At 41.2% G+C, this 72,089-nt stretch overlaps 1 protein-coding gene across 2 annotated transcripts; it reads right to left on the reverse strand.

Moving 5' to 3' along the window:
- Positions 1 to 1,011: 1,011 nt before the first annotated feature.
- Positions 1,012 to 55,941, reverse strand: Atf3 (activating transcription factor 3). 2 transcript variants are annotated; one of them, XM_026387517.1, is made up of 4 exons: positions 55,809 to 55,941; positions 7,661 to 7,904; positions 3,533 to 3,640; positions 1,012 to 2,469 (listed from the first exon to the last, which is right to left on the reverse strand). In XM_026387517.1, the coding sequence occupies exons 2-4, from the start codon at positions 7,898 to 7,900 to the stop codon at positions 2,272 to 2,274; spliced, it is 546 nt and encodes a 181-aa protein (XP_026243302.1). In that variant the 5' UTR covers positions 7,901 to 7,904; positions 55,809 to 55,941; the 3' UTR covers positions 1,012 to 2,271. The 2 variants fall into 2 exon arrangements, with proteins under 2 accessions (XP_026243302.1, XP_026243301.1); XM_026387516.1 differs by lacking the exon at positions 55,809 to 55,941 and adding an exon at positions 14,060 to 14,203.
- Between the last annotated feature and the right edge of the window lie 16,148 nt (positions 55,942 to 72,089).

The raw sequence follows: 72,089 nt of genomic DNA on the forward strand, positions 1-72,089 counted from the left end.
TCTCAGATCAATGTCTCCTGCCATGGCTATCCTCTCTCCCTTTCTTTCTAATCTATTGCTATTCATGGCAGTTTGCAAATTATCTTGAGTTTCCTAACAGCTGGTGGTGGCACCTCTTTACCCATAACCAGAGGGTAAATGCAGGGGAGTTTTGCCCTCCACCAAGGCAAGCATAAATTATCTAGTGAAAGAAATGGCGAATGTACTAACCTCCGATGGTTCTCCACAGATGAGGAACCACCCCTGATGTGCCACTAAAGCAGCCAAACTAAGATGCCTTTGTCATAAGTGATAGTCTAAAGGAACCACACATAGTTCAAAGAAGCAGAGGTACCATTCATGTAGACCAATGTCACAGTTAATGACGTCAACATCGTGAAGGTAGCAGAGTGGCTGATTTTTATTTCTAGCCTGTATTATATGTGTCCAGGCAGTTCCAGAAAATGAGGGAGAATAACTTTCTCTGAATTATCATACCCATCTTGTCCAAAATTATTCTTTCTTCCTCTCTATCCCCCTTCCCATTCTTTTCTGATCTTTAAAATACATAGTTGCCACAATGTGACACACATTTGGATGTCATAACAGATATAATTCAAGTGGATACTTAGGAAGAATGCTGTGGCAGGTCAGTTTTCAAAGGCTCAAGTTGAACAAGAAATGTGTTTTATGCATTTGTATATTCAGAGAAACTGATGGTTGAGGTACTTATAACTCAGATTTTAAATCTATCTAACTTCTATGTTAGCACCAGTTAACTAGGATAAACTAGGTGCTGTGTTCCGGGGATTATCAATAAGAGATCTGAGAAAGAGGACTGAAAGTCAACTAACCTACCTATTGGAGCCCAAAGACAGAGGAGGAGGACACTTGGATAATATTCAAAACTAAATCATCTCCCACAATGGGGAGAAGAGAGAGGTATGTGTGGCTGGGGTGGGGGTAACCTTTTCAACAACAAAGAGCCTAAAAAAACAAAACAAAACACAGAAACGAGTATAACACTTAACGTTGACCACATCTTGGTTCCAAGATTTATTATATTGACAGGTTAAGGATACTAGGATAAATAATATTTTCTCTTACAGAAAAAAATTGTAATGATACTATTAAGAAGGGTTAAACACTCTGAGGATTTCACAGAAACATCAGAATTTTATCAGACAGTAGCCAGAGTCCTTGTGGGCAGTGTGAGTGACCTCTCGCAGCTGCAAATGCTCTGGGCCAGATTTCTTAAAACAGATACATGACCAAAACAGTGCCATTAACATCCAATAATGCTAAAGCCTGGGTATCCCCTGGCTTCAAACCTGCGTCTCCACTGATCAGATTTTAACCACAAGGAAAGGAAAATGGAATATTCTTTGGCTCTTCCACTAGAAATAACTCCTGACAAAGTCACTGAGTGGATAGCTCTAACCCTTTGGAAATTAGACTTTCTTTCTGCATTCTTCCTGTGACATTGTAACTGAGCCTGCAACAGAGGACCCACTGTCAGGCCCATGGATTTTCCCTTAACACCTGGGTGCCAAGGGAAAAAGGAGGCCTCCTCTTTGACCCAGACCTGCTCTGCTGGCCAAAAGACGACGATTCTGCTCTCCCTGGCCTGGCAAGCGCTTCTGGCCACCCGAACATTTTTGTAAGACACTGCCCATGGCGAGGGACCCTCCAGACTCTCAGAAACCAGATCTGAGGAAAACCACGGAAAAGTCACACACCAGTGTTGTACGAAACAAACATCAAAAGAGCATAATGCCTAGTTTTGAAACGAATGCCTTGCACACAGTAATTCCAGGACATAACAGCATATTCTCTAGAAAGCACAACCCTGGCCATTGCACAACTTCAATAAATGTTGTTCTCACTCCATGTCCCCTATGAGCAACAGCGGCAGCTGTAGTGGAGGAGATGGCGCCACTCCACCCATCCAAGGTACAGACCCTTTTGCTTGAATCCTAATGATGGGCATCCTGGTTCTTGTAGAACTCACATGAAAGCAGGCAGGACCCTAATCAGGGGCCATCTGGAACATCTAAGAACAGCCAGTACGTCAAGGCCTAAATCCTGGAGTTGAGGCAGAGGATGCTCTTGACCTGGTCCAAAGTTCACTCTGCAGCAGAGTGGGAAGGCCCTCTCGAGTCACCATGGGCCCTCCTGCCTCAGTGGTTCTCGGCTGCTGGGATTCTAGAGGTGCACAGGAAGTCGGCTTTCCAATGGCTTCAGGGTTTTAGGTGGAAAAAGGAGTATTCGATGAGGACTCCCAGTTGCTGCTTAGCTCTGCAGTGTTCCTTCTTTTATCTGTTGGATAAACAGGTTTCTCTCATCTTCTGGAGTCCGCCCATTCTGAGCCCGGACAATACACGTGGGCCGATGCAGGTTGAGCATGTATATCAAATGCTGCTTCTCATTCTTCAGCTCCTCAATTTGGGCCTTCAGTTCGGCATTCACACTCTCCAGCTTCTCTGACTCCTGGGGGACAAACAAAAGAGGCATTAGGAAGGGAGATCAGGAAGGGCCAGCCAGGACAGGGTGGCAGTGGGGGGGATGGCTGGGGCACCTCAAGGCTCATGAAGCTGCAAGAAATCTGCAGAGGGAAATATCCCCTAACAAAGATGGAAGAGCAGCACTAGGAATGGGAGAATACAAACCCCAGAGAAGCCTTTGAACTTGAGGGGCCCCTTTAGAAAAGCCCTGGAGATGCCTCCAAGGTAGGCTGAATGCTATAGTACTGAAACTGCAACAGGACCAATGATCCAGAGACGAACTATGCATGAGTCCTCGGCCTCATAAGTAAGGGCATCTGGACCTGAAAAGCTAGGGAGAAATTCAAGACTCATGGTTCTTGGTCTTTGGTTAAGTCACTGATCTCATGGACAAGTTCATCTCCCCAGAAAAAAATGGCAACACAAAATTTCCTCATTTCTACCAATACCCTGGAGCCATCTGCAAAACCCTCAGGGACCTGTGGGTTAAGACTCTTCCATGGCCAGTCCACACTTGGGGGAGCAGACACAGCCAATGAAAGGACTGTAGGCACCACGGTCTGTTCCACCTGCCCACACAGGCTGCTCCCCTGGTGTTTCCCCAGGTTGCCAGCCTCATGCAGAATTGGATGAGCTGGGAGGACAGCAGAGTTCAGAACCAGATGGAGCCCAAAGAAGCAGTGCAACCGGTGTTTGCAGATTCAGGAAATAACTTGTTTGAAGAGATTAATTTAAGGCTTTTCATAGTGAGCCAAAGGAGAGCAGCAAGTTTCCTTTCTGAGACAATGGGCAGGTGAAGACTCCTTAACTTGGCTGGCATATCCCCCAGCCTGGGAGCTGCTGGGCATGTATGGACCAGCCAGGACTCTGGAGTCTGGAGTTTTTAATTCACACACCTGCTTTTTGTGCATCCAAACCCTTATCCATTGTTTTAACAGCTCTGCTACTCATTCGGCAACTGGCCTGCTACCAGGAAGCCCTTCTTCTGACAGTGACCTGAGGCTGGTGGGGGACGGAGTGAATGAGTGGGGAAAGTTGCAGGGACTCACTTTCTGCAGGCACTCTGTCTTCTCCTTTTTCTTGTTTCGGCACTTGGCGGCTGCGATCTTATTCCTTTCCCGTCGCCTCTTTTTCCTTTCATCTTCCTCAGGAGCTGCCTATAAGATCCAACAGACACACGTTTAATCTCATCATGAAATGCCACCCACCTCAAATACACTGCCTTTTACTGCCAGCAAAGTCTGACAAACTGCCGGGTGCGGTGATGCCCACCTGTAATCTCAGTGCCCCTGGAGGCTGAGGCAGGAGGATTGTGAGTTCAAAGCCAGCCTCAGCAACTTAGCTGAGGCCCTAAGCAACTCAGCAAGACCCAGCCTCTAAATAAAATATTAAAAAATGGCTCAGTGGTTAAGTGATTCTGGGTACAATCCCTGGTTAAAAAAAAAAAAAAAATCTGGCAAAATGGAACAGCCCTAATGCAATGGGACTCAGGAAAAAATAAATAAAGCCTTAGACTTCAGCCTGAAACCCTTCTACTACTACTACTACTACTACTACTACTACACACACACACACACTTGAGAATGAATAATGAAAACCAAAGTACTAAAATAGAATTATACTGGCAATATTAGTATATTAAAATCTAACCTACTCTAAAAATATCTATGGGTTTTGAAAGAAGATGTTGATATTTAAATTCATAACTATTGGGACTAACTAATCATTTAAAGGAGGACAGTCTATTTGGGAAATACAACCTTTCCCTTAGAACCAGAAACAACCTCAGGATCATCCCTTAGCCACCCTCTCCTGTTGCCTGTTCTTTGATTCAAGACCCAAGGGCAGTTTCATTCATCTCCATCCTCAGCTGGAGTAGCAGGTACTGCCTTTCTGAAATCAGCAGCTGGTAGAGCTCCTAGACAAAGAGCCCATTCTCAACCAAAGTGCCATGAATCAGCCCATAGCTTAGGTGCTATGCATAGTGGTAAATTAGACCCATCCATTGGTTTAGCCAACAGATACTCACCACCTCCTCCCCTATGCCTCACCTTGAGCCAGCCCTCAGTATCCCGGGAGGAAAAAAAACCCTATTCTGCTTTAGGATGTGGTCCTCTGTGGAAGTTCACTCAGACCCTGAATTTGTCCATGGGCCGATGAGTCACTGAATAGGCTTAGAGACCAAAGTCCAGCTGAGATGGTGAGCTAAATGGGTGACAGTTTAGGCTGTCGATGCCAGATCCTGTCATGTCACTTGTCCCTGCTTTGCACAAAGGAAAAGGCTATAGGAGCTACACCTCAGACCTAGCAGGTCTGGGATGCCATATTCACCTCATGACTGACTTGTAACTATTCCTTATATCTAAATAACATTGACTGCTTGGGCAGAAGGCCTTGCAAAGCCCAAGGGAGAATTATGGGGAGAGGAAAGTCTACCATTTACATCTGAGTCCCAGAACCACACAGGCACATACTTAGGCTGTAGACTAGACTGGTGTGAATTCCAGTGTCACCACTTAGTAACCATGAGCAAGTTACTCTTCTGAGCCTCAGTTTTCTCATTTGTAAAATGGATCAATAATAGTATTTACTTACTATGACCATGATGAGGATCAAATGAGTTAATATATATGAAATGCTTTGCATGGGGCTTAGCTTATACTAAGTGCTATATAAGCTTTAGTTACTGTTATTAATTTCACCATCAATATCTTCTTCAAGATATTGCAACCCTACAGATATTTATTTTGCAACACTGTAGACATTTTGGACAGGTGGAAGAGGATTCACATTTGCTCAGGAGGAAGCTCTTGAAAACAGAGTCACAAACTGTCCAGATGGAAGGGCTCTCTATGGCCCATTCAGTCCAGCTCCCTCATTTTACTAATGAGGAAACTGAGGCACGGAGTGGCCAGTTGAAATGTGCCCAGGAGGCCCCAGGAATCCTTTGAGGCTCTCAACCCCCAGACCAGTAAGCTACACACAACATAAACCCAGGCATTCCATTCCCTTCCTTCCTGTCACAGCTGCCTTGTTCACCATGTCACCTTTCCAAAGAGGACTGGGATCTGGGAAGCAGACTCATGATGCACAGATATACAGGATGCCTATGGCTTTGATGGGTGTGTGTCTTATTTGAAGGTGGGAATTACTACTCAACCATGTCTGCTGGTGCATTCTCTTTCCAATATGTTAATCTACTTGTCACACTGACCTAAGATCACAAAGTCAAGTGAATACAGAATCAGAGAACTCCCCAAGTTTCCTTCCAAGCTTTCTTCCTTTCTCTCCTACTAGTTCTATTTTATCCAGTTATCTCAAATTGTTAAAAAAAAAAAAAGAAAGAAAAACCCATTGCATGACCAATGTGATTCTGCCACCTGTACACTCAGAAAAGTGAGAAATTATATCCCATCTGATTCAAATGTATGATGTCAAGATCACTGTACTTTCATGTGTAACTAATTAAAACAAATTAAAAAATCAAAAAATTTTAAAAAAGAAAAAAAGAAAAAGAAAAACCCAACGATAGTGTCATTGGACTGAGTGAGCACTGGTAAAAGTTGTTTGGGTCCTTCTGAGGCTAACTGGGAACACAGCTAATGCCCCTAATGATGCTATATGGCCACAGCATTATAAATGGTCCTAGCTACCATTCATTGAATGCTATCAGCTAAGCTCTCTGCTGGGCAAGCACTTTACTACTGAGTTACAACCCTAGTCTCAACCTTTTTTAAACTCAGTTATTTGGGGCAGATTCCACTGCCCTTTGCCCTTTGCAATCATGCCAGTTAAGTAAGCTTGCAATAGTCCCATCTGGCAATCATCATGGGAAGGCCAACAAAATTGCAAGATCCCAGCTCTGACATCATTGAGCCAGCACAGCATCCCCAGCAATCATGTCTCCTATGTCTGTTATTCCATGTATCTTATGAAAGGTTGCCAAGTACAGAACAATGCAAGCATCTGAAACAGACATGAACTTAAGCATACACTTGGTACCAAGGCTGTAGGTATTGCTATAGGGAAGGGTGGGGCTGGCTACCTGGTCCTTGATTCATTGTCTGAAACCTTAGGTCCTGTTAGTGATAAAAAAAGAAATCACCATGCTACATTCTTCTTCAGAAAGACTTGATACAGAAGGTGACATCTTCCCAACTCAGGACTTCAATGTCCATAGGCTGATACCTTCCAGCTCTATATCTCTACCCCCATACTCCTCAGGACTCCAGGCCCACATATGCAACTATCTGCTCCATATCTTCAGTTCGAGCAGAACAGGAGGCAACTCCTGCTTTTGCACCACCTGCCTTCCCTGACTTCCTGCAGCCCCAATTTCAGCAGCAAATGGAAATTCCATTTTTATAGCTGTTCAGGCCAGAACATTGAGAGTCATCCTTGAGTCCTCCTTCTCCCACACTCCCTAACCAATCTATCAGTAAAGCAGATTTATCCCCAAGTCAGATCCAGAATCCAAACACTTCTCAGCAGCTGCACCATTCCCTCCTGACCCAGGCCCTCCTTCACTGACCTGGGAGGCTGCCCCTGTCTCATTTCTCCACACCCCTCCTTGCCCTTACCACCCATTCAACAGAATAACCAGGGAAATCTTTTTAAATATGTCAGAATATGTGACTCCTCTGCACAGAAACCTGTGCAATGGCTTTCCATTTCACTCTGGGCACAAGGCTATATCTACACAGCAGTCTATAAGGCCCAACATGATCTGCCCCTATTTCCCCTCCCCCACCACTCCACCCTGCCACACAGCCCACCTGGCACTGACCATGCTCCTCACTGGTGCTTTCTCTCTTTTGCCACACTGTCACAGTATCTTCCCCTCAAGTCCCTGCACAAAGGCCACCTTAGTGCCGCCATCTCTGCCCTTCTAATTTATAATTTAAAACAACAACCCCATCCTTCCCCACTCCCCCGTTCCCTTTTCTGCTTTTCCCTTTTCTGCTTTTCCCTTTGCACCTGTCTCATGCTCTGCATTTGATTTATCTATTTCACGTTATCGGTCGACAGTAGAAAATAAGCTCCCTAGGAGCAGCAGTTTTGCTTTATTCCCAACTCTAGCCGCCCCCCCCCCCCCCCCCGCCAGTCTAGAGAATGCACAGCATGTGGTGAATGTGCCCAAAACATAGGCAAGAATGAACACGTGTGGTAGAACCCACCTCAGCTTTTGTGACTGACATCTCCAGGGGTCTGTCGCTGACGGTGACTGACTCCAGTGCAGAGGACATCCGATGACAGAGGTGCTTGTTCTGGATGGCAAACCTCAGCTCTTCCTTGACAAAGGGTGTCAGGTTAGCAAAATCCTCAAATACCAGTGACCCAGGAGGGGACAGGCAGGGGACGATGGCGGAGGCACTGACTTCCGAGGCAGAGACCTGGCCTGGGTGTTGAAGCATCATTTTGCTGAAAGACACATTGAAACCCAAACTGCTTCAGGGGTTCTGGGGCATGGGATCAAGTTCTCCCCACCTATGACCCCCCCAACACCAGAGCCCAGCCCACTCCCTGAGGAAAGTCCCATTAGCCGTCAGGCTTCTGTTTTGTTTTCAATTCATGCCATTCTCATTTTGAGTAAAACAGGTTCTTAAAATACACAGCTCAGTGACGTGGATAAAATGCCTAATTGAAGTTTATAAGGGTTGACATTTCAAGCTATTCTGAACTCTTCCAAGAGTTATTAGTTTTGGCTGGTGTGCACATATGCAAATGTAGCCTTAGTCCTGAAAGAGGAAGAACATCTTTAAAAAAAAAAAAAATCAGACCATTTTTGTAATCCTATGTTCAGTCTCTTTCAAAAAGAAATTGGAAGGCACCTGAAGTCAATATGAATCTACCAGTGAGTGGAAGTAAAAGCAAGAAGTGGGGGACACTAGATTTAGCAAATCTATGGTTAAAACTTTTCCCCAGGAAGTTGGATCCAAATAATGGGAATGAGGAAGGTAACTATAGCTGGGTGTGTTTCTTCGCTCCAGTCCTTGGCAGCAGGTGGCGATGGCCAGGATTCAAGTCACGAGGGAACAAGTAGCTCCTTCTTAATATTAAGGTCAGCAAAAGACCTCAGAGTAAGATAAAGTCAGGAGCTGAGATCTGGACACTTGTATGGAGGTGTCGTTGAACCCTGAGGTATAGGGAAAGACCTGGGCTGGGGGTGGAGGGGGTCCTAGAATTGGCTCCAGCATTAAGGAACAGGTAACTTGGGTCAGTCACTTCAACTCTTCATCTGGTGAATGGTCAAGAGCTCCTGCAGAGCTGGGAGGAGTCTGCTGTTTACTCCATCCCACAGCCTAGTCCAGCTGTGCCTGATGGGATGGATACTGTCCAACTGAATAAATGAGAGGGGGATGGAGTAGTCAAATCAAATGGTCCCATTCTCCTGTGTCATGCTATATTGGGTCAGGGAACCCAAAGGGATGACAAAAGGAAAATAAAGGGTAGAAATAGCGATGGTTCCATGATCCCAATCCCCTGTAAGTCCCTGCCTGTTGTGGACTCCCCTGCAGTTGGTTCTCAGGAGCAATGAGGAGTATGAGGACTATCTGGGCAGGCAGTCCCATGGAGCAACCCTCTCAATCCAGGGATCTGTGGTCATTAGCCCAGCCCAGCCAGACAGGAAGCCCCTTGGCAAATCTCTAACTCTGAAGGAGTATCTCTTTCATTCCAGACCTCATGTGCCTTATGTCATTTAGTCCTTATAAGAACCCAGTGGGTTTAGTCCCAGCCCCAAATTATACATGAATAAACTGAGTTTTAGACCAACTAATATGCTTGAAGTCATGGAGGTATTATAGAGCAGTGTCAGAATTTGGTTTGTTTGGCCCTAGAACTCATTCCCACAATGTATACACTGCAAAACTGAATATTGCTCTATGTTGCAAAAACATGCATATTATTTTACATTGCAAAAACAAACTGGGTGTGGTGGCACATGCCTGTAATCCCAGCAATTTGAAAGGCTGAGGCAGGAGGATCACCAAGTTCAAGGCCAGCCTCAGCAACTTAGTGAGGCCCTAAGCAACTTAGTGAGATCTCATCTCAGAATAAAAAATAAAAAGAGCTGGGGATATGGCTCAGTGGTTAAGCACCCCTGGGTTCAATCCCCAAAAATCAAAGGAATTTGGGGTGGGGAAAGGGCAGGTGACAGGCCTGGAACTGAAACAAGAGAAGGGAGGAATAAATTGCTGATCTTTATATATCAGGGTACATACTTAACTGCTGCCTAAATTAAAGAACTTACATTTAAATGGGCTTTTCTGTTCACAAAATTTCCAGACTGGGATCAGGAAATCAAAATGTGAGACCACATAGTATGTCTCCACTGTACCTCTTAATGGCTTTCTCCTCTGTAAGAGGAGGCTAATAACAATTAACCGAGTCATTTTCACCAGGTTTCCAGGAGTGTTTCTAGCCCAAGGCCAGCTCTTTGGCTGGCACTCTGTGAGGTACACGTGGAAGGGTGGCTGGTCACCATCTGAAAGGTTTCTGATTAAAACACCCCAACCTCTAATTCCTACTGGAGATCTGAGATACAAGGCAAGAATTCCAGACCAATGAATGGACTAGTCAAAGAAACCCAGGAAATATAATTCTTCTCCAGAGCTTCAAAACTGAAGTTCTTCTCTTACTTAATCCTATAATCTTAAAATGCTGGGAGGATACTTCTTGGACAGATGATAGACTCTAAGCTTCTGAAGCCAGAGGCTTAGGATTCTCCCATGCATTCCTCCTATTAAAAATCTAATAGTTCAGGGATGGAATTTGGAGCTACCACTGGGCTGGCTTTGTTTGGAGGACCGGATGGATCCCTTCTCCAGGGAGGCTTGAATTCCACTGCAGTTGAGTGTGTGTTATCTTGCCACCCAGCTAAGTTTATTAATGAGCCCTCAGGGCTTGGGGGTCTGCTGTTTGAAACTTTCTTTCTTTCTTAGCAGTCCTAATGAAATAAACTGAAGGTCAGTGGTGTGGAATGTTTTTATAAAAAGCATTGGGCGGGCTGACTTGGGGACAGAGATGAGTTGCAAAAATGTTGAGCTTTTCTGAACATAAAGAATTTGTAAAGATTTAGGCTTTCTCTGCACTAGGCTAAAGCTGAGCCTATGGGGGGGGTACTTTCTAGATTGTCCTTCACTCAGTCTCTTGTGGTATGATTTAGCTTAGACACTGGTTGTGTTCCCAACAAAGAAAATGAAATTAAATCTTCAGACAATTTTTAGAAAATTGAAGCCCTTTAACATCCCCTTCATTGAAGAGAAAAACTATGTTTGGGGGACTTTAGATGATCTGAGTTAACTTTCTACATTGATGATAAAATTGCTTAGATCCGATACAAAAGAACTTGTTTCCAATCAGAAAGCATGTCATATCATTGCGAGTTTCATCATTTTCAAGAAAGTGAAACTTCACTCGTGTATTTCTTTAACTGGAAATTCAGCTCCCAGATTTTTATTTCCTGGTAGCTACACAGTGAATTTTCACTTTTAATTTTCATTTCTTTCCACCAAGCACTCCTTGCTAACCAACTTACCGTAGTAAGAAGCCAATATTGACCTTTCAATATGGGTCTTTCTCCCAGCCTATTTGAAGGCTTGAGGTGTAAGGCTGAGCTTCAGGGTCAGAGACAACGTTTCCAAAACTCTCTCTACCACTCACAAGATGAGTACCTATATACCAACAAGCCATTGAGGCTTTCTGGGTCTCAGTCTCCTCATCTATAAAATGAGATCAAGTCTGCCTGCACCAGTTCTCTCAAAGGGCTGTCAAGAAGAGCACCCGAGGGGCTGGGGATATAGCTCAGTTGGTAGAGTACTTGTCTTGCATGCACACACATTATTACTGTGACTCCACTGTCCCATTTCAGGTTAGCCCTATTTATTAGTCAGGAATTAACTGGAACCCTTGAGAACTTCAGGTCAGCCACAGCCTCTTGCGTACTTTGATTAACCCCCAGGTTCCTAAGGCACCAGGTAAATTCCACCACCACCACCCCCATTTGCTGACACAAACATTCTCCACTGGTGTTACATACTTGAGAGATTACCAATTCTCATACACAAAACCATTTGTTCCTAGAAAAGTTTCCGTGGTGTCCTGGCTATACCCTTCTTCCCCCCTTGGCTGGGCAAAACTTGGAGACACTGACCCTGTTCCATGCCCAGCCAACTTTTAAAAGTTAGAAATCAAGGGCTGTATCTAGTGGGAATCATAAAATGCCCAATATTAGAGTCATGTAGGTGAGATCCTCATTTTGTAATTAAAGTAAATTGAGGCTCAAGAAGGTCATAAAGCTGGAGATTGGCCCAGTCAATATCAAGTTGTTGACACCTACCCACTACTCATTTTGCTCTATCAGAAAAGGGATCCATCACTTAGATAAACCAGGGAGATAACCAGAGAATAAAATCAGTAGCCAGGTAGATGAGGGATCAACATGTACCAGGGAGGAAACTTTGACAGGACTAAGACAGGGAGGGATTACAGAAGAAAAGGCCATAAAGAGAGAGGAATTATGCAGTGATAAGGATGAAGAGGGAGAGGAAGAGAGAGGCGGGGCTATGACAGGAAGGACGTAGCTGCCACCTGTGCTGGGTGCTGTATTTCATCCACACTGGGGGCCTAGGCACCTGTTTTCTTTACTGACTCTGAAACCACCCAGGCACTGACTGCAACCCCCACCTCACTGAGGATACCCTCAAAGCAAGAGCTTCTATGTTGTAGCACTATCCTACAACAAATGTTAGATGCAAAACTAGATGGGCAGTAGTACCAATCTCCTCTTCATCTTAAGTTGAGGAGACAAGATTCCCAAACAGAAGATGTGATTATTATCCACATTGAAATAGATATATTGGGAGAACACTCAGATTATTTAGCCAATTCTTTTTCTGGCTCTCCCAAGGAATTGGCAACTCCTTTATTTGTAAGAAAGCATATGTGATAGAGGCAGGTATGGTGGTGCACTCCTGTGATTCGAGCCACTCTGGAGTCTGAGGTAAGAGGATCCCAAGTTGGAGGTCAGCCTTTGCAATTTAGCAAGACCCTGTCTCAAAAATAAAAATAAAAATGAAAAAAAAAAAAGCACTGAGGATATAGCTCAATGGTAGAATGCCCCTGGTCCAAAAAAAAAAAAAAATTGTAGATGTAATCTTTGTACTTAATGAAACTAAGGGGGAAAAATGGTTAGGAGGAAAGGAAGTAAGTAATTCAAAGGCAGACTCAGCAAATGTGAGGTGCTAAGCAACTCGGTGAGACCCTATCTCTAAATAAAATACAAAGTAGGGCTGAGGATATGGCTTAATGGTTGAGTGCCCCCGAGTTCAATCCCGGTAACCAATAAAGAAAATGGGGGGTGGAGGCAAAGGAGACCCAATGGGAATAAAGCTGGGGACGGACAGAGATGCCACATAGAGAATCTCCCCTTTCTGCCAAGGTCTCAGAGACGAGCCAGTGATGTTACAGATCTCCTCATTCAAGTTTCTTCGCTGGCCCCTTTTTTTCAGTTACATCACACTAAAATCTGAAAATCTTCAGCCAGGAAGGACCTTGATGTTAATCTGATCCAATCACCACATCGTGCTCTTCAACAGGCAGGAAGGGTCGGTAGTGTCTATGTGCTCATTATTTCCCGACCCGGGACACCGAAGCTCAAGGACAGAAAGTGCAGTATAAGCTCTAACAGTCCTGGCACTAGATCACAAGCATTCTCTTAAATATCTGTACAACTGACTCCACACTATCGCTTCCCCCGATGGTGGATCTCCATGAGCGCAAAACAGAAATGTCGGAAAACTCAAAGGAAAAGTTTGAGCGAGAATCACAGGTACTAGAGAAAAGACCATGAGACTGGAAAAGGAAGTCCCAGGCCCAGGAGCCCGACACCAATCGGTGTTCCGAGTTCTCTCCGCCTTCCGCCCTAAGACAGCGCAGCACCGAGGCTCTCACCAGCTCCAAACTTATTCCAACTTTCGCTCTGGGCTCCCTATGCGATCCTACCTTCAAAGGCTTGGGTATGCACAGGATGACCCCCAGCGGCAGTTTCCACTATCCCGGCTCACCCACCCCTACCCCATTCATTCCTCCCTGAGCCTGCGGCAGCGCTTCCAAGAGCCCTCAGCGATCGCACTTCCCTGTAGACTTGGGAAAGATCAGTTCCAAGTAGCCGAGCTCCGACAAGAAGTGAGGAAAGGAGCGGGACGGCGAGCCAGATCGCTTGGGTCACCCCCGCACACCACCACCCACCCGCCCCTCGCCCTCCCGCAGTGGAGGGCCGAGAGGCTCTCCCAAGACGGTTGCGGAGCAGGCGCCCTATCTCCTCCTCCACCCGAAATCTTTCGCGCCCCAAGTCAAAAAGAGAAAGTTCTTTCACTTTTCGAGAAACTTTCTGAAACACTGAGGAGCAGCCGCGGCAGCCGTGAAATTCAAACAGAGCTACTTTTGCAGTCGAAAACTAGGGGCGAGGGTCAGGGATTGGCGTAGATTTCTGGCAATTGATTAAGAGAGGGGCGCGAAAGGAATGAAATCTAGCCACCCTCGCCGCGTTCATTCACTCAGCTTCCAGCGCTCACCTCCAGTCTCCGCTCGTGACGGCCAGGGTCCGGCTGTTTTTCTGTCCGGCGGTCGGTCGAGTACCGAGGACTCACAGCCGGCGCGCGGGCTGGCGGGTCGGCTCCGACTGCGGCGCAGGGAGAGAGTTGTGTAGTGCGCGCTTCGCGGAGTGCGACTGTGGCTTGGAGCGCGTTGCATCACCCCTTTTATAGCCCTCCCTCTGGCAGCTTGCTGGTCTACTCCGGGTTAGCAGTCTAGGCTGACGTAATGCTATTAATAGCTTCCCGGGAGAACCAGCAGAACTGAGCAAAGGAGGAGGGCTAGAGGAGGGACCAAGGCGGGGCGAAGTACGGCTGGAGGGCGGGGGTGTGTGGGGGGGTGAAGCTGGTGATGCAAGCTCTGGGAGGAGCCTGCCGCTGTGCGTTCACCGGTCCTCTCACGCCTGGGACACACACCCGCCCGCCCTCTTTCTCCATATCAGGTCCGGAGCGGCCTGGGCGGGCCGCCAGATGTGCTTACTCGCGGCTGCGTGTTCCAGGCATGAGCCAATGGTGCCCAAGCCAGCGGCATGACTCCACCGCTTTGGCATCTCTCCCTCCGCTAGTTTTGGGGGAATGGTGGGGAGGAGGATCCTGGCCGCAACCCAGACTAGGTGAGTCTGGGAAGCGGGCACGACCTTTCTCTAAAATGCATGGTCATTTTCTGGAGTTTCAAGGAAGACGCGCCCCCCACCTCTCCACCACCACCACTAGTCACCTCTTTCTCAGGCAGGGGGAGGGGGAGGGGCAGAAGCGCTGATTTAGGGTGTAGGAGAGTCGCCCGAAGTCGCCCTAGGGTGAGTTCCCTCGGTTACCACGCTGGTGTGACCTCCGCAATGGGGACCTCCGAGAAGCTGGCAGGTTAACTCAAACGCGGCAGGCATCATACTCCTGAGCCCTCAGCGCTAGCACACTCCACAGAACGCACTCGCAGGAGCGCCTCCAACTCGCTGGGAAGGAACCCCAGATGCCCGTGAGGGCGAGTGGTAGGACGCTGTCAGTTCCGTTAAAACACACCCCCCCACCCCCCCACCCCCCCCACCCCCCCACCCCCCCCCACACACACAGCATTTAAAATAGGCTATCCTCACTGAAAGCCCCTAGAGCATGAGAAGAGGAGAGAGAGACCTAGAGAAATCAGAAGCAACCCTGAGCAGGGTTAAGAAGGGGCTGAAGCCGAGGGACCCGGGAGACCTAGAAAGAGAATATCCCCGTGGGACCAGGCGGGGGTCCCCAGGGTCTCAGGCACTATTTAGGAGAAACCATCTTCGGCTTTCTCGTGGAACCCAGATGGGATTGGTCTGGGACACACGGATCGGACTGAGGACGCACTGATAACAGGCTGCATGAGGCCCTTGCAGAAATTCCTTCTACCCTCAAACCCGGATGGGGGAAAAGCGGGTCCTGTGGCCCTAGTTTCCAACCGAGGCCTCAACAGAACTGACTTTGACTCGTTGTTTTTAACAATTTCCCTGACTCCAGCTGTTGGAGTTCAAAGCCGCAAGACCTGAACTCTACTACCTTCTCCACTGCCCCTGGATGATTGGATATGAACATAATTTTAACCCGGGAGTTTCGCATCTGCCGGGGAAATGGAACTGCGGGCGCCGGAGTGGTGTGGTGGCTCAGCCAAGGACAGAGACGTCTCCTTCCACCTGCCTCTTGACAAGAGAGACAAAGGCGATCGAAGGTCATAGTTGTAATTTGGGGTGAGAACTAGAGTAGAGAAGTCTCTAAGCTCGGGTCTCACCCGCAATCGCCACTCCCACAGCACCTGCAGCTTCGCGGTTAAGGTGGTAAAATAGGGTCCAGCTAAGTGTGTGTCCCAGGGCGCGCGCAGGATGTCAGCCAGTTGGTCAGTCTGTCTCTCTCTCTCTCTCTCTTTCTCACACACACACACACACACACACACACACACTGGGGAATCGGCGACCCCCTGGGGCTGACAACCATTTTCAGAGCTTCAGGGGAAACCGAGTTCACAGCACTCGGGGTTCTGGCCTCCAAATTGGCGCCTCACTAGAACAAACCCCCTCTCTTCCAGCCTTGGGCCAGAACCACGCGTAGGGCGTCCTCGGAAGTCTCCCCGCCCTATCGGCCAGGGAAGCCTGGGGTGGTTCCACCGCGGGATCCCCGGAGATCCTGCCCTGAGTCTGACCGGATTTCCAGCGGTCGCGCGGGAAACGGGCGGGTGTTTTGCTTTACTTTTCTCCTTGGTAACGGCTCTTCCCGCTCCACCCTGTATCTCCCACGCCCACACCCGGCTCCACACCTTTACACCCCGCCCTCCAGCCGACCTGCGGGCAGGTAAATCCTGGGCGTGTCAGCACAACCCCTAGAATGCCAAACGACTTTAAATGGCAGAGTGTGCATTTAAGTGAAAGTCGTTTGGGATTTCTGTTTATGTTTTGAATCTACTTATAGACCATACCGAAATAAAAATAGCATTATAAAGTGAAGCAAGGAGATGAGGGAGAGCATGCAAAGGTTCTTGCTCCCCCCCTCCCTGCTGTGAACCACCTACAGAAATCTTTAACCAGCTTACGTATTAAATTATGATTCTATTAATCCAACCAAGTTAGATTTATAGAGGTTTGGCTTAGTCCTTAAGGGGAAATTCAATTTAGGGCGTGGAGTAAACACAGCCAGACCCGTATCCACAAAACAATGTAAGAGAAGGGTAATAAAGACGGGAGATGTCCCCAACACATTATCGGCTCGGTTTTTTTATTACAGTTGTGCTTCGAGTTCTTCCTAACCTTGCTTCATTCTAGTCATTCTTAGAATTTTGAATCTCCAAGTCGCACCTGGATAGAAACGCTGTCAGCTGTTTACAGAACTCTGAGTCTGGTATTCTCTGCCTCTCTCCTCCTGAAGCCGTAAAAGCGATAAGAATCTTGGTGGAGAAGTGAATCCACCCCCACTTGAATGAAACTCTTATCCAAGGAAAACAAAAATTACTTCTGCCTGTCTCTTTCCTCAGCCCCCAGAAGAATTTGTAATATACCTACTGAATTAAAGAGAGACTAGGAAAGAGCAATGGAAAGGAAGATCCCCGCAAGGTCTGCGAGACAGGAAAAGTATCCCTATCTGAGTCCTGTGGGTTCTCATTTTACCCTGGCTTAAGTTAATGCGACCAATGTTCAGCGTGCACACTTGTCACCACATGCACAGGCAGTACCATGCAGAGAGGGATAAGAAAATCTCCCCACACCAAAGTCACTCCTCTATGTATGCAAAGGCAAAGAATGATTGCCCTGCCTTAGAAGGAAGCTCTGACTAGGGTTAATCCTCAATAAAAGAGGGTGAAGCAGAAACTTGAATGTGGCTGAGGTTTTATGGTGGAGTAGCGCCTGGGGAATCCACATTCAAATCAGCCTTGGTATGTTTTGCTGAGTGAGATAAGAATTGAAGACTTCATGCTGTGGCATGTGCAAAAGGAAGGGGAAAAAATTAAAAGGAGAGGGGAAGGAACTAGGCAGCTAAAAAAAAAGTCCACTCGTGGCAACCAAATCTAAACACAAAAACATTGCTGTGAGCCAAAAGAAAAAAAAAGAAAAGAAAAAAGAAAAAGTTCAAGAGATATTTAAAGTTTTTTTACAATTCAGCACACAGTCCCTTCCCACATTCCTCTCCTTGCATTACTCTGTGCTCCAAACCCCAAAATTATATTTGCTCAAGGAACTCTAGCAACACAAATTAAAACCAGCCATGGAAGCATCAGGGCACTAGTAGTAGCCGGGTCCACCTGGTTCAACCCATTTCTCCACTGAGGAAAGGGAGTGGGTGTATTTTCTTCTTTGGTCTGCTTTCCCAAGACCACACTTCCTACAAAGTCAGCTTGAATGTGGGGGTTACTAATTTAGAGTCTCCAAAATTGGCACCCTCAGGATGTGAGGCAGCATCACACAGTAGACTGGAAAGTGTGGGAGGTACTCTAGTTCTAGATTCAGCATTTAACAGCTGTGTCCCCCTTAGGAAAGTCATTTCATTCCCCAGGTTTGTTTCCTCAAAAGAAAAGTGGCACTAATCATAGCACTTGACACATAAGGTACATTGAAGACAGGGCACACAGTCTGCCCTCAGTAATGGTATCATTAATTCTGAACCAGGGAGGGTTTTCTGGGAGATCCCTGAGTCTCTCCCAGAACTTACTCTGTCCCCTCACCCCACCATCACCAGTAAATATCATAGGTCAAGTCAAGAAATGTACAGAACAACAAAGAGACCTCTGGCAGGAAACAATGAGAGTGGTCGTATTCTCCAGTTACAGCAAATCCACGACACACTGGGGCTTTCTCAGGGATAGGTGGATTACTCTGCAAAGCACCTTGGGCTGGAAACAGGGGATTTGAATTCTCTGGTTCTGTCTTTGATATTCTCTAGCAAGGTTTACCCTCTTTTAAACCTCCCACATTTTCTGAAGTGGGGAACTCTGGGCTAAGCTCTGAGGGTCCTAAATGGAGACCTTTGGCCAAAATCATACTGCAAGACCCTAATAACCTGTTTCTAAGAGAGCTGGAGAGAGAGAGAGAAACGTTGTAGGAGGGAAGGTATTGAATGGCACAAGATCCATGGCAGGTTTAAATCTCCAATACAACCTGCCCTCTTTCTCCCTCCTTCTTTCAACATTTTCAAGAACTTTTGCCCACATGGACTTGGGGCTTTGCCAGAGAGGAGAGTGGGAAGGCACCCTAGGCAGAGATTACATCTTTGGGGATATCTCATGTGTCTACCATCGAGAACCATAGACACCCACCTTGGATCACAGGGTCAAATCCATTTAAGAGAACACATTCTGGAGCCCCAAGAATCTGAGATGAAATCCTGGAAGCCAAAGGGTTAGCAAGACTTAGATCTGAGAGCCACCCACAGGTTGACCTTCCACCAACTCAGTGACTTAGTGAAAATCATAAACATATTATATCAGTTTTCCATTTTACAAAATGGAATTACTTAACATTAACTCCCCAAAGAGTTGCTGTAAGAATCAAATGAGATAAGAGATGTGACAATGATCTGAAAATAATTAAAAGAATCATACTTTTAAAGATTCCTTTGTGGAAACTTTTTTATGACAAATATTTGCCATTACAAAAACTGGGGAAACAGACAAGAGAAAAAGTAATCCATAATCTCAACACTATAGTATTTTTATATTTCTCTCCAGTTTTTTTCCCATGCATATGATTTAAACATATAGTTAGAATCTTAGATTGCAATGCAACTTTGAAATTTGTTCTTTTGCTTATTATTCTGAATGGTATATGATCTTCATTTTACCATAATTTTTCTTTTTAAAAATATCTTCACTTTATTGTAAAATGTAGCATACATACAGATGATTACATAGAAATATATACATGTATATATATTTTTAATAATAAAACACCACCCATATTAAGAAGTAGATTATCATTTTCAGTACTTAGAAGTTCATATACACTCATTCCTGATCATATCTGCCTCCCTCTATCTCCCTCAGGATATATTTCTATTTATAGAAACATGTTTTAATTATTTTCAAATCACTTCCACATTCATTTTCTCATTTAATTCTCAGAGCAAGTTTAATGTTAACTCCCATTTTCCTGACTCTTATTACCATAGTTTGTAATAGCCCATGGGTGTTACATAATTTACTCAGTCTCTTTCTACTTTTAAAATTTAGGGTGTGTCCAATACTTCATTAGAGAATTATATAAATTTAACTCTTTTTAGGGCAGAGGCATCAAATATGGCCATGGCTCAGGTTGCTTAAATGGAAATGAGCGATCTTGATTTTTCATCTTCAAGTGCTATAGAGGGTATGGTGGAAGACGGAAGGACCCCCAAAGACGGTGATACCTGTGCATCTTCCTGGTTTACTAGCATCCGAACAAAAAACTCCTGCAGGCACTTTTCCTTCCTTTAATCCTTCTTCCCTCTACTTTCACATCTCCCTTGATATTCTGTTTGTCCACCTTGAAAAAGAAAATCCAGTCTGCGGCATGGGGGAGTGGTATAACGATGCCGCTGCCTATGTCTTCAGGCAACGTTCTCACAGTGGCTCAGGCAGTGTCCTGGACCTGCCAGTTTGGTGGCAGGGGAGCTAACAGATAGGCAGCCACCTCAGTCTGCACTCTGGCAGGTACAAGAGTCTGGTGGTGCTGATTTTCAGAACTAGAAGACATTGGAGCCAAAAGGGCCCTAGAAGTCATCCACATCCATCTTTCCCCAAAGATGGCACACATGGATACACCGTTGTGCAGCAGGGGGGATCTTGCTGGAGGATGTCTTAAATAATAACTGCATAAAATATTGTTTTACATTAAACAAATATGGATATGTTAAATTTGAGTGTAAATCACAGAAAGACTTTCAAGGAGAAAATAGACTACTGAAAGTTATACTTTTAGGACCCTAGAGGATTTGGCCTTTTCCTTCACCCTTTAAGTGTAAGATGTTATTATTAAGTACAAATGCTATTATGTAGTACCCTCTGTGTTCCAGGCTACGTACTAAGACATATAGTTAATGCCTTTAATCCTCATTACAACCCTTGGAAGTAAATACTGCAAACATTTCCATTTTACAGATGAGGAAACAGAGGAAGATAAATAACTTGTCAGAAATTATATAGTTAGTGAACAGCAGAGGAGAAAGCAAACCCAGGCAGCCTGGCTCAGGAATCTGGGTGTTTACCCACAACATGTACTGGCTCTTGGCAAGTGCTCATGGGAAAACGTGGAATGTTCTGATGCCATTCAGTGCCCTCATTTGATAGATGAAGAAACTGAATTCAGAGAAGGAAAGTGGCTCTCCATGGTCTCAGAATTAGCAGTTCTTAACTTTTTTAGCCCCTTTTGCCCTCTGCCCAGGGACATGCTCAATTTACTAAAACCAGGGCCAAGATGAAGAAAAGTTCTCTGTAAAAAGAGGACCCTATTTTTCAGGGCATTCTTTTCTTTTAATATTTATTTTTTAGGTGTAGATGGACACAACACAATGCCTTTATTTTATTTTTTTTTTATGTGGTGCTGAGGATGGAACCCAGGTCCTGCCCATGCTAGGCGAGTGCTCTACCACTGAGCCACAATCCCAGCCCCTCCAGGGCATTCTTGACCAGAAACTTGCCAGGTATACCATCCTTAGGTCTGGCAGAGGGGTAGATACCAGAGATGGCAAGAAGAACCTACACTCAGCACTGAGTTCAAATCCCCATTTGGCTACCTTCTACTTGGCTTCAGATGGGGTCCAAAACCTCAGTGTTTCCTGTAAAATGAGGATAATAATATCAATCTTAAAAAGGAAATATTAAGAATTAAAGAGCAGGGCTCGGGTTGTAACTCAGTGGTAGAGTGCTCGTCTGGCATGTGTGAGGCCCTGGGTTCAATCCTCAGCACCACATAACAATAAATAAATAAAATAAAGGCATTGTGTCCAACTACACCTAAAAATATATATTAAAAAAAAAGAATTAAAGTGCAATGCACCCTTAAGTTTTCTAAATAGGCTAGGCATGGTGGTACATGCTTATAATCCCAGGGGCTCAGGAAGCTGAAATAGGAGGATCACAAGTTCAAAGCCAACCTCAGCAAAAGCCAGGTGCTAAGCAACTCAGTGAGACCCTGTCTCTAAATAAAATACAAAATAGGGCTGGGGATGTGGCTCAGTGGCTGAGTGCCCCTGAGTTCAATCCCAGGTACCCCCCCCCCAAAAAAAAAGATTTTTAAATAGGAGATATTCAATAAATGTCTTACCCTTGAAACTAACAGTCATGTAGACCTCTGAAATATCAGAGATGTTCCATCTCCCAGGCTGATTTACCAATTTGAAAATAAATGTTAAAAAAAAAATACATGTGCGGTCAGGTCTTATTTAACAATTATTATTTACTGAGCATATACTGCATGCCAGTCACTTACATTGGCAAGTACTTTTAAAAATATTCAGTATCTTATTTCATCCTTGTATTAACCCTGTGGGGTGCGTATCATCTTCTCAATATTACAGATGAGGAAACCAAAGCTCAGAAAGACTAAGAAAATTGCTCATGGGCTGAGTGAGGTGGTGCATGGCTATAATCCCACTAGCTTGGGAGGCTGAAGCAGGAGGATTGTTGAGTTCAGAGCCAGGTTCAGCAATTTAGTGAAGCAATTAGCAACTCAACAAGACCTTGTCTTAAAGTAAAATGTAAAAAAAAAAAAAAAAGGAGGGCGCTGGGAATGTGGTTCAAGCACACTTGGATTCAATCCTCAGTACCAAAAGAAAAATAAAATTGCTCACAGGTAATTGATTCAAATGCAGGTCTGACTTCTTCCAAAACTTGGGCTATATTGTCCTCCAAATCTTAAAGATCTTCCCCTGTGTTTATTTTTCTTTAGACCCACTGCCCTTGTTGAAAACAGGTACACCTCCCTTACCCAAAGTCTTGCTGAATGCATCGATGCTTCTAGAATTGACCTTACCAGAAAATTCTTACTCCTGAAGTCCCAGAAGATTCACACTTGACAAATTCCAGATCTCTGTGCCTTCTGTGATACTGTCTTCTCTGCCAAATTTGCCATTATTCCATAATTTGTTTTAACCACAAACATAAGCCCTGCTATTGACTGAGTAAACTGAGTAGGGCTTTTTAGACTTTTATTCTGTTTCCCAAAATATGATGAACTGAAATCATCTGATGATGAACTTGTACTTGAAATTGGAGTGGCTGAGGGTAGAATGAGTCACTCCAGTGAGTTTATACCTATCAGTCAATTCATCAAATTATGTCCTACTGCCAGACACTGAAATCAGCAGTATACTTAGACACCTTAGGGTTACAAGGGCAACGGAAGAGCACTCTTTGCCCTTGAGGAGTTTAAAATCTTTAGGCAGCAAGTTAATATATGTGAAACATTGTCCAACATACAGTAGGTATTCAATATGTATATGTACACATGTTCAGTCAGGAGATATTTTAATGAGCACCTACTGTGTGCTGGGTACTGTGCCAGAAGCTGCAGCTACACAATGATGTGTCCTAGCTATCCAGGTGCTCACAGCTCATGGGGACACAGACCACAGATAGTGACACCTTGATGTAATGTGAGCTCAAGTGTGGTCCAGGAAGGCTCTTCCCAGGAGAGCCTGCTGATGGACGAAGTGACCTTTGAGCTGCATATTAAGCTGAGCATTTTCTAGGCAGGATAGGAGGGAAGGTATTGCAGGCATAGAGAGAGGGGTATGTAGAGACTGTGCATGCCAGAACACAGGGGCTGTGTCCTGCTTGGGCTGTGTCCTGCTTGTCTCTGTGCTTATTCCCAACTCCTTGCACAGTTCTAGGCACATGCAAGTTCCACAGTAAATATACATTCAATGAATGAAAGTATAGAATTGAGGCTGGGGATGTGGCTCAGGCGGTAGCGCGCTCGCCTGGCATGCGTGGGGCGCTGGGTTCGATCCTCAGCACCACATAAAAATAAAATAAAGATGTTGTGTCCCCTGAAAACTAAAAAAAAAAAAAAAAAAAAAGAAAAAAATCTCTGTCTCGAAAGAAAGAAAGAAAGAAAGAAGAAAGTATAGAATTGTGGAAACCCGGAGCATATCTGTAGCAGCTGAGCAGGAATATGCCCACATAGGAGGTAGAGTTGGGAGGCCAGTGGGGGAGGAATAGCTGTGACAAGCCTTGAAAGCTTTGATAGTCCTTTTGGACTGTGCCCCCAGGGACAGGGGTGGGGGGTGTCCCAGAATCTGTCAGTGACAGTTGCAATCAAGCAGGTGTTCTTAGGGACGATTGCTGGCACAGGGCAGAGAGTAGACTGGACAGAAGCTGCCCAATGGGCAGGTGAGGTGAACAAGGCTAGGTGAACTGAGAAAGTGGTGACATCTTCAGTCTCACATGTTCTACAGAATAAAAATCACTGCCAACAGTGGTGACACATACCTGTGATCCTAGCTGCAACAGGAAGATGGCAAATCTGAGGCCAGCCGGGGCAACTTAATGAGATCCTATCTCAAAAAATAGAAAGGTGTGCTATGAAATGCATTCTGCTCTAATCAGTGTCATCTTGGTTCTGTCTTCCTTCTCATCTATTAGGCAATAAACTTCTTTAAAAAAAAAAGACTGAGGATATAGCTCAGTGGTAGAATAGCCCATGTTCAATCACCCATACTACAAAAATAAAAAAATATATAAATTATCCACAAAACACAATGTTTTATGTGTACAGAAATCAAAATGAATTTTCCCCCTTCTGGGTCTTTTCATTACAAAAGTCAGAATTCCTTCATTAAAATTGAGCTTCTCTCTCACTTTTTTTTTTGGGGGGGGGGCGGTCCTGCATTTTACCAGTGCCTTAAGCAGGTGACTTTTTGGCCTTGAGAGTGAAGCAGTGTTGCCTAAACTTAGGTCGGGCTGGACTAGCTCATGGTCCCTGTGCCAGGAATGACTTGGGGGAAACTTCCAGGCAAACACCTTTGGATCTGGCCACCAGCTTGGTGTTAAGACAGGTGCGTGCCTCAGGGGTCCTGGGGCATAGAGTTGGGTGCAGGAAGGAAGCTCATTGAGGGTGGTATTGACTGAGGGTGGGAAGATGCTAATGGTTTCATTATAGGACAGAGTGCTCAGCAGTGGGATGTCAAGAAGTATATGGGCCCTGGACATCAGCATGTCGGGGACATCAAAGTAATAGAAAGACTCAGAAGAGGGAGAGAAGAGAGGAAGGAAGGGAAGCCACGCTAAGCCCATCCAAACCAAATCCTGACTTGGTTAAATGTACCAAGTACTTATTGAATGTCCAGCATTGTGCCTGGGGCTGAGATAGAATATGGGAAAGAAGAAAATAGTTTCAAAGGTGGGAAATGGAATGAGTTAATCTTCGATAAATTTGGGTTTTGTCTTGCCAAACGTAGCAATGATTGACATCAATGATACAGAAAGAAATCTAGTGTTCCATCTATAGTGAGAACAACGTGGTACCTGGAAATACCACACAGAGGGCGACTGAGGTTCAAATCCTGGTTCTGCACTAACTGAATAACCCTGGAGACCTCTCTGAGGATCCAATTCCACCTGTATTAATCAAGGAGGCTGTGCTAAGGGATGGCTCCAAGGGCAATAGGGGTCCCAGCCTCTGCCATCTGTTGGCCTGAGACATTGAAAATAGAGCTAGTAAGACCGACTTTTGCAGAATTCACACACATATATATATACACACACACACATTCAGTACCTGGAACATATAGCAAATTATTAGTAAATGGGGACTTCTGTTATTATAAATTCTGAAATTCTACCATTTTAAAGCTGGGTCTACAGTTGATGATGTTGAAGGTGATCACGATGGTGGCATTATACTTCAAGAAGCCTTTTCTTTTGTTATCCTTTCCTATTGACCGAGAGTCCCTTAGTCTCTGAGGCAGCCCCAGGTTATCTCTGCCTATGTTGGACAGACCTGGCTGGACATACTCTTTCCCTTGATTTCCAACACTTTGTTATCTTAGGAAAGTTGCCACAGCTACGTAGGATTTCTGTGAGGAATAAGTTCATCCACGTATTCATCAAATTTTAACGGCATGCCTCCTGCATGCCAGGCATTGTTCAGGGTGCAGGGAATTAAAGAACGAACAAGACAGACCCATACCTAGCACTTAGCAGATATCCCCACATTAACTTCTCCTCTTATGTTTGAATTGAAATAAGCCTATAGAGGAAACTCAAAAAAAGACTCTCAATTCAGAAGAACAGTGTCATCTCATCAGCATTGCTTCTAAGAATTGAGGGACAAAATATTGACTAGCTCGTGGTCCCTGTGCCGAAGGGAAGCCTGCATCTTTCTATCATGCTTCATGTTTGCCTCGAAAAGGAAGGGGTGGGGTCAAAGAGGACTCTGTACTTTCCTTCTGACACATAGAGCCTTAACTGTAACTTTTACATTCCACAAAGCACACTTCTCCATTGGCTCCATAACATGTCCTGACATGTAGAACACAAAATGAAAATGAAAACAAATGTTCCACCTGAGTCACTTTGTTTCTCCCTTATCACCAAAGCAATGAACTCCCACACAATTGTGGCTTGCTCTATTTAAGTTTTAAAACGTCATCTTTGTAATTAAAGAACACTATTATTGCTCTAAAGTAAACAATCACAAAACACATTCTTAGAAACATCTCTCTGATTCATAAATATTTGGATGGTGAACTCACTGAGGTGGAATGCTAACTTGGCTAACAGCCTGGTGATAAGAATCAGGAGAAGCTAATAGTACAGTGAAGATTAGCCTTCCTCTACAGTGGAAGTGAGGGAGGAGATGGAGTGGTTATCTTATAGTGGTTGTTTGGAGTCATCTAGATTTAAAAATAAACCCTTTTTCCTAATGTCGTAATTCACTTGATTAACTTATTCAAGAAATATTTATTGAGTGCTTATTTGCCCCTGTCCTTCCTGCCCAGCCAGGGCCACACCCACAGGTTCTTCAAGCTCCAACCACTTGAGGCGCTAGTGGCTCCTGTTTCTCATCAGGCTTTCACATCTGGCATTTTTACCTATGCTGTTCCTTCTGCCTGGAACTTCTTCCTTCTTCTAACCGCCCAATCCTTACCAACTGGAAATCAGCTACTTTTATTTATTCTTCCAAAATCTATCTTTGTGTGTGTGTGTGTGTGTGTGTGTGTGCTGGGAATTGAACCCAGGGGCGCTTAACTTCTGAGCCACATCCCCAGTCTTTTTTTTTATAATTTTATTTTATTTTTTTTTTTGGTACCGGGGGATTGAACTCAGGAGCACTTGACTACTGAGCCACATCCCCAGCCCTATTTTGTATTTTATTTAAAGACAGGATCTCACTGAGTTGCTTAGTGCCTCGGTTTTGCTAAGGCTGGCTTTGAACTCAGGAACCTCCTGTCTCAGCCTCCCAAGCCGCTGGGATTACAGGCATGTGCCACCGGGCCTGGCCACACCCCCAGTCTTTTTACTATTTTATTTTAAGACAGGGTCTCACTAAATTGCTTATTGCTTAGGGCCTTGCTAAGTTGCTGAGGCTGACTTTGAAACTGGCGATCCTCCTGCCTCAGCCTCTCAAACTGCTGGAATTACAGACGTGTACCGTGTCCGGGTTCAAAATCTAATTTCAAAGTCATTTTCTCGTGTAGGTAATGTAACAAACCACATCCAGGATTAGCTATGTCCTTTGTGGAGCCCATTACAAAATGAAAATGAAGAGTCCCTTGGTCAGAAATGAATAAGAATTTCAAGCTGGTGACAGCAGAGGATTAAACCAAGAGTGGAACCTTTAAAAGACCAAACTGCAGAGGTCACTTCTCTTCTGTGTTCCCATCATTCTTAGGGACTATTATGGTTTTTCTAACAGTCCAGCATTTGCTCAAATTTAGATAATGGTGGGTTTCCCATTTTAACTATGGGAAAGCCATGCCCCTCACATGCCTTGTCCTTGCTCATCGGGTGACCAGCCAAAGCAAACCATGCCAGGGGTCCGAGAAGAGGCTTTGGGCCCAATCAGAGCCAACAAGCTGTGGGATGATGGTTTGGGGCTGCTGCTCACCCGCTTTCCTGCTGAACTGGAATGCAGGGAGCCCTGAGCTTTGAGCTGTGGGGTTGCCACTACATGTCGCCAGAGAAAAGGGGCAGAGACTAGAGGTGAGAGGCTCTGCATGAACCTGGGTTGGCAGCCTCATTTACTATAACATATTTCAGTAAAGCTACTCTTCAGTCTTGTGTGTGTGTGTGTGTGTGTGTGTGTGTGTGTGTGTGTGTGTGTGTGGCAGGGGGCGGATTAAACTCAGGAGCCCTTGACCACTGAGCCACATCCCCAGACCTGTTTTGTATTTTATTTAGAGACAGGGGCTCACTGAGTTGCTTAGCCCCTTGCTTTTGCTGAGGCTGGCTTTGAATTCTCCATCCTCCTGCTTCAGCCATCAGATCCACAGGGATTACAAGCCTGCACTACTGTGGCCATCCTTTTTGTTTAAGCCATTTTGAACCAGTTTTTCTGACTCTTGCTTGCAAGAATCTGAGGTAATAATACACATCTGTTTGGTGTTTATATGTTTTACTACTATTCTTTTAGCTCCTTGGGGGCAAGCATATTTTTGTCCATCTTACTGTGCTCCGTGCTTGGGATATTAAAATATACTTCCATCTTTAAAAATAGAACTCATCCGGAGAGTAGGTGATAAAAACAAGAGTTGACAACCTCGTCTCCATTACTCTGATTCTGCTTGTGAAATTTAACTACTCTGTAAAATTGAGATGGCTGTGAACTCCTACCACACTCATTAGGATCAATACATGTTAAATCCAGAGGCTTGGTGAGCAACTGATAGGTCAATTCTGCTCACAGGTGCCAGCAACACCCCCAATACCCCCCTCCTTGAGATATGGGGGTCTGTAAGGGGCTCATGGCTTCACCAAAAATGCGTATCTACACCCATCATGGTGCTCCTATACATCTCCCACAGTCCTAAAAAGAAATCAGGTCAGGGAAGTTCATTTCCATTTCATAGACTGGAAACTGAGATCATGTTGGAGTAGTTTCAGCAAGATTTAGCTAGAGAGATGTTTCCTAATTCCATAGTCACTAGAAACATGTAGCCATTAAGCACTCTCGAAATGTGGCTAATCCGAGTTGAGATGCACTGTCAGTGTAAAATGCACACTGGATTTAAAAGACTTAGTATAAAAAAAATAATGTAAAATATCACAGTAATAATTCTCCATGAACTACATGTTGAAATGACAGTTTGAAAATTTAATGTATTATTAAAATGAATTTTACTTGTTTATTTTGACTTTATGATATGGCTATTGAGAAATTAAACATCATATATGCAACTCCCATTCATAGCTCATATTTTATTCCTTTTGAATGGCTGACCTAGAACACATACTGGCTTATGGTTCTGTTTCCATTCTACAAACTCAAGTTCTCCCTCTTCTTTCCTGCTTGCTCATTGGAGATTTTTCTGCCCTACTGTCTGTTCTATCCACTCCCTTCTTTCTCTTTGACCCTTCAGACTAGGAAGGCAAAATGTATAAGAGTTAGATTGATTTTTAAATATCTCTTACTTTTAGAATCTGCTAATTTATAACACAAAATAAACACAACACCAGCTCTGAACTTTTAAAATTTATCAGGTGTTTTTTTCTTTGTCCTCCTTCCCCTTCTCCTTCTCCTCCTCTTTTTCTTTCATATTCTCTGAATACTTATGTTTAAAAACAAGTCATCTATATTTAATTTTTTAAAATGATGAACCTTGCTGGGCACAGTGGCACACACCTGTAATCCCAGCATCTGGGGAGGCTGAGGCAGGAGGGTTGTGAGTTCAAAGCCAGTGTCAGCAAAAGCGAGGTGCTAAGCATCTCAGTGAGACCCTGTCTCTAAATAAAATGCACTTATGTGGTTCAGTAGTCTGGTGCCCTGAGTTCAATCCTCAGTACCAAAAAAGAAAAAAAAATAATAAAATAAAAACAGGGAGCTTCTAGGGTGAAATTTGAGGGCTCAACAATTTTTGGAGTGGCTACTCAGTATCATAGATTGAGCAAGGGCTTTTGGAGTTATGAAGACCCACAGAAAAACACAGGACAGCCCCAGGAGTAAGAATAGTGACTGATATAAATACATATACAGAGAGACACAAACAAGTATGCTTACACTCACTAAGGATTTAAGGACACACTTATTTTTAAATGCTTATATAATCAGTGGATGACAGTGCCTGATCCCACTGATCCATCTTAATGTCTACGGAGCTGGGGCCACCAAGACACCTTGGACCTCTTTCTGAGATGTAACACGAAGAGCATAGCCCCTCCCCCAAGGGAACTGAACCTCACCCTAATAAAACCTCTATATCTAACTATTGGTTTTGAGGAAATTTAGGGGATAGAGAAAATGGTTAAACAACCCTGTGAAGATGCAATCAGCCAAACATAAAATGAAGGAAATCCCAAAGGACAAATTGCCCCGTTTCTGTAACAAAAACATAGCATTTAAAAAAGAAGGAATTTTCAAATAAATGAGGCATAAGAGACACAGCATCCAAATATTTTGTGCGTACCTTGTTTGGATCCTGATTCCATCAACTTAACTAAATTGGCATTTTTTTAAGAGAGAGAGAGAGAGAGAGAATTATTTTTAATATTTATTTTTTAGTTTTCAGGGGACACAACATCTTTATTTTATTTTTATGTGGTGCTCCTCAGCAAACCCAGCTCCCCGTGCATGCCAGGCGAGCGTGTTACCGCTTGAGCCACATCCCCAGCCCCAAAGTTGGCATTTTTAAAAATACTTTTTTAGTTGTAGTTGGACACAATACCTTTATTTTATTTTTATGTGGTGCTGAGAGTTGAACCCAGTGCCTCACAAGTGTGAGGCAAGCACTCTACCACTGAGCTACAGCCTCAGCCCTAAGTTGATATTTAAAGAGATAATTTCAGAAACTTGAACATGGCTTGGCTAATTACTTGATATCAGGAAATTATTGTTAATTGTATTAGTTATATTTTAATTATTATTTTAAAAGCCCTGATCAGAACTGGGCACGGTGGCACACTCGTGTAATCCCAGTGGTTTAGGAGGCTGAGACAGGAGGACTGAGAGTTCAAAGCCAGCCTCAGCAATTTATCAAAGCCCTAATTAACTTAGCAAGACCCTGTCTCTAAATAAAATACAAAATAGGGCTGGGGATGTGTCTCAGTGTTCGAGTGCCCCTGAGTTCAATCCCCAGTACCAAGAGAGAGAGAGAGAGAGAGAGAGAGAGAGAGAGAGAGAGAGAGAGAAAAGCTGTGATCAGTCTTAAAAAGGAATAAAATTCTAACACATGCTACAGTATGGATGATCCTTGAGAACATTATACTAATTGAAACAACTCGGATATAAATGAACAGATATTTCTGCCCCCGCCCCTATATGAGGTATTTAGATTAGTCACACTCAGAAACAAAATTAAGATAGTGGTTACTGGTGGCTGGGTTAAAGGAGAAATGGGTAGTTTAATGGGTTCAGAGTTTCAGATTAGGTAAGATGATGCAAATGTTCTGGAGATGGTGGTGATGACTGAACAACAATGTGAAGGTACTAATGCCACTAAATAATACACTTAAAAATGGTTAAATGATAAATTTCATATTATGTACCATAAACCACAATTTTAAGAGAAGTCCTTATCTGTTAGAGGCATACCCTGAGATAACTGTGATTTGCTTAAAATATTCTCATCTGGGCTGGGGATGTAGCTCAGTTGGTAAAGTATTTGCCTTGCATGTACAAGGCCCTAGGTTCAATACCCAGTGCACATACACACACACACACAATAAAATACTCCCATCTAACTCCTCCCATAAAAATGGATTATGGAATAGATGAATAAAATTGATAAAATACTAATAATTGTTAAAGTTGGGTTATAGGTACATGAAGATTTTTATGTGTATATTTCAAACATAATTAATAAGTTTGTTCATTTTGGTACTGATGATTGAACCCAGGGGTTCAATCATCAGTACCAAATCCCCAGCCCTTTTATATATTTTATTTAGAGACAGGGTCTTACTAAGTTGCTTAGAGCCTTGCTAAGTTGCTTTGAACTCATGATCCTCCTGTCTCAGCCTCCAGAGCCCCTGGGATTACAAGAAGCCCACCTTGCCCAGCTCCATAATTAATAGGTTTTTAACCACAAAATGGCTTACTATGGAGGAGGGAATAAATGGCTGCGGTGCAAATCTGTCCATCAACACCTGAGCCCAGCTCAATGGAAGAGCATGCACAATGGACTTGGGAGCAAGGCAACAGAGAACACTTCCATGACCCATCCACAAGTCCCTAGTTTCCAAAGTGTGCTTACTTTTTAAAAACCACATCCTGACCCTTGCCTTTGCTGGAACACCCAATGCTCTTTTCAACCAGTTTGATGAACTTATGGATTATATTTTTCCCACAGGTGTAAGCTGTGATATCATTGTAGATTGTTTTATTTGCAGTGGGTGCCTGGTAGCAATTGTTTAATATATTTGAGGCACCCATACTGAGGTGTAGGCTGTTGGAACTTGGGGTTGGGAGGCGGGTGGGATCCTATCCCCTACTAAGGAGCCTAGGGAGACTTTAGAGTAGAATACTTCTTTAAAGAAGATGACACTTTCTCTGAAGCTTGGGAGGATGAAGCAGGAGGATCCCAAGGCACTAGCAACTCAGTGAGACCCTGTCTCTAAATAAAATACAAAGTAGGGCTGGGGGGATGTGGCTCAGTGGTAGAGTGCCCCTGAGTTCAATCCCCTGTTCCAAAAAAAAAAAAAAAAGTGGGGGAGAAGGAGGAGAAGGAGAAAATGAGACTTGAAGACACCCCCCAAGAAAGTGGAGGGGGGCAGGGAGAAAAAAAGAAAGAGCTCCAGGGAGAAGAATCCAAATATGCAAAAACATGGAAGCAAGAAGAGAGAGTAGCCCCAGGGACACAGACAGAAAAGGAAGCTGGGAATGTTGGCTGGGATTAGATTGTGAATGATCTTGTATGTCTTGCTCTGAATTTAATTTGTTCAATAAATTCAGAGCCCCCTAAGGGCCACATTCTTTGCAAAGAGGTGCACTGCTCCTAGGGAAATGCGTATCCACTGCACAGCCTGGGACATCTGGGTATGGGGTCCAAAACCACGTGTTTCACCTTGCGCCTCCAATTTTCCCTTTTAAACAGCTTTACAGATGTGGATAAGACCAGGGAAAGCAAGAGAGACCCACTTAGCTAGCAAAAGAAGATTCCAGACTGAAAGCAGGCCTTAGTACAGGAAACCAGGTCCATCATAAGGGAATATTTCTCACTTCTGTGCAGTGTCTCCTCATTATCTAAGTGGTTGGCACACTTGCCTTATATCCAACAGTAAAAGCAATGAAATACATTACCCCTCCTCCTCTAATGTTGCCTGTATCCAATGCTAACTTCGTAAGTCTTTCACCAAGGGACCCATTAAGCTTATATTACCACTTCAAGGAGTGCCTGAGAAATGTGCAATTTGTGATTGTGAGATCAACATCTGCAGTTATGGCTCCCTTGTTTGCATTAAATTCAACTTTTATTTTGTATTATTTTTAGTATGTTTATTAGTGCATTATAGTTATACATAATATGGGGGTTGTTTTTGACATACCCATAGATGCATGTGACATCATTTGCTCCATTTTAGGCTCCAGTCGTTCCCTTTTTCCTCTCCTCCTCTTTCCCGCTGATCTTTTTACTTTATTGGTTTTCCTTCTATTTATTTTATTTTATTTTTAATTTTTTTTTTTAGTTGCAGATGGACACACCATCAGTATGTAGTGCTGAGGATCGAACCTAGTGCCTCACATGTGCAAGGCAAGATCTCTACCACTGAGCTACAGCCCCAGTCCCCTTCTATTTATTTTTAATTAGTATCTTATAGTTATATATAAAAGTGGAATTTGTTGTCATATATTCATACATGCAAGTAGCATGTGTGGTCAATAGCAGTTCCTTCCCTTTCCCATCCCTCCTCTCTCTCCCTTGGTCCCTTTCCTCTAATAATTCAGCTTTTAAAGTTGTGCTTTTAAAATGCATTTCCCCTGTAATATGTTAAAAAGTGAAGTGATATATATACAAAGGAAAATAAATCAAATATCAAGTGTTTATATAGAAAATTAACAGTGCCCACCACATACTCCTGCCACCATCCACAGGCCACAACCTTCAGCTGCCTCTTTTAAAAATTATTTAGAAAGTGGGCTCCCTAACTCTAAATCATATTGTAACAATGATCCACTTTAGGGTTTGTATATAGCCCTTGCCGCTCTGCCACTGTAACGTATTTAAAACCGACAGGTTTCTTTCTCTTCCTCTCTCCGGGTCCCTCCCTAATCTCTCCCCCTTCCTAATCTCTGGGGAACCTTGATCACCTTTCCCCCCCCCATTTTAGGCAGAGTTATCTGCCCTTGCGCACACACCCACCGTTGGAACGAAGTCATCCAGACTTAGAAGATGGTACCAGAAGGTCTCAGAAATGACTCTCTCCCAAATTAACTAGTGAATGACAACTACTACAGAGAACATGTGAAATGAAGCCTTTGAATTGCCTCTTTAAAAGCCCCCTGTTCCTGTTGAATCACAGCCTCTGGGACAGGAGTCCTGGTGTTTCTCCTTTGCTAGCAAAGCAATAAACCTTCTTTTTCCTTTTTTTTTTTTTTTTTTAAACCCACGTCCTTATTATTGGACTGGCATTGGGGACAAGTATCAAAATTCCAGCAACTGACCCGGGCTCTTTGTGTGGGACAAGAGTCTTCTCATCTGATGGTGATGTCTTAGGGTGATGACATGTTGCTATGGTTTCTATATTGGATGTCTCCCAAGGTTCATAAGTAAAGGCTTGATCCTCAGAGTTCCCCCCTAGAAGGTGCAGGGGACCTTCAAAGATGGGGTCTACTAAGTGCTCCTTAGATTATTAGGGAGCATCCCCTCTTTCTCTTCTTTCTGTTCTGGTTCAAGATGTGATAGCTTTTTTGGGTGAAGGATATGGAAAATAAGTCCAAGGACTGTTTTCCTGAATTTTTTATCATTTAAAATCCCAGGCCTCAGCCAGAGTGAAGGAACACAAAAGGAACTTGCACCTGACTGACACCTGACCCCCCCCACCCCAATGGGTCACCTGACCCCCTACAATAAGCCCCGGGAAATTCACTATTCACATTCCTGTCCCACTCTTATGGACCAGAGGGACCACATTATAATGAACCCCTGGAATTGCCTTCCTGACCCCATTCTAAACAAAGCCTGTATAACCCAGACTCTTGCTTCAGCAGACTGCCATTTACTGCCTCCAAAATGAGCCCCACCAGGGTCCAAACCAATCGACTCTGCCTTTAAGTACTGAATAAAGAAAAGCTTGCTGATCCGAGGTTTGCTTCCTGTCTGCCACCTTCGTCATATGTGCGTCACTTGTCCTAACAATCTGATCTTGGACTTTGAACCTCCAAAACTGTGAACTAAATAAAACTTTCATCCTACAAAATTTGAGGCAGTGCTGACTGCAAATGTGATTCTTCCTTGGTGAATCTCAATGCTAGCAACCTTAAATCTTTGCTCCTGGGCTGACCAATTTTTTAACCTCCTTCTGGTAGGAACTGGCAGTAACATGTCTGTGAGAAGGAATCTCAGTGTCCCCAAGTTCAAAACTGAGTGGTTTCATCAAGTCCACACCCTGCCTGGAATCTTCTAGCCCCAAGCCTCTCAAATTTCACTTCTTACAAGAAGCTTTTCCAGGTGGGAGGAGTAGCCACCTGGTTACTGTGGGGAGAGGAAACTACTAAGGTAGTCGCCCCTCTTGATTTGGACTTATGAGGAGTCTCCTGGGATTCAGTCTCACCCTCACATTCATTCACTTCCTGCAGCAACTGGCACCCCAGATGCTGAGCCTAGCACAGTCTGCAGAGGGATTGCATCCCCTGGCAGACTCCTTGCCTGGACTTCTCTGCTTTGCTAAATTAAGTATATGTGTCCATCTCACACTTTCCAACTTTTACAGTTCTGGTCTGCTGCTATCTATCTTTCCGTGGTGCTTTGTCTTTATTTGTTACTACTATTTTTTTATCCCTTCCCTGTTGTTTTCAAGGGACCTGGGGAAGAAAGAGAGGAGTAGAGATGTGTGTATGAATGGCTGGATGATTGGTTAATTCTTCATTTTAATTGAAATTGCAACTGAGTTTACAGGAAAGTCTGGATTTTATTTACCATTTCCTACCCTGTGATGTGAGTTTACCTTCTGTAGCATTTCCCTGTTAGCAGTATTTTGTCCCTTGGCTGGTAGCTGTATTCCTGAGTCTAGTCTGTGGGCTTCTAAACATGCGGGTTGGTCACAAGAGGTTCAGGCTTGAGACCATGGTTTATGTCATACAAACCAACCCCACGACAGCAACCCCAACTTCTGCAAACATTCACTTGCAAATTGTTTGTTTGGATATTTTCCCATAGAAACACTATAATAAAGGAATATTTTAATTCAGAGGTTTTTGTTTGTTTGTTTGTTTTGTTTTTGTGCTGGGGATTGAACCCAGGGCCTTGTGCATGTGAAGTAAGCAGCAAGCACTCTACCAACTGAGATATATATCCCTTGCCCGCACAGGTCAGTTTTTTAAAGTCTATTTAATGAAGATACAGCTCATGGGTACAAATATTCTTTCTTTATGAATATGTTCATCTCCAAACATTTGCTGAATACCAACTATGTGTAATTTGGCATGACATTATTATGAGATCCTATCAAACATGAACTTTTAAATACATTACTTTTCTCAATTTTTAGCTTCTGTTTTTGTTGTTGTTGTTTGTCTGGGTTTGGTTTTGGTTTTAGTACCAAGGATCGAACCCAGGGATGCTTAACCACTAAGCCAGATCCCCAGCCCTTTTTTGTATTTTATCTAGAAACAGGGTCTCACTGAGTTACTTAGGACCTCACTAAATTGCTGAGGCTGGCTTTGAACTTGCAATCCTCCTGCCTCAGTCTCTGGAGCTGCTGGGATTACAGGCTTGCACCATGGCGCCTGGTTTCTCCTTCTCTCTCTCTGTTTTTCTTGACTTCCAAATGGTCATTTCTTTTTCGAACATAATTCCTTTCTCTAACTCTCACTCCACTTTGAAAGAAAAAAACAAAGTTTGTGTCTTTTTAAAAAATTTTTTAAAAATATTTTATTTATTTATTTTTATGTGGTGCTGGGGATTGAACCCAGGGCCCTGCACATGCTAGGTGAGAACTTTGCCACTGAGCTACAGCCCCAGCCCAAGTTTGTGTCTTAATCAGTGGAAATGTTCATTTGTCAGAGGCAGAAAGTCCCTGAATAGGCTGCGTTGCACCCTGAGGGCTCCTCTGCCCAGGCTCACTGTGAGAAGTTGCTCCTTGTACTTTCCTTGGGACACACAATGACTGGGAATGAAACTAGGAATAAGGTCTTCATCAACTAACTTTCAGATTCCTAAACCTGCAGCACTAACATCTTCTAAGGCTTAACACAGGTAACTAATGGTTATGTTTTGCTTTCCCATAAATTTCAAAGGCGAGGGGAGCATGTTGCCAGCTGGATATTTCACCTGTTTATTTCCTTGTGGGTCAATTAATGTGTAACCCGCAGAGGTCTTTGTGGTGGAAATTTTAAACTTTCACCCAATTAAGTTCTTTGGCCCATCACATTCTCCAAAGCGGTTCTGGGCAGGAATACCAGCCAAGCTGGCAAATTCATACTTATACAGTCTTGTATTTATTAATTCATTCACTCCCCTTTCTCAGGTTCAGGTCTTATGGCAATGCCTGAATCCCTCCTGAAACGACTCAGTCTCAGATTAAAAACACAGCTCAATCTCTATATGATGTCAGGGGTTTTGACTGCTTAAAAAAAAAAAACAAAAAAGCCTCCTTTCAGAGGAAGCTTCCCAAGTTCTCAGCTCAAGGAATGGATCTTTTCTCCTAAGCCTTCTTTTGGACATTCAATTTTATGGAATCTCGTGTGACATGGTAAAAGGAGAAACTCATGACCAGTATACTTTGTTTCCAGCACCAGAGCTAATGACTATGACTAAAATAGGGCTTTGTGGGGAGAAACCACAGAGCCCTCCCTTTGGAGAAGTTCTAAAGATGGCATTGCTTTGCATGGATACAGTGGTTGAGAGCTGGTGAACCTAGTCTTTTTTTGTTTCCTTGGTGCTGGGGATCAAACCTGGGGCCTCTCTCGTGTGCTAGGCAAGCACTCAATCACTGAACTATGTCCCCAGTCCTCTGGTCTCTTTATCAGCTTCACAGGGTATAAGCAAAAAAATGCATTAAGATGAGCTTACTAATACAGAATTTATAGTGTTTTATGCACAAGCTGGCCATATTTCTAAAGGATAATGCAAATTTTAGGCTTACATAGTAGATGGTAGAGTTCCTGGACAAAATATAGAAAGCCCAGGATGTGGTGACTCACACCTGTAATCCCAAGGGTTCCAGAAGCTGAGCAGGAGGAATTATAAATTCAAAGCCAGACTCAGTAACTTAGTGAGGCCCTAACCAACTCAGCAAGACCCTGTTTCTAAATAAAATATAAAAAAGGGCTGGGGATGTGACTCAGTGCTTAAGCACTGCTGGATTCAATCCCTGCTACCTGCGCTACCCCCCCACCAAAAAAATTATAGGAAGTCCAGGTAGATGTGAATTCCTAATCAACCACAAATAATTGTTTTAATTTAAGTTTGTCCCATGCAATATTTGGAATATACTTATCCAAAAATATTGTTTGTTCTTAAAACAAATTCTTTGGTTTTTATTTAGATTTACTTGGATATTGTTTATTTGAATTTGTTAAAGCTTATAGCCCTACAGGTGGGGGGAAGGGAGGATGTTTCATTGGTTTGTGAGAATATTGTTTGCAGGTACATCTTATATATTTCAGAAGCTGAATTTTTCTCAGAAACCAATGTGCTTTTTCTAAATTGCTCTATTATATTACTTGAAAGAGGGATCTAAATAATATTCTGTTAGTTAAGTTCTTATGTCTATGTTTCAGAAAATAATAAAACTGTATTTCCTTATGTGATTATTCTTTTCCCTAGAAGCCATGTATCTGGACCACTCAGATGCCAAATCACTGCCAAGCTTTTATAGTGTGTACATAAGCTATTTCATATGTGCAAAAATTAAGTATGCCTCTAAGTAATAGTTTCATACTTTCAATTTTTACATTTTTATAGTATAGGCAGTATTTTGTCAATGCTGTTTACTTCTCTTCTAACCATTAATAATAATTATATCATAAAATATAATTTTTGTAGCAATGCCAGTGTCTAAGGGATCACAAATATTTTTGGCATTTTCTTTTTGGTGGGGGTACTGGGTATTTAACCCAGGGGGGCTCAACCCCTGAGCCAGATCCCCAGCCCTATTTACTTATTTATTTATTTTGGGGGTAGAGAGAGTTTACCAGGGATTGAACTCAGGGGCACTCAACCGCTGAGCCACATCCCCAGCCTTATTTTGTATTTTATTAAGAGACAGGGTCTCACAGGTTGCTTATCGCCTTGCCTTTCCTAAGGCTGGCTTTGAACAAGTCCTCTTAGCCTCCCGAGCTTCTGGGATTACAGGCATGGGACACTGCACAGGCTGTTTTTATTTTTTGAAACAAGGTCTTGCTAAATTGCTTAGGGTTCGCTGAGTTGCTGAGGCTGGTGTCGAACTTGTGATTGTCCTGCCTCAGCCTCCTGAGTTACTGGGTTAAACGTGTGTGCCAGCAGTTTTGCATTTTTAAATTCAACAAAGCATGCTTTCATTGGCAAAACCAATAATAATAACAAAACCCAATTCCTATGACACCCATGAAAGATGCCATGGGGCTCATGCAGTTTATTCAGGGCACTGAACTTTTCTTAGATATCCACTAAAAAAAAAAAAAAAAAAAAGATATCTACTGAAACTATTTTTTTTTTTTTTTTTAGCCAGTCAATCTGTGTTCTTGGAAGCAGTGAGGGGCACTCTAGGAAGGTGGTGGGATGTCCACCAGAGCCACATGCAAGAACAGTAAATAGTGTGAATAAGACTGAAGCCCAACTGGGGGCAGAGAGGTACGCCTGTAATCCCAGCAGTTTAGGAGGCTGAGGCAGGAGGATCATCAGCCTCAGCAAAAGCGAAGTACTAAGCAACTCAGTGAGTCCCTGTCTAAATAAAATGCAAAATTGGGCTGTGGACTTGGTTTGCTGGTCGAGTGTCCCTGAGTTCAATCCCCAGTACTCCCAGCCTCTGAAAAAAAGAGTGAAGCCCACTAAGAATCCAAAGACAGTTCAAGGACACGCTAGCAAACATTCATTCATTCAGTTTGCTGGTTGGCACTATTATAAGCACTGTGGATACCATGGCAATCAAAATATACACAGTTCCTTTCCTTGTGGAGCTTACGGTTTTATGATGGGGAAGGTATATGGAATGGAGTTCCTCAAGCTTGGGAAGAGAGGCTGCAAAAACTGCTCCAGAGAGTTGCCTGAGGTTCTAGTTCCTAGAAGTTGTAGGCCTCAGGGTGTCAGAGGACACAGACATACCCTGGTGACCAAAGAAATCTGCTGCGCCCTTATTGTTGCTTTGCCGCATTGATTCTGAAATGCCACCAGAAATTGTTGCTGTGGACAGCAATGGTGGAAGGACACAGAGGGGTGAGCACAGAGCAAGGAGGAGAGAAAACCAAAACCAACATGATCGCCATCTGAAAAGAGCCAGAAAACCAAATTTCAAAATGCACACAGAAATGGAATGCTCAGAGAGGTAGACAAAAAAGTCAGTTATCAGGACAGAGTTACACTGCAGATTCAAACTAATTTCATAGACCAATCTGAAAAAGAATTTAGAATAAGTACATTTGAGATGTCAAAAGGGATGGATAAAAGAAATTATAAAATTACAAAACAGGTAGGAAAATATACCAGGTGGTATAAATATCTCAGAAATTAATAACATAAACTTTGAAATGAAAAATACATTAGCTGGGGTCCTAACTCAGTGGTGAATGAAGTGTGTGCTTAGCATGCATGAGGCCCTGTGTTCAATTTCCAGCATTGAAAGAGAAAAGAAAAAGAGAAAAAATATATGTAAATTTAAGGGCTGGGGTTGTGGCTCAGTGGCAGAGTGCTTGCCTCACACATATGAGGCACTGGGTTTGATCCTCAGCACCACATAAAAATGAATAAATAAAATAAAATATTTTAAAAAATATATGTAAATTTAAAAAGAAGAAGAAAAATACATTAGATGGGGAAATTCCTGACCTCGGTGAAGTTGAAGCTCACAAGATTGATATAGAAAAGGTGGTTAGAACACAATCAAAATATAAGCAAAGAAGAGAAAGTATTAAGAGACCCAAAAGATCAATTGGTAGATTTCTACTACCTTCTAAGAGGAATTCTGAAAGAAAAAAAAAGAGGGAAAAAGAGAGGATGAAAATAAAATATTTAAAGAGATGATTGCTGAGAATTTTCCAGAATGAAAACTTCAAATCAAATATACATTTGAGTGCCAAGCATGGAAATAAGAATAAATTCAAAGCTGATATACTATAGCAAAATTGCAGAATGCCAAAGGTAAAGAGATTTTTTTAATAAAGTTAACAAAAATAAAAGATGGATTATCTACAAAGAAATGAAAATTAGTCTACATTAGCCTTCTCGTAGAAGATTCAAGAAGATAAACAGGGTAATATGTTCAAAGAACAGAGAGAAACTATTCGTAAATCTAGATTTCTATAACCTGACGTTTCAGACATCCAAAGATCAGGAGAGTCTGCCAACCACAGACTGTCACCTATGAACTAGTAAAGACTATATATTTTTTGATAAAAATAGTTATTACATTTTTAAAGTTTTTTAAAAATCAAGTTATTTTTATCAAAATATAATAAAATATAAAATATGTTAATTTATATGTATAAATTTATAATAAATTTAAAATATAAAATTAAATAGATAAAAATTATAATAAATTTAAATATATATTTAATAAAATGTATACACATATACTTTATAAATATATATTATACTTTGATAAAAATAATAATTAACTATTGATTTTTTAAAAAGATCTTTAAAAATGAAAAGGGTAAAACTACTACAACTCCAGGACAGAAATAAGATGGGGAACAGGGTTCAACTTGTACCTCAAAAATGCTGGGGTCCTTGTTGTAGTTTACAGGACAACGAAAGTTCTGCTTTAAAAAATATATTGACTACAAATAAAATGAAAAACCAAACAAGAGGATGATGATAAATAAGTAAAATGTTCAATTTATGAAAGTAGGCAAAGCACAATATAGAAACCTAAATTAAAAGAAGATAATAATACAAGCGAATAGGAAAGAAGTTATATTTAGGGAAGATGAATAAATTAAACACTGGTTTTTCTAAAATGACTTACAGAAGTAAACTCTGAGCATAAATAACACCCCCCGAAAAAAGATGAACACAAAAATAGGAATAAAAAGGGATAGAAATAGAACGGAGATTTTAAAATATATAAATAAAGTCTATCACAACTTTATTCTAAAAAATTATGTAAAGAGAAGAAATGGATAATTTTCAATAAAAAATATTTGATAATTCATTTAGATGTAATCAGAATAAAGCCTGTACCACTAAAGAAATTAAATTCTTAATCAAAAAATCTCCTACCTTCAAAGACAGTAGGCCTAAATGGTTTTACTAGTTCTTTAAAATATAGATCAAAGATGCTTTAAAAAAAAAACTGTTTCAGAGAATGGAGGGGGAAGGACAATGCCTAATTTATTTTTTGAGATACTAAAGCCAGACAAAGATGGTACAAGGATGGTAGTAAGGAAAATAATTTTTTAAAAAATTTTTATTGTTTTCAGTTGTAGTTGGAAACAATGTTATTTATTTATTTATTTATTTATTTATGTTATAAATAAATTTATTTTTATTTGGTCCTGAGGATTGAACCCAATGCCTTGCACAAGCTAGGTGAGGGCTGTAGTGCTGAGCCACAACCCCAGCCTCAGGAAAATAATTTAATCCCACTTTTCATGTAGATACAAAATCTTAGAGAAGATATCATGATCAAGTAGGATTTAATCTTGAGTGAATATATAACTCAAAAATTTATAAACAGGCTGTGGATATATATAGCTCAGTCTGTAGAGTGCTTGTCTTGCATGCACAAGACCTTGGGTTCAATCCCCAGCACAATACACACACACACACACACACACACACACACACACACACACACACTAAAACCTGTTTAAATTAACAAATTAAAAACAAAAAAAGAAAAGCCTTTTTCTTTTATCTTTTTAGTTATGATCTCACAAAACACATAGAAGACATTGGACAGAATTCAACATTCATTCACGGCTTTAAAAAAAATGTAGAAGGCAATTTCATTACCTTAGAAAAGCCATATATCAAAACTCTGAAAGCCAATGATATTTTAAAGATATTACCTAAAAAACCAGTTAGAAGCATCTATTCACCACGAAACTGAAGGTCTTAACTGATGCCAGATATAGAATGGAGAGAGAGAAGAGAAAGTAAACTATTCCTGTTTGCAGAAAATGTGATTTTCTTTCTTTTCTTTTTATATTTATTTTTTAGTTTTAGGTGGACACAATATCTTTATTTTACTTTTATGTGGTGCCAAGGATCGAACCCAGTGCCTCAAGCATGCCAGGCAAGCACAATACCACTTGAGCTCCAACCCCAGCCCTGAAAATGTGATGTTCTACATAAAGAACTTAAGAAAATTCAGAGAGAACTAGAAAGTGTTCAACAAGGGTGCTGCATACTGAAATCACACCAAAATATCATAACATCATAACTAGAAAACACAGTAGGAAAAAATCGTGTTCACAGCAGAAACAAGTTATCTGATACCTAGGAATAAATTGGTTAAAAAATATTCAAGGTCTCTCAACTATGAAAGTATTATTGAACAATACAAAGGAAGAATAAATAAATAGATTAGAGAAATCAATAAAGTAAAGCTGTCAATTATCTCCATATTGATCTATAGACTTGATGAAATTTTAGTTTTTAAAAGTTCCTAAAAGGTGAGAGAGACAGAGAGACAGAAAGAGAGAGATTCTGTTTTTTGCGGGGGGATGGGAGGGTGGGGGGTGCTGCTGGGGATTGAATCCAGGGCCTTGTGCTTACAAGGCAAGCACTCTACCAACTGAGCTATGGCCCCAGACCCCAGAGAGAGATTCCTTTTTTTTTTTTTAACGTTTACTTTTTAACTTTTACTTTATTTTTATTTTTATGTGGTGCTAAGGATCGAACCCAGGGCCTTGCACATGCAAGGTGAGCACTCTACCCTAGCCCCCAGAGAGAGATTCTTATTTATTTATTTATTTTATATTTTATTTTTTAGTTGTAGTTGGACACAATACCTTTATTTATTTATTTTTATGTGGTGCTGAGGACTGAACCCAGAGCCTTGCACATGCTAGACAATCACTCTACTACTGAGCCACAACCCCAGCCACAGAGAGAGATTCATAACAAGATAATTAATTGTAAAATTCATATGATAGGGCCAAGAAAAGCCAAGACAATGTTGAAGAAAAAAAAAAAGAGGGTGACAGTATTTATCTTGTTAGATATTTAGACTTATTAAAAAAGAAGTGGCATTGGCACCAGAGATACACACACAGATAAATGGAACAGATCAAAAGCCCAGAAATACCTTATACACAGGAGGAAATGCTACACAACTGAAGTAGCACTACAAAGCAACAGGGAAAATTATGTGTCTGTGACCAATGGTTATTCATGTGGGAGAAGAAATGGAGTTAGATTCCTACTCATATCAACCATAAAGATTAAAGATCTAAATGTAAAAAGCAAAACTTGGCAACTTTTAGAAGAAAATGCATTTGTTATGGTCAAATGGGGAAACGTTTCTTGCATGAGACACAAATATACAAACAATAAAATATGAAGCATAGATTTGATTACATTAAGATAAAAAAATTGTGCACAAAAAGGATACTATAAAAAATTGAGAGAATTTATGGAAGAGGGATTTGCAAGGCATATAACCAAAAAAAATGGGAGATATTTTAAGATGCAGAAATTATATAAATTTAATTCTTGGTTGATATGGCAATACAAATAGCTTGTAATAATAGAAATTAAAGCAAAAACAAAGCATAAAGTTATAATGAAGTTAAACAAAACAAAAGTTAAAATTTAAGGGCATAGTCATTAGAAGGTAATTAAAATAAAAAGTTTTCAGAGCTGTACTGAAAAGTGAAGTTATAGTCTATGTTTTCATGATTTTAAATGAAAGAAATCAGCCACAAAGTTTATAAAAACAACAACAACATCCCTAAGAAATCAGGAGAAAGAATGAAAAAGAGGCAAAACCAAACCTAAATGAATTAGAATATAGAAAATGTACAAAATCAATTTTAAAAGAGCTACTTTTAAAATAAGTAATAAAAACTAGAGAAACTAAATAAGACCAAAAAACCCTGTGGATAATAAAATTAGAAATAAAAGATTCAGCACCAGATACGGAGATATCGTAAATGTAAGATGACACTTTGGGAAGTTCTGAGTTACAGATTTTAAACCCATATGAAATGGAGAGTCTTTTGGAAATATATGCCTTTTCAAAATTAGAAGTATAAAACCTAAATGCTCCAATTAGAACCAAAGAAACTTAAAGAAAAAGGGAAAGATTTTCCTACAGGAAAAAAAAATAGTGTTTAGGCCTAGAAAACTTTATAGGATCTAGGGAAAAATATTTGAACTTTTAAGGAATAGGTAATTATCATATTTCAATAATTATTCCAAAACATTGAAAGATATGGCCACTTATCTAGTTTGCTTTACAGATATAATCCTGATGTCAAACCCTGAACAAGACAACCCAAAAGAGAAATTCTTATCTAAATTATGAGTAGAGAGAAGAAAATCTAAACACAGAAAACAGAGTATCAAAAACATGATCCAAGTAGGGTTTAACTTGGAAAGAAAAATTATGTTTTAACATCTGTAAAACTCAACAGTATATCACATCCATATCATATCTTAAAAAAGAAAGACCCAATGAAATTCTCAATAGATGCAAAATACATTAACATTTAATTGCTACTCTTTACTTAAAATAATTAAAAATTTAAGACTTCTTAGCAAAAGTATTCACTTGAAAGCATCAAAACCATCCTTAAAAATGAAATAGTAGGGCAACATTATTAAAATCAAGGACAAAAAAAGTTATGTAGTTTACTGTCATTTTTATTTATCAACCTGGAGCTTCTGATCAATGAGTACTTACAAAAATAAGATGCAGAAATATTGTAAAGGAGAAAACATTTTGCAATTATTTGAGGTATTTAATTATAATCCTGGAAACTCAAAGAACAATTCAACTAAAAATTATTAGAATTGATATGACAGTTCAAGAAAACTGCTAAATATTAAAAGATATAAAAGGCAGTAGCTTTTCTACAAAAAAGTTTTTTTCTATACTTTTCTATATAGAAATGTTATCTACCTAGAATACAAAAGTTTTAAAAGATCAAATTACGGTCACAAAAATCAACAATAATTACATAATAAACCTTTATAAAATGCTTGGAAATTGCATTAATGAGAATGTGAAGGAACCATATAATAAAAACTGCAAAACATTATTAGAAAATGAAGGTTTGAATACTAAATTCTTGGCAATGATATCAGTATTTTTCACAATAATTTTAATGCCCAACATAATTTTAATAAAAAATCCCAATAGAATTCTTTTCAGAATTTGACAAAATCACTCTAATGTTCACTGAAAGAATAATCAGGTATGAATAGAAAAGAAAATATTGACCTTAGAAAAAAATAATGATGAACAATTAAACCATTTTAAAATTCACTGTCAATAAAACTGAGGAACTGATAAAAGAACAAGAACACAAATATACAAATCAAAGGCACAGAATAGGTATTTTGAGACCATATTACTTATGACAACTTATGTGATAAATTTTTGATTTATCACATATCAGTGAGAAATAAATTTTTATTTAATAAATTGGGTTTGATGAATTGATAATTTGGAAAAAATAATTTAGAGATTTACCTCAAATTATAATCAAGATAACTTCAGATGTATAGTTAGATATAAAATATACATTCTATAAAACTAAGAAAACCCTACAAGCATATGAAAAAAATGTTCAACAACTTTAATCATCAAGAAAATGAAAATTAAAACTACGATAACCTACCACTGTACACTCAGCAGAATGGCTAAAATAAAACCACTGACAACACCAAATGTTGGCAAGGATGCGGTGCAATGGAAACTCTCATGCAGTGTTGGTGGGAGTGTAAAATGTCACAGCCACTTTGGCAGTTTCTTATAAACCAAACACACATTTATCCTGTGACTCAGCAATTCAACCCTGAGGTATTTACCCAAGAGAAATGGAAGTATATTTCCACACCAAAGAACATTTAGAAGGATGTCCATAGCTCCTTCCTTTTATAATGGCTGAAAACTATAAGCAGTCCAGCAGTAGAGGGATCACAGACAAATTATAATACAGACAAATGACAAAATCTTATTTTTGGCAACAAAAAGACAGTCCTGAGCATACCAACACAGATGAATTTCAAAAACATTACACTGAGTGAATGAAATCTTATACACAAGAGCTCATACTATGTTTCCTTCATATAAATTTCTAGAAAAGGAAAATTATACTGAAAAAAAGTTTTTAAAAATGTGTTTGCCTCTGGGTAAAGTGGGAGTGAGGATTGACTGGGAAGAAACACTAGGGAATTTCTGGGGTAATTTCTCTCCCCCACCCTCTCCCTCTTGTTAAATAGTTTTATTTTAGATACAACTTACATGACAAATAAGTCACCCATTTAAAATGTACAGTTCATATTTTATGGCCTATTAATAGGTATATGTAACCATCACCTTAAAAAGAAACCCATACTTTTGAATGTCTGTGTCTTGGTAGATGTACTTATCTGTTCTTTTTTAAGACTCATTGATGAACTGAGAATTTATCTACTTCACGGTAGATATACAGAATATATAATTTTTAAAAAATTTGTTTTAATTGTAGATGGACACAATACCATTATTTTTATTTATTTATTTTTATGTGGTTCTGAGGATCGAACCCAGTGCCTCACACGTGCCAGGCAAGCACTCTACCACTGAGCTACAGTCCCAGCCCTAGAATATATAAATTTTACCTTTAAAGAGCTTTTTTATATTAGAAGAAAATATGAAGCAGTTTTCAAAGCTGTGTATATGATAGCTCTTTATTCAAAAAAGAAAATACCGAAAGATTTGATCCCTTAGAATCTTTTCTAAAAAATATTTATTTTTTAGTTTTAAGTGGACACAGTATCTTTATTTTACATTTATGTGGTGCTGAGGATCAACCTCAGTGCCTCAAGCATGCTAGGCAAGCACTCTACCACTGAGCCACAACCCCAGCCCCTTGATCACATAGATCTTAAGTATAAAAATTATATAATCAGGGCCGGGGTTGTGGTACAGTGATAGAGCACTTGCCTACCATGTGTGAGGCCCTGGGTTCGATCCCCAGCACCACATAAAAATAAAACTAAATAAACAAAATAAAGATATTGTGTCCATCTACAACTAAAAATATTTTTTAAAAATACATAATTATTATTTTATGTATATACATTATATAATTATATATGTTACATATAATGCTCATATATTTTACATGTCTATGTATCAAAGATATATAAATGTAGTCAAATTAAAATATAAATATCAAGTCAGAGGCTATTAAAAACATATGAGACACCCACCCGGTGGCAGAGTGGCCCGCTAGGCCTAAAGCATCACAGAGATTTGAGTTAAAAACAGATACCATTAACAGGCACTGATTTTGAATAAAATCCCATTTACAACTTTTGTTTAAAGCATATTAAACAGATCTTTACTACATATTTTATATGTGTAATAGATTCTAATTCATTGCAAATATTGATACCCACAGATATATGGACAAAGACTAAACAAAATCCATAAACAGGAAATAAAACTTGATGAAAGTAGGGGAAATTTCTTTACATTTACAGAAATTGAAATTAAAATTACATTAAAAGAAACACTTTTCAAAGGCCCTATGGTTTATATATTCTGATTTATTTGTTTGTAAGAAATATGTTTCTTCTCCTTTGAGAGAAAATATTTGAAGTCTGTAAGAATGGCTATGCACAAAGATGTATAATATACTGGCTTATATTTATACTTAAAATAAGCCTTGAATTCTTATAAATATTATGAATATTATGATTGTCATGAATGGGTGAGTGGGCATCAGTCAATCCTGGTAGACCACAAGAATATTTAGTGCAATTCTACTTGAGATATTTATTATTTAGATATTAACCAAAGTTTAAGATAGAGGATTAGTTAAATTAATTACAGTAAAAAATAATAAATGGATTTAGGACTCTTATACAACTATTACAAATGATGTAGAAGAATACTTAATGATGTGGAAAAATGTTTAGAGTACTTTATAAATTAAAAGAATAATAATTGAGAGAAAATAAAATGCTTATTTTTTTAAGATTTATTTTTTAAATAATATCTTTTTTTTTTTTATGTTTATGTGGTGCTGAGGATCGAACCCAGTGCCTCACAGGTGCTAAACGAGCACTCTACCACTTGAGCCACAACCCCAGCCCCAATAAAATGCTTTTAAAAATGAAAACAAGAAGGGCATGAAATATGGTTAACCTTTCTTAATGGGGGAAAAAAAAATATATATATATATATATATATATATGCACATGACTAAAACTCAAAACAGTCAAGAAGTGCCATTTGGAGCTGGGATTGTAGCTGAGTTGTAAAGCATTTGCCTGGCCTTAGAAATACACACAGCCTTAATATGTGAGGCCCTGGGTTCATTCCTTAGCATTGCAAGTAAACAAATAAATAAAATGAAGGTCCATTGAAAACTTAAAAAGAAGAAAAGAAAAAACTCAAATGAGGTGATTGAAAAAAAAAAAGAGGTATACTCGGCTTGGGGGCACACTCCTATAATCCCAGCAGCTTGGGAGGCTGAGACAGGAGGATCTCAGTTCAAAGGCAGCTTCAGCAAAAGCAAGGTGCTAAGCAGCTCAGTGAGACCCTGTCTCTAAGTAAAATACAAAATAGGGCTGGGGATGTGGTTCAGTGGCTGAGTGCCCCTGAGTTCAATCCCCAGTATCCAAAAGAAAAAGAAAACAACAATAACAACAACAACAACAAAAACCCATACACACATAAAAAAGAAAAGGAAAATAATGAGGAAAGAATACAAGGGAAGGAAAGATGGAGGGAGAGAAGAAGAAAAAACAATAAAGGAAATAAGAGGGGAAAATTAAAGAAAAAGATACTACAGGAAGACATCAGAAGGAGTTTCTTCTGTGAGGTTTCCCAAGCTAACGTTTATTTTAGCATATATGTCAAACACCTGGATCCTTGAGAAATGTGCTACTAATTTAATAACACGGTCAAATTCACATTCAATTATTTAAAACTATTTGTAAGAGAAATAAATCAGGATCAAAAGTAAGGAGCCCTTAAAGAATAATGACCACATCACATAAAACTGAATTACATGGCCTGGTCTGACAAGTATTTATCTACCTATAGGAATAATGAAATAGAGGATGTGAGATTATGTTGTCTCAGACTGCAGCTTTGAGATAAAATTGTAGGGGAGGTTCAGACCTTAGAAATACCCACAGCCTGAATTTGGGTAGAAACACCAAATGACAGCCCCTGGAAGAGATGATGATGATGATGATGATGATAATGATGATGATGATGATTTGCAGTGCTGGGGATTGAATCCAGGACCTTGTGCATTGGAGGCAAACACTCTGTTATCCCCAGCCCCCAGCACATTAAATTTTCTTTTCTTGCATGTTTCTCAGATGTTTTCGATGGGATCACAGAGCCTCACTCTCTTACTAACCATTTTGGATTGGCCCTGAATATACTGGCTTATATTTATACTTAAAATAAGCCTTGAATTCTTATAAATATTATGAATATTATGACGGTTATGCATGGGTGAGTGGGCATCAGTCAATCCAGGTAGACCACAAGCCTCTCCATTGAGGGTGGTTGGCTTTTTCAATTTTCCATGGTGCACACGTAGAACATGCAAAGGGCGTGTAGTCAAGGGATGAGATTTGAGAAAATTAATTTTTCCTGTTTCATCAAAGACATTCAAAAGTGAACAGGAATTCGTGTGTGATTCAGCTTGGAGGCTTAAAAATAATTATCGGTGTCTTTGTTAATACTTTATGTAGAAGTGAACTTATAATTAGTTCTTGACTTTTTTGTCTTCATATTTTGAGAAAACATTTTTTGCTTATCCTGTGAATGACACCTTGCTTTATACCAAACAAAGCTTACAAGAGAGGAGGACATGCCTGGGCAAAAGAGCACCACGGAAACAAGACTGATGGGAAGTGTCAATTTAGGGATGGAAGGGACAGGGAAAGAGAGAGGGAGACAGGCAGAGGAACCAAAGCAGGAAGAAACAAGAGAACGGTATCACTGATTGCAGAGAGAACAACTTTGTAATATGCCATAGCTATACTAGTTGGCCCTTATCAAAATTTAGAAGCAAGTTCTCACATATAAAATAAAGTATCTGTTTTTCTCCATTTAAAAAAATGGCAGAATTGATTGTTCATTAACTCTGCCCATATTTACTGAGCACCTAATAGCGAAGGTCCCTAATTAGACACTGGGGCTACAATGGTGGGCAGATCTTCTCCCTATCCTTTCTTTTACACTTTTCATTGTGTATGTGAAAGTCAAGTCTTTTTGTGTTCTAAGTGTTTATTTTCCCAGTGACCATTGGTTCTTCACATGCCATCACAATGCCCAGGTACCAAATCGACTTTATTGATTACTATTCTTGAATTGATGATTTTAGGTCAAGAATCAGCAGGTGAAATTTATTCTGACAGTCGTCCTGATTTACCTTCAACATATAAATGTGTTAAAACTACTGTCACTTTTTAAGATGAATTTTCTAAAGGGACCTTTTTCAGTTGAGTGCTCTACTTTCATTTGATTTTAGCATTTTGTCCCCAAGGATATAAGCAGTTATCTTTTCTTATTAATGTTAGTATCTTCAGTAACCACATCTCCAAGCATGTCCTCACTTGCTGAGTCCCCAAGTCCCTGGCAGGCAGAACTAGAGGCAGGAAGACCAAAGGAACAGAACAGCTCTGGTGTTCATAGCCCTTATCACATTCGTTAACTCTGCACATTTTTACTAAGTTCCTAGTATGTGTGGGCCTCTAGTTAGACACTAAGGGTATAGTGGTGGGCAAACCTTGTCCCTACCCTCCCAGAGTTCAGGATTCATCCTCTGAGATTGGCAGAGCACAATACTTCCATTATCCAACATGGGACCAATGCAGGATACTTCAGTATCCAATAGGAGACCAGGAAATTAAGGCAAGGGATCCACTCAGCTCTGGAACACTATGGAGCATCCAGGTTTTCTCTTCTAAGATCTAATCACTCAGTCTTTGCACTCAACAGCTATCAAAATAATAATAATAATAATTATTATTATTATTATTTTTTTTTGGTGGTAGTGGGGATTGAATCCAGGACCTTGTGCATGCTAGGCAAGCACTCTACCAACTGAGTTACATGTCCAGCCAAAACTTTTAATAATTAGATGAAGAAGCTTTAAGAAGGCATTCATCTCCCTCCCCACAGGCTTCCACCCCATCTTTAAAAATTTGGAAGAAAGACTTTTGTCCTCCTTCCCACCTTAGAAGCAGCAGCATTTTTCTTAACCTTTTTGTTCATTTGTTGCGTGCTGGGGACTGAACCTAGGGGCATTTTACCACTAAGCTACATCCCCAGTTCTTTTGCTTTTTTTTTTTTTTTTTGACACAGAGTTTCCCTACATGGCTCAAGCTGGACTTGAACTTGGGATTCTTCCGCCTCAGTCTTCTGAGTAGCTGGGATGATACACTATTTAGTCTTTATATATATATATATATATATATATATATATATATGTGTGTGTGTGTGTGTGTGTGTGTGTGTGTGTGTGTGTGTGTGTTTATTTTATTCATTTATTATTTAAATGTCTTCTGAGTAGCTGGGTGCCACCATGCCCAGACAGCAGCAAATTTCTTTGCACAAGCTTTGAGTATCATTGTAACTATTAATATTACTAATATGATAAAAAAAGGAAATAATTTGCTAAGGACTTTAACTCCATCTTTCACTAGAGTTGGGTAAATGAAAACTATAAAACCTTTTTTTTTCCCCTGTAGAACGATCAGATTTTGAGGTATTTGTCTCTGGACCAATCCTTGGGGGACCCTGGGCTTGCCTGCCTTAATACCATCTGAATCATTTACAAAGAAGAACAACCAAGAAAGGAGGATTGTTTTTCCTGGGGACATTTTCTTACTCCTTGGCTCATTTCAGCTGTTAGCGGCAGCTGGTTACTCCAGGGCGCTGAAGTGCCCTGTAAACATTCTAATGCCGTGTATTACTCATAGTTTGAAAATCACTTTGACTCCTGAAATGTAATTATGTTAATGTCAGATGAGTCAGCGGGAGGACCGTGCGGCTGCCCCACTGGCCCCAAACGCACGTCCTCCAACCTCAGAGCCTCAACACCTGGGGGAGAGGGGAGGGGAGAGAAAGAAAAAGAAATCTCCTTTTGAGGTGTGGAAAGAGAAAGATAAATTATGCTTATGGCTCAAAGAACAGCTTCAAAGGATTGGCCAGTTTCGCTTTCGCTACGACATGAAAGAGATAGTTGAAGTAAAATCAATAACCCTAGGCTAATCTATTTATGTGAAGAATAAACAGGAATTTGCACAGTTTCTACAAAGACTTTGTGGTTTTCCCCCAGGGATGAGTGGAGTGGAGACTGGTTACTTTGGTCACTAGACTTTTTTTTTTTTTTTTTGGTTCCAGGGATTGAACCCAGGGGCACTTTACAACTGAGCCACATCCCCAGCCCTTTTTAATATTTTATTTAGAGACAGAGTCTTGCTGAGTTGCTTAAGGTCTCCCTAAGTTGCTGAGGCTGGCCTTAAATTTGCCATCTTCCTGCCTCAGCCTCCCAAGCTGTTGGGATTAAAGACGTGAGCTACCTTGCCTTGCCACTATTTAGACTTTATTTAGTTTTTTTTTTTTTACAGTTTTATTTGTATTCAAAAGATTTATCTGTATTCAAAATCAATTAAAATAATATCTAAATGTAATGCCAGAATACCACCACAAATTAAGATAAAAAATAACAAGGAAGATGTTGAGGATGTTAACCAAAGTTCAGAAAGTCATTAACATAAAAACAAAAAGTTTACATTAAAAGAGCCAGATGGACAAAGTATGTAAGAGTCAGTAAATACCGATAGTAATGCTCAGCTTCTGCTATTTTTTCTTTTAAAAAAAAATTTGTCCTAATTAGTTATATATAATAGCAGAATGCATTTCGATTCAACACTATTTAGTCTTTTTTTTCTTAATACCTTTATTTTACTTATTTCTTATTATGTGGTACTGAGGGGGGTCTTGCACATGCTAAGCAAGCGCTCTACCACTGAGCCACAGCCCCAGCCCATCAATACTATTTAGTCTATATATATATATATATATATATATATATATATATATATATACCTTTATTTTATTCATTTATTATTTTTTATTTTTTTTAATATTTATTTTTTTTAGGTGTAGATGGACACAACACAATGCCTTTATTTTTATGTGGGGCTGAGGCTCGAACCCAGGGTCTTGCATGGGTGAGGCGAGGGCTCTACTGCTGAGCCACAACCCCAGCCCAACTATTTAGTCTTGATCTGTTATTTTCATGTCTCCCCTTAGAGGTGGTTTCGAATCAAAAGAAATGATGCTGAGCACTCCAGATGTGTATGCTCCAGGACCTTTCTTCTCTTTCATCCCTGGGAATTGGGTGGTTGCTCATTAGCAGTGGAACTTCTCACCCTGGCCAGCTTCCCCCACATTTATAGGCTGTTTGTAGCATCATTTATAACTAAGCAGGACAAGACTGGAAGTTTCCAAAGCGAGGCTGACCATGACTTCTGCCCTATAGCCCTGGTCAGAGTTCAACCTGTTCAGTAACCCCAATTCTCCCCATCCAGCCAGATTTACCCAGCAGTTCTGTCCTAACTCAGGATGTCTCTTAAATACATTCACATTGCCTCAGAAAAGGCTCTCAGGCACATTATCTCACCAATGTCTCATAATAACCCCATATCTCATAAACAGAAAAACAGGTTCAGAAAAGGAGTGTCTTGGTCCAACAACGCTGCACATGGAGTGGCAGAAACACTCAAGCCCTGTGCCCTTTCTAGTCTGCCAGCAAGAGAACAGCAGACCTACAGTTCAAGCACTGGAGAATACCAGCTGGTTTGGAAGTACGCCAAGTACACATATTTTTACAGATGAGATGAATAACCAAAATCTAGAGCAAGACGATGACTTGCCCAAGGTCACATAAGTTGTCAGGGGCAGAACCAGCTTCTGGACAAAGTCTCCTGACCCTTGCCTAGGGTTTGTCCTCTCTAACCTCTTAGCCTCTTCACTCTGGACTTATTCCAGTTTGGACACTGGAAAAGGCAGTTCTCCCTATAAACAGCTCACTTCAGTTAACCTACCCATCTTGTGCTGCTAACATAGAGCATTCCATTCCCAAACTCAGGGGCCCCAGAAGAGGGAGGAAAGTCAAGGAGGAGAACACACAGGAAGAAATGGGTTAACCATTCCTAGTGGCTACCCACAGTGAGATGAGTTATCAGTACCCGAGATGGACCACAGCCCTGATCAGTGGTATCCTTAAACCACAGCTTCTTCCAGGATGAGCTCAGACGACATCACTGCCTCTGTCGGGTGCTGATTTGGCCCCACCCTTGTTATGTAACCCATGAAGGGGCAGGTAAAAAGCCTAATCCACCCTAGAAATTCTGTAACACCCCAATTCCAGGCCTTTCCAACCCCACCCTGCAGACCACCTCTTTGAGTGCCAGTAAACATTACATATCTGGTGCATCAATCTTCTCACTTTCCCAACTCTCTTCAGGGTGGTACCCACCCAGCCTGGCTATGGGGTACATTCCCCCAGATAAAGATTTCCTGAGCAAATGCTTTTCTACTGTAATGTCCCCCAGCACCCCGCATTGGCCCCTGAAACAAAGAAAAGTCAAGACTCACGTTTGGAGGTGAAGTGTTGAAAATCCTTAGGAAACTGTGGAACAATCTATTTAACTGGAGGATTTCTCCTCTGGTCATGTCTTCCCATCTGGTCCCATCCAATTTATCCTCAAGGCATGATTGGTCTACTAGAGCTGACCCCACCCCTGCCCCCTAAAGCAACCAACAGCTGTTACTATATTGAGTGGCAATATGATGTCATATCATAGGTGACTAACCCACCGAGGCTTCCCTGCGAGCCATCATCTAAATATGACAGCCTTCCATCATCCTGACCTTTCCGCGGGAGAAAGTTGAGTGAGGGGCTTGACACTGACTCTTGGGCTCAAGTGCATGTCTGGCCTGGTGAGGCCAACACCTCTGACCGTCTGGGGTCACACAGTCACCCCCTCGTGCAGATTCCCTTCCTATTAGAAGAAATACTTAAACCCAAGATAGCGTCCCTCCAGTGGCCTGACTGAAATTACCAGCCACCAGAGTATACAATAATGATAGGCTTGTGGGAGGAACTGGTGGTGGTGGTGGGGGGGGGTTGTATATATTTACTATTTATATATTCCAGATTCTGTGCCAGACTCTTTACATACAGTTTTGAATTTATTTCTCAAACTGCCCTGTGGAGTTAAGTAAACTGAAATCAGAGGGGTTAGGTCACTTTCCCAAGGTTACAAAGCTGGCTGGTGGTAGGGTTCAGATATCAACCCAAGTCTATGTGACTCCACAGTAAAGTGAACTCTACAGAAAATTGTTACCAGCTCATATGGCTTTTTTTTTTTTTTGGCGGGGGTAGTGGTGGTAACCAGAGATTGAACTCAGGGACACTCAACTACTGAGCCACATCCCCAGCCCTATTTTGTATTTTCTTTAGAGACAGGATCTCACTGAGTTGCTTAGCACCTTGCTTTTACTGAGGCTGGCTTTGAACTCTTGTCTCAGCTTCCCAAGCCTGTGGGATTACAGGTATGCACCACTCCGCCCGGCTTTTTTTTTTTTTTTTAATAGATTTTATTTTGTAGACCAGTTTCAGATTCACAGTAAAATAAAGCAGAAAGTATGGAGATTTCCCCAATATCCAGTCCCCCCACTAGTATAGCCTCCCCATTTTCAACATCTCCAACTAGAGTGATTCATTTCTTATGGTGGATGAACTACTTGACACATTATTATCACCCAAAGTCCAAAGTTTACATTGGGGTTCACTCTTGGCATTGTCCATTCCATTTGTCTGGGCAAAATTTTAATGACATAATATAACCATCATACAGAATGATTTTACTGCCCTAAAAATCCTCTGTCCCTTCCCTATTCAACATTCCCTCCTCTTAACCCCTGGCAACCACAAATCATTTCACTGTCTTCAAATTTTGCCGTTTCCCAGAATGTCATGTCATTGGAATTACACAGTGTGTAATCTTTTCAGATTTGACTTCTTTCACTGCATAACGTGCATTTAAGTTCCCTCCAGGTTGGATAGCTTGTTTTTTTTTTTTGAGAGAGAGAATTTATATATATATATATATATATATATATATATATATATATATATATATTAGTTTTTGGTGGACACAACATCTTTGTTTGTATGTGGTGCTGAGGATTGAACCCAGGCCGCATGCATGCCAAGCGAGCATGCTACTGCTTGAGCCACATCCCCAAACCCTAATAGCTTGTTTCTTTATAGCACAGAAAAATATTCCATTGTCTGGACATACCACAATTTATCCACTCACCTACCAAATCAGCTGGCTTTTAAAAGCTTCATTCTGGTGTGGTCATTACTGAAAGTGGAAATGGCCACAGGCCCTGGTCTTCCTCTTTCAGGAACCCATGTCTGTCTCCTCACTCCTGTCAACCCATGATACCTGGGAGGGGGTGCAACCTTTCCACACCCTTCTCTATGTATCATTTCAGCAGCCCAGGAAATAGCTAGGTCACCAGTCACTGAGCTCCAGGGGCAATCTGAGGAGAGCGTTCGCTCTCTTTCTCTCTCTTTCTCTCTCTCTCTCTCTCACACACACACACACACACACACACAGAACTATAATAAAGTTAGGGTATTTCCTCTCCCTCCATGTTTGTCCTCCAGGTCCAAGGCAGCCATTAAAATATATTTATGACCATCTTGGAATACAATTAGAGAACTTAGTATTTTCATGTACAAAGACCTATTTTAATTTTAATATTTTACTTTTGCAGAAACTTTGCTTTAAGATGTTATTTTATTTTATTTTTTATTGATTTTTTTAAAAAATAAATGACAGCAGAATGTATTACAATACTTATTACACATATACAGCACAATTTTTCATATCTCTGATTAAGATGTTATTTTCAAAAGTATATATATATATGTGTGTGTGTGTGTGTGTGTATGTATGTGTGTGTGTGTGTGTATATATATATATATATATATATGAATGATTTCTACCCAGTTAGCACATGAGAGTCTCTGTTTAAATTCTGTCCATCCTCCCATCCATCCAGCATTCATTGAGCAGAGTTTAGGCTCAATGAAAATCACATTTGGAAACTCCAATCCCCAGTGAGGTGGGCCCTTGAGGAGGGGATTAGGTTTAGACTAAATCGGGAGGGTGGGACCCTCATGATAGGATTAGAGGATTTGTAAAAAGAGGAAAAGCACCATGGGCACACACTGAGGAAAGGCCAGGTAAGGACACAGCAAGAAGGAGGCCATGTAGCCAGGAATAGTGGTGCATACCTATAATCCTCAGGCTTGGGAGACTGAGGCAGGAGATCAAAAGTTTAAAGCCAGCCTCAGCAATTTAGCAAGGTCCTATGCAACTTAGCAAGACTCTGTCTCAGAATGAAAAATGAAAAGGGCTGGGATGTGGTTCTGTGTTAAGTGCCTCTGGGTTCAATCCCTAGTACCCCACCCCCACCCCCACACCCCACACCCGCCAAAAAACAAAAGGAAAAAAGGCAGCCATCTGCAATCCAGGGAGCTGGGCTTCCTCAAATGCTGAATCTGCCTATATCTTGATCTAAGATTCCCCAGACTCCAGGACTGTGAGGAATACATGTCTATTGTTTCTGCTACCCAGTCTATGGTATTTTGTTATAGCAGCCCAGCTAAGGTTAAGGCTAGCATCTACCATATCTTGATCTTAGACGATAAGTCCTTCCAGGACATGGAATCTGTTGATTCAAGTTTTTGTGCAGTCACATCTGTCACAGCACTGCACTCCACTAGTAAATACTTTTTGATGGAGGAGGGGAGGAGGGAGATTGTGACTGAAAGTATGCCTGTGAGGCCATCTGAATTAATAATTATCATCAAGTTATAGTTACTATGTGTATTGTTTATAACATCAAATTATTTTTGTTAGTATTACAACAGATCCTTGCATTGTACTTTCTGTGTTTTAGGACCTAAGTGTTTTTACATAAATGGTGAAGCAACTTGTTGCTTGAAAGGCTTTTACAGGCCGAAATATAAATAGATTAAAGAAAGTTTCAAATAAATTCCTGGAGGGTAGATCTACAAGAAGTTATTAAAGTGGAGTTAGGGATAATCAGGGTGCATTCCTAACCAATGAGAGTGATGTCATGAAGAGCAAGTGCCATAATCCAGCCCAAACCATCTTAGTGGCTGTCTGAGGCAGAAACTCAAGTAGACAGAGGTCACAGCTGACCTGTGCACCACTAAGGAGTTACTGGATTCAAGCAGGAACCTCTGAGCTTCCAATCCTCAGTGAGCTGGCTGAATGTTGTTTTCTCCCACCCACTGCCCAACCTCCTTCCTCTGTCAGGGAAGAGCTTGTGTCCCACCACTCAGTATCTCTCCCTCCACAAAAGCAGTTCTTTGCTTTGTGTCACACAGTGAGTCACCGGGCATTGTTGGGAACAGACCCAGGATTGCTGCTCTTTTGCTTGCCGGGGCTGTTTGCTAGAGATCACAATCCTTCCACATTAGTAGCCAGTTACATTTATGGCTCTTAATGACATTTAATGGGACTTCTGGGTTGGGGAAATGCTGGGGAGTGAAGACTGGGAGTTAAAAAATCAAAACCTGTAGTGACACACAAGGCCTTTATTACTGATGATTTAAAAATGGCAATGGACTTCGGAGTGTCATTCCACTGGGAAAATGATTCTTAGGTCTGAGAAGGAACAGCCCCCTTGCCTGTCTGGAAACTGGATAGAAGAGAGAAGGAAAGGGGAAGATCAGACAGCAAGCAGTCCTCAGAAGTCACATTCTCCAAGTCTTCCCTATGGTTTCAGACCCCTCATGCCACTCACTGTCTGTCTTCCTCTTTGTCATATACATGATAGTTTACCATGCACATTTATGCTAACTGTCCTGAGTCGTATGACAGGGCTGTGTATGATCCATGTTAAAAAGAAGTGGGCTGAGCCAGGCACGGTGGCACACGCCTGTAATCCCAGTGGCTGGGGAGGCTGAGGCAGGAGGATCATAAGTTCAAAGCCAGATTCAGCAACAATGAGGCGCTAAGCAACTCAGTGAGACTGTGTCTCTAAATAAAATACAGAATAGGGATGGGGATGCGGCTCAGTGGTCGAGTGCCCCTGAGTTCAATCCCCATAGCAGAAAAGAAAAGAAAAGAAAAAGGGTGGAAGTCAATTGACTAGGACCCTCTACCACTACCAGCCCATGAGACTTCAGGCAGGATACCTCATCTGGACCTTAGTTCTTTAGATACAAAACAGAAACAGGAGCTGCTCTGGTTAGCCTGAGGGTAGCTTCCATCTGTGTATCCAGCCACAACCCAGTCAGAGAAGGTGCTGCAACCACAGATATCTCCCCACCAAATACCTGAGGTCACCTGTAGTTGTCTCTAATTCCTAGGGGACACCTACACAGTGGCCACAGACACCTGAAAATCTGGCAGAACACGAAAGACCAATGGGCAGCTGGGTACTGTGCTGCATGCCTGTAACCCCAGCAGCTTGAAAGGCTGAGGCAGGAGGGTCAAAAGTTCAAAGCCAGCCTCAGCAAAAGCGAGGTGCTAAGCAGCTCAGTGAGACCCTGTCTCTAAATAAAATACAAACTAGGGCTGGGGATGTGGCTCAGTGGTCAAGTGCCCCTGAGTTCAATCCCAAGTACCCCTCCTCCCCCACCAAAAAAAATGAAAGACCCAATGCTTCCATTAGCACCAGGGGCAGAAGCAGGCAGACACACGGAGTCTGGTGGTGACTGGAAACTGGGAGGGGACAGGTATCAATTCTAAATGTCCCCAGGGGTAAGCTGGAGGGCAGAAGCTGTTCTTGGTGCACCTGTTCTTGGTGTAGCCTGAAGACGGGGCAGTGATATTTAGCCAAAGACCAGTAATGATTGTCAGATAGAATTGACAGCTGCTTGCCCACTTGGCTCTGTTTGGAGTACACAGATTCACCACCATTTTGCTCAAAACTTTAAGAAGCTGTTATTGTCTCTAATTTGTTTTTGGCACGAACATGCTATTCCAATAGGAAATTATCCATTGTTTTAGAGTAGAAAGGGGATTGTGATAGAAGAGAAACAAGGTAATTCTTCTGGCCACTGGTTTCCAGAAAGGAATTGGTCAAGGGTAGATGTGACAGGGCTGGGACTGGGACAATGAGCCAACCTTAACTCTCAAAATGTGGGCTTCAGATTCTGGTTGACCTAGGAATGACTTTCAGCTTGCCATTCATTAGCTGTGTGATCTAGAGAAACTTAAATCTTACTGTGTGGCAATTTCTTTCCTCATCCATAAAATGGGAACAATAGTTCCTACCTCTGAGGGGAGTTATAAGGATTAAATGAGAGGGGGAGGAAAGCTAAGGAAAATATCTGACAAACAGTAGCTTCAGTAAATCGCTACTGAAGGATGTTTTGGTAGTGCAAAACTATCAAGTAATACAGGGATCTTGCCCTCTGGGAGCTTCCAAAAGCAACATTAGTGTAGGAATGTTTGAAGACATCCAGGAATTTAACTCCTTGTGAAGTTAAATGACTGTTTTCAGATCACACGATATCACAGTTTGAACAAAATTAAAACAGTAATGTTGCTGAAAGCTCAGTCTTTGTCCTCGATGCCAATTCAGAAAAAGGAGGTTTATTGCTTTGCTAGCAAAGATGACACATAGGGGACTCCTCACCCAAAGGAGTGACAGTGCCCATCAGCAAGAACACAGGGTTTTAAAGAGGTGACTCAAAGGCCTCATTCCACCTGTTCTCTGTAGGAGTTATAATTCACTTGTTAATTTAGAAGATAATCATTTCTGAGATCTTTTGGTACCATCTCCAAAGTCTGGATTACTTCACTCGGTGGTGGGTGTGCTCGAGGACAAATAACTCTTCCTAAAATGGGGAAGAAAGGTGATACTGTTTCCCTGAGATTAGAGAAGGGAAGAGATAAGGGAGGAGCAGGGAGAAAGGAAGAGAAAGAGGCAGGTCCATTTTAAAAATAAGATGCAAAAACAAAAATAATTTGCGGTGGCAGAACAGTAAGGAGCTCTATTCAAAGAATAAAGTGGACCACTGTTATAGTAATAAATGCGTCTAGTCAGCCCAAATTAATGGATTAAATAAATTTAAACCACAGCATTTCTCTACAAGCGGAGGCATAAGCATAAGCTCAGAGCCTGTAGAAAAGAGGAAAGGTGTCAAGAGCCACAGAAAATTCTTCCTGACTCTTGGGTCAGGAGCATAGAGTAATTGAGGTTAATCAAGGAGGGCTTCTGGGAGGAGGTTCGGGAATGTGCAAGGAGCCTTCATTGAGATCCAGTTGATCCATCACCATCTCAATTGTCAGAAGTCTTCAGTACAAAGGAGAATAAGATAGGGTCTGAATCTAAGGTGGGTGAGGGGAGATCCCCGTCGTGGTTCCTTTAAGGCATCGAAACTCCTTGAACATTCTACCTTCAGCTCCGCGGCCTCCTCGAGACGCGCTTACGTCACCTTTCGGGGAAGCGGCTGACGTCAGCGCGTTCTCCAGCGCTTGGAGGCGGGGTCGATGACTCACCGGGCTGCGCCCCTTGCCCCCGCCCCTCCCGGCTGCGCGCACGTGAGCGTGCACTACGCTGGTTTCTAAATTTAGTCCCGGCGGCTTCCCTGGGGTCGCCTGAGGTAAACGCGGGCAAGGGGTTGCGGCGGGCGAGAGAAGCAGTTCTCGTTGTCCCTTCTTGTCCCTCCGTGGGGCCTCCTTCAGGACGGGGGTCCGGCCCGGGGTGGGAGGCCCGCGGGAACTCGTGGTGCTGGAAGGGGGCGTTTCCCGAGGCGCGAACCGAGGGGGTCCCCTCCGCGTGTCAGCCCAGCCCCTCGCGCGGCCTTGCCCTGAACGGGCGCCATTGAACCGAGGTTTCTTCTTGGAGGACCACTTGGGGCAGCATTTGGGGGGCGGCGTGGGCCGAAATCACTAGGGGAGCGGGACTTGGGTCGGAGAGAGCCCGGCGGGCGGTCGATGGCCGACGTGGAGGGGGAGGTCGAGACACTGGACCTCAGAGAACACGCTCCCGAGGCCGAGGCGGCGTGGCTTTGGGAGCGATATCGTTTCCGCGCTGTGAAAGACGACGTCCTTCCAGCCTCGGGCCAAGCACAGGGAGGGACCTGAAGGTCACTGGGTGAGGGGCCAGCGCAGGTGCCACAAAACCCAGGGCAGAGCCTAACGCATACCAGGGTGACCTTCCAGGAGCCAAATGAAAGCTTCGTGGTTTTTTTTTTTTTTTCCCCAAGAAATTGGTGCCAAACAACTTTTGAAATCCACATTCTCCACTTCTTGGGTGGCAGGACAGAAGTTCTGGAAATAAGCCCTGTTAGCGTAAAATGAGCTGCAGTTTTGACTTTGAAGAGTGATCTGACTTGTCACAGTGACCTCACTTCTGTTGTTAGGGTGGTATCCTCAGGTTTCGACTTCATTAGGTGGTGTTGGAAAGTCCAAGATAATGATAAACCCCGAATATTAAATGTTAATGTGGGACAATTTCTAATGGTTGGGTTGTTAAGTTTCTTTCTCTCTCTCTTTTTTAAGGAAACTGTGATAAGTTAGATGTGGAGTAAAGATAGCCTTGGTCTTTTATATCCTGCATTGTCTTCCTTAACTCATTCAGCTCTTTATTTGTATCCTCTTTGAATTCATTGATCATTTTTAACATTCTTTTGAATGTTCTTTGACATTTCATCTACCTTAATATCTTTGCAATCAGTTACTAGAGAGTTACGAACTTTTGGAGAGCCATATTACTTTGTTTTTTCATATTTCTTTTATTTGTTTTTTGAGATTTGCCCATTTGGGGGGATGTATGTGTATCTTCTACTTTTCTGGGAGGGCCTTCTTGAGAAATAGCCTTCTCTTAATGATGTGCCCAGGGCTGTTAGTTTATTGTGTAATGTTAAATTTAATTCCGGATGGACTTAGTGTAGTTTGCCTCTTGTTTCTGGATGTGATTGATGAGTTTTGACACAAGTGTGTAGTGTGTTGGAGCTGAGAAACCTGTATCCTCTGGAGGTCTTAGTTTAGGCAGATGTGTTGTAATTGGTAAATCTGTGATTACGACTTCAGTCTTGTCAACTTAGTTCTGTCTGCAAGGTATAGGAACAGCCTATGCTGAGGTTCTTTGTAGTGTGGTTTCTGCCCCAGTTGTGCTACTTCTTTCTCATGTTACTATGGGATCAGATGTCAGGAGCAGAACTTCAGGACCCGGTCAGCCATGTTTTTTTGAAAGTAGGTCCATGGCAGTAGGATTTTTTTCTCCCCTATTCTTAGAGTTGAAGTTTTCAGCAAGGTTTGAGTGGTACCAGATTGTGGCTGAAGTAAAGTACACTTTTTCTTGCCTTGCTAATGGAAAAGTACCCACTTAATACATGCAAGCTACCAGGCTTGATCCAGACTCCACTCAAAAGGAAGAAAAACATAAAAACAAACTAGATATGGAAATATAATAAAAACCAATTAAACCACACTACTAATAATAATAGAAAAGAAAGGGGGAAATATTATAGAATAAACTGAAAAGGGAAATGTTAATGAAAATAAAAAAAATGAGACAGTAGAAGAGGGGAGAGGATCCTATTATGCTATAATAAAAAAGGTTAAAAAAAAGGAAAAGGTACCATTAAAAATAATAATAGATGGGGGAAAAAAAGCCAAGAATTCCTTCTAGTTCAAATGATCTGATTGGAAACACTTTCTGAGCAGGTATACCCTCTTCCCAGAGCCCCTTAGTCTTTGTGCCCAGTACATGGTCAGTGTATGGGCCATAGCCATCCTTTCTCTCCAGCAAAGATTTCGTGTTTTGTGGGTTTTGCCCAGGTGGGCATAAATTTAGCCCAGCTGACTGCAGTCTGTTTACCTGAGGGTGTGGCAAGTATTTAAGCCAGGATGCCTCTGGGTGTGAGGGGAGAGAATAAACCCAGCAAAATCTGCATGGGAGTGGGAGGCACTCCAGGAACTGTGCATTTTACCACCCTCAGTCTGGGTGCATTCAGGCCTGGGTCCTTCCTTCATAACAATACTTGAAAGTAGTCTTGCTTTTTATAGAGGACACCAGTCACTGTGTTGTGCTGTCTGCCTCAGTCTGCTTCCCGCTACTCAAACCACTCAGCAGGCTTGTGCCAGCTATGGCTGGTCTCACACCCAGTCAGTGTGGCAGGGTGTCCACAGGGACCCTGAACTGTGATTGCTTCAAGTTTTCTGCACCTCAGAGCAGTTTGGTCCCTAACAATTGGATCCTTCTTATGATGGCTTTTGGTTAAAGCACTCTTGAGAATTGCTGAATATTGTATTGACTTCTCTAAAACTATCTTGCTACGCAGGAGGGGAAACTCAGTTCAGATACCCAAATTGGATTTATTTATTTGTATTTTATCCCAGATTATTTTTTTATTTGTTCTTTTTAGATATACAGGACGATAGGGTGTATTTTGACTATACATACATGGAGTATAACTTCCCATTCTTGAGGTTTTACATGATATGGACTTAACACTGGTCATGTATTCATATATGAACATAGGAAAGTTATGTCTGACTCATTCTGCTGTCTTTCCTGTTCCCATCCTCCCTTCCTTTCCTTCATTCCCTTTTGTCTAATCCAGTGAACTTCTATCTGCCTCCACCCCCGTATAAATTTGTGTTACCACCGGCATATCAGAGAGAACATGCGGCCTTTGGTTTTTTTAGGATTGGCTTATTTCACTTAGCATGACAGTCTCCAGTTCTGTCCATCTACCGGCTGATGCCATAATTTCATTCTCCTTTATGACTGAGTAATATTCCATTGTATATACATACTACATTTTCTTTATACATTCATTTTTTGAAGAGCACTTAGGTTGGTTCCATAGCTATTGTGAATTGAGCTGCTATAAACATTGATGTGACTGCATCACTATAGTATGCTGATTTTAAATCCTTGGATATATACCAAGGAGTGGGATAACTGGGTCCTGAACTGGATCTAGAATTTGTATGAACTGTGGATTTCTCTTTCAGTTAGAACTTCCAGTCTAAAGTTACAATCAGGATTGATTGTACCCTCTGGCTTACCTTATGTTTGTAGTGTCATTCCCTCACTGGGGAGCCAAACCATTGTGACCTGTGTTGTGCTTTTCTCTACGTTCCCTTTCCAATTCTCCATGCTGTTTAGGTTTCCCCTTACTTCTTTATTACTTCTCAGAGTTTTCCTTTCTTTTTCAGAATATAGTATTTGCTTTGTTGTTCTGACTTTTCTCACTTGGAGAGTTGTGAAAAGGAAACATTTTATCCACCATCTTGTCTCTTCTCTTTCTTCACTGGAAGTAAAAATTCCAGTACCTCTGACACTTCTATGGATAAGACTGGTTGGTAATTCTGTGGATAAAACTGGTTGGTAAATGGGTTGTTTGCATTTGAAACAGAATCAATTTCTGCACAATGATACCTCCCTGCCTATCCTGAAATTGAAGGGTGCACAATGAAGAGATTGTACTTACCCTTTCTTAGAAGTTATTGATGTAAAGGGAGGGAGAGCTTTATCATAAAGCTTTAGTAGCCAGAGCCCTCAGCAAAATGAAATTGAAACTACTCTCAATTTTATAAAAGGCTAATGACAGCAAAGTATGTTGTCATTTTTTGACACATACCTTGAGATTTAGTTTTGAAAATATATAGTATGTTAAAGTGGTTAATATTTTCATTGAACTTAGTACCTCTACAAAATCTTTTATCAGAAGGTTTCTATTTTTATATCCACCAAGTTTAATTAATTGAATCAAGAAAGTAGAGGTGTATATTTGGAAAGTTTTTTTAAACAAGATTTTAATTAGTGTTTTTGGGCTGGGGATGTGGCTCAAGCGGTAGCGCGCTCGCCTGGCATGCGTGCGGCCCGGGTTCGATCCTCAGCACCACATACCAACAAAGATGTTGTGTCCGCCGAGAACTAAAAAAAAAAAAAAAATAAATATTAAAAAATTCTCTCTCTCTCCTCTCACTCTCTCTCCTCTCTCACTCTCTCTTTAAAAAAAAAAAAAAAAAAAAAAAAATAATTAGTGTTTTATTAAGCATTCCATCTAAATTTTCCCATATAGAAAATTGTGTGGGGTGATAAAAATCAGAAATAGATTTCTTGGAAATATGAAAATAGAGGAAAAGAAAAAATAAAGGACATTTTCCCATTGACCAGGGTATTCTGCCAATTCCTGTTCACATTAATATTTTCCTCATCAAGTATACATCTTTTTTTTTTTTTTTTTTTTTTTTTTAATGATACTAGGGATTGAACCCAGGGCTGCTTGACCACTGGGTCAACATCCCCAGCCCTTTTTAAATTTTGAGAACAAGGTCTTGCTAAGTTACTGAGACTTTTTGAACCTACAGTCCTCCTGCCTCAGGATCCTGAGTTGTTGGGATTACCACCAGAACCGCTATACCTAGCCTCCAAGTATTCATCTTTAGGTCCAATTTCACCTGGATTTTCCCCCCCTCAAAATAGAGTCTTATAATGATAACAACAGTGTTCATTTGTTGAGCACCATGTATCGGACCCTGTGCTCAATGCTTTACATAATTAACTTTTTTTCTCTATGTTATGTAATTTTATAGGTTCAGGGAAGTTAACCGAGTTGGCTAAGGTCACACAGTTATTAAGAAACGCAACTAAGAAGAGAGCAACTAAGAACAGAACAGGGAGGAAGAGCATAAGGAAAAGATTAACATTAAAAAAGACGAGTGGGGGGAGATAAAGGGAGAGAGAAGGGAAAGCATATGGAAATGGTAGGAGACCCTCAATGTTACACAAAATTACATAGAAGAGGATATGAGGGGAAAGGGGGGGGGAACAAGGGAGAGAATTGAACAACAGCAGATGAGGTAGAGAGGGATGATGGGTGGGGAGGGGAGGGGGGATAGTAGGGGATAGGAAAGGTAGCAGAATACAACAGTCACTAATATGCCATTATGTAAAAATGTGAGTGTGTAACCCATGTGATTCTGCAATTTGTATTTGGGGTAAAAATGGGAGTTCATAACCCAATTGAGTCAAATGTATGAAAGATGATATATCATGAGCTTTGTAATGTTTTGAACAACCAATAAAAAAAATATTAAAAAAAAAAAAGAAAGAAACAGCCATGAGTGGACTGGGGTTGTGGGTCAGTGGTAGAGCACTTGCCTAGCATGTGTGAGGCCTTGGGTTCGATCCTCAGCACCACATATGAATAAGCAAGTAAAGTGAAAAATCCATTGGCAACTAAAAACTATTAAAGAAAGAAACAGCCATGAGCTGTGTGCAGTGTGCATCAGCTTGCGAAGCTGAGACAGGAGGATCACAAATTCTAAGCCAGCCTCAGCAAAAGCCAGGTGCCAAGCAACTCAATGAGACCTTGTTTCTAAAAAAAATATATAAAAAAATAGGGCTAGGGATGTGGCTCAGTGGATGAGTGCCCTTGAGTTCAATCCTGGTACCCACCCCCTACAAAAAAAAGAGAAAGAAACAGCCATGATTTGGATTCAGGTTGTATTAGAGTTCTCCAGAAAAATACAACCAATAGAAAAAATATATGTGATTGATTATAAGAAATTGACTCATGCAATTATTGGAAACTGGCTAGTCTCAAGATTTTCAGGGTGAGTCAGCAAGTTGGAGACCTGGGGAAGCTGATGATGTAGTGTGAGTCCAAAGGTATAAAAAAAAGTATCTCCTAGTTGAAAGGCAGATAGGAAGAAAGAAGAAATCTCTTTTACCTTGGAGATGGTCCATCTTTTTGTTTTAGTCAGGCTTTCAACTGATTGGACAAAGTCTATGTGCATTATTGAGGGATTTCCTCAGTCTGTCAATTTAAATGTTAATTTTATCTTGAATAACCCTCCCAGAAATACCTAGAATAATGTTTGATCAATAATGTCCAGCCAAGTTTGACAATTACCACACAAAATGGGTAATTCTTATTTATTTATTTATTTGGTATGAGGGATTGAACCCAGGGCCCTCAACCATTGAGCCACATCCCCAGCCCTTTTTTGTATTTTATTTAGAACCTGGGTCTCATTGAGTTGCTTAGAGCCTTACTAAATTGCTGAGGCTGGCTTTGAACTTGTCCTCTTGCCTCAGTCTCCTAAGTCGCTGGGATTACAAATGTACACCACTGTGCTCGGCAGTAATTCTTATTTATTTTTTTTTTTTTTGCTGAGGGGTGGGGCAGGGGAATTGAACCCAGGGCCTTGTGCTTATGAGACAAGCACTCTACCAACTGAGCTATACTCCCAGCCCCAGCAATTCTTATTTTTAAAAATTACTTTGTGACCTTTTCTTTTATTATCAAATATAAAAATATCAAGGAGCATTTAAAAAATGTGGATGAACAAAATCGAATTTTATTGATAGTCACAAAAGATATGGTTGAGCCTGTCTAGGTTTTACAAGTGAAAAATTTAAGATGAATTTTTGGAAGATGAGCTTCATTGGGAGAGGGTAGTTATGATAGTTGTCCCATATCAATTCATCATTTTCATCTCCTAAAAGTTAACTTACCAACCATAATACTTAAAGTATATTTGTATTTGTTAAAAATAAAGCCGGGTGTGGTGGCCACTCCTGTAATCCCAGCAGCTCAGGAGGCTGAGACAGGAGGATTGTGAGTTCAAAGCCAGCCTCAGCAATGATGAGGCGCTAAGCAACTCAGTGAGACCCTGTCTCTAAATAAAATACAAAATAGGGCTGTGGATGTTGCTCAGTGATTGAATGCCCCTGAGTTGAATTCCCAGTATCAAAAATAAAATAAAGCACTCTCCTTACACTTTAGGGGGGTAAAAAAAAAAAAATCAGGCTTTTTTTTTTTTTGGATTGGCAAAATTTCATTGGCCATGAGTATATTGCTTCAGTCAAGGCAAGGAAACTCTTCCTGTTATACAATACATTTGTTCTAGGGCTTATAGGACCTCGAATTACCCATTCATTTAAATTGATTTTGGTTTGCTTTGGTATTCTAGTGAAATCAAAACAAGGTAGTAAAGTAGGAATGCATAAGAATCTAAGTTGAGAAGTTTCATGAATAATTGGATAACTTTTTACAAGTTAGTTTCCTGTTGCAGACAATGACTTAGATCTCCAAAATAATTACAAAGCTGAGTCCTTTATAAAGGATTTATTGGGTGTATTTGCTTCTATTGAAACCTCGGTAAAAAACAAAATCACTTTATTACCTCTTTCTGTATTCTTTTTTTTTTTTTTAATATTTATTCTTCAGTTTTCAGTGGACACAACATCTTTATTTTATTTTTATGTGGTGCTGAGGATCAAACCCAACACCCTGCTCATGCCAGGCGAGAGCATTACCGCTTGAGCCACATCCCAAGTCCTTTCTGTATTCTTATTAGTCTTTATTTTTTAAATTCAGTTCTATTGGAAATTATTTTCTTTTGCCTTCCTTTAAATGCTGATCTAAAATGTTTTAAGAAGCAAGTGAACCTGTCAAGTAATATAGCTATCTGGAAATTTTTGCCCTCAACTATTAGAGTTTTTGGCATGTAATATAAGTAGTGTTATGGTAATATTCTAGAAGTTTAAATCATTGCAATTATTAACAGTCTTAAAGCATTATTTTTGAGATATTTTAAAATATGCCTTGCCCCAGCAACATTGTGGTTATAATAAATGTTTAATAATTCAAATCCTTATTTTTGAAAAGTACATCATAAATGAATACAATTACAAAATCTTCATCACACATAAATACAGAACTTGTTTTATACTTAAATTGTATTTTAATTTTAGCTGGGTAGTTAAGATTTCAGGCTTTTTTTTAAAAAAAAAGTTATATTTAGTTGTCTGGACTCGGGTAACAAAGTACATCTAAACCATAGCATCCTGTCCACATTTACAGTATTTTCCTTTTAGCTGCTTTACTTGCCTTTATAGCACGTGTGATATTTTGTATTCATTTGTTTTTGGTGTTCACAAGAACATAAGTACCATGAGAGCAGAGCCTTTGTTTCTTGCTTTATCGCCAGTGTGTAAAATGATGTACTTCATAAATGTTTGGGGGTTAATTAATGTGTCAGTGTTTAAGAGAGAATAGGGATAAAGAAAGATAATGGGATCACTATGTATCTGGAAAATCTTTAATGTCTCACTAAGTTGAATTTTGGGTAATTGGAAGTCACTTAGGGTTTTTACAATAATGAAGTGGAATGATGAAAGCCATGTTTTAGGTGAGTATGGTTGTAAAATTCAGAATAGATTGCATTGTGGCAGACACCAAAGACAAGGATTATTATAGGATACCATTCTTTCCTATGTTCCTGTTACCAAATTTGCTTCTCCTTCTTGGCAGATAATGAGGTTATCTTGTACCATCATTTATTTGGAGATAGTGTTGTCCTGCAGGTTTTGAGAGTAGTGTTCCCATGTAACACTGCCTTTTTCCTAAATCCTGTGTTGATTCTTCTCTGTATCTCTTCCTGCCTACCATCTTCTCCCCAGCTGTAATCGTGGGGAAAAGGAATTATAACACCTCAGCATACTTCCTTTAGGAAAGTGAGAGATTGTTGTGTTTTTTGTTTATATTTGGTTTTTGTTTTTATATATCTCTCCTCTCAGCTTATCTATATTTGGCAGTGGCTATCTTCCTCTATAGGGACAGGCTCTTTTCAGTATGCCAACTCACACATGCATAGATCTCTCTGGTTTGTGATAATCTGTCTCTCCCCTGACTTCTTCAGATTTGGGGGTGTAAAGGCTTCTTGCTCTGACTATTCCCTAGCTGCTTCCGTATTTTTAATTGGTTTTCCTTAACCCAACCCTACTTTTGTAATGGTCCCTTAGTTGAATCATTTAGATATATATACTCCAGAAGTCTGATGG

Source organism: Urocitellus parryii, chromosome 9, assembly GCF_045843805.1.
Source record: "Urocitellus parryii isolate mUroPar1 chromosome 9, mUroPar1.hap1, whole genome shotgun sequence".
Lineage (NCBI taxonomy): Eukaryota > Metazoa > Chordata > Mammalia > Rodentia > Sciuridae > Urocitellus > Urocitellus parryii.

Bases quoted from the DNA above. Each gene is read 5' to 3' on its own strand.
- Atf3 (XM_026387517.1), bottom strand. From the start codon at position 7,900: ATGATGCTTCAACACCCAGGCCAGGTCTCTGCCTCGGAAGTCAGTGCC. The intron at 3,641-7,660 runs GTGGGTTCTACC...TGGATCTTATAG, and splicing joins TGTCAGTCACAAAAGCTGAG to GCAGCTCCTGAGGAAGATGA. The intron at 2,470-3,532 runs GTGAGTCCCTGC...TTTGTCCCCCAG, and splicing joins AGACAGAGTGCCTGCAGAAA to GAGTCAGAGAAGCTGGAGAG.